This window comes from Pseudophryne corroboree, chromosome 11 (assembly GCF_028390025.1).
Source record: "Pseudophryne corroboree isolate aPseCor3 chromosome 11, aPseCor3.hap2, whole genome shotgun sequence".
Classification (NCBI taxonomy): Eukaryota; Metazoa; Chordata; class Amphibia; order Anura; family Myobatrachidae; genus Pseudophryne; species Pseudophryne corroboree.
In genome coordinates, this window is record NC_086454.1 from 50,921,846 (window position 1) to 50,993,934 (window position 72,089).

The following is a 72,089-nucleotide window of genomic DNA, read 5'->3' on the forward strand; positions in this document are numbered from 1 at the left end:
CCCGCTCTAATATATACTGCGGACGCCAGGCGCATCTTATTACCATATACGATAAAAGTGCGCTGTACGTCGCAAAACACTACATCCCTTAAGAGAAAACAATACACCCACACATTGTCTGAGTTCCAAAGCTCATTGATGTATATATTTGTTATTAAAAGGATATGTATTCAATATACCACAATGTACAGTATATATATATATATATATATATATATATATATATATAGATCATATATGGCCCGGCACTCCTCCTCTGAGCATAACGCCCCGGTGCCCTCAGCAATACTTGTAGATAGTCAGGAAAAAAGACTGCGGCACTCAGGGTCTTGTATTGGTATGAAGATGTATTAAAAATACATAACAGAGAACATCAACGTTTCGGGGTGTCTAACCCCGTTGTCACATCTTGACAACGGGGTTAGACACCCCGAAACGTTGATGTTCTCTGTTATGTATTTTTAATACATCTTCATACCAATACAAGACCCTGAGTGCCGCAGTCTTTTTTCCTGACTATATATATATATATATATATATATATATAGTTACATGGTTACAATTTATGCAGTAAGCAGTTAATACAAACTAAATCAAATACATACAGTTACAGGCCAGCATACAATACCATCTCCCTCAATGCTCACTACACTCCCCCTCCATGCTCAAAGGAGCAGAGTATCGGCAGAAAACCATCTCGTTCCGGACCCAGGGGGAAAAAAGGACAGAGACTCCTGTGTGTCTCTTCAGCAATGTACTATGTAGTTTGGGGGAGTGCACAGACTAGTCTAAGGGAGGGAACTTTCTCATTCATGATGAGTCACTGGTCAATTCATATGCAAACCAGGTTCAGCCTTGAAGACATCAAAAGGCCTGGCCTGAGTTTCCTGTCCCTCACATGCTTGGAATGTCCATTGTTTTAATAAGAGTGGCTTTAGCTTTCATACATTTAATCATATCTACTTGTTGCAATGAGCTACAACTTAATAACAGGCATTAAATCAATATACACATTAATCTGGTTGCTTTAATACCAAACATGACATGTCTATCTTGCTGTGCTCCAAGAATACAAATACATGACGTTACTCCATTATATAATTTGAAATCATGATGTCTGGTGCTTGATATGTTATAATTATGTGCTGTATGAAATATGTGTCGAATCTATCTCTGTGGCATGTCTGTGTAAATGCGTATGTTACCATATATTGCTGTGCTCGCTGCGCGTATTTGCAAGCATAGTGACTCATATGTGTGGAGTCTGTATGTTCTCTCTATGTAATATTTTTGACTTCGACAGTCCATCCTTTGGCAGTAAACAATAACTGCCATCAATTATTAACATAAGAAAAAAATATTTCAGACAATAATCGGTGACCTAGACACAAGTATGTATTCATTTCGCAAATCAGATGTTTGACCATATTTGGGGAAGACAGGGAGGAGGACGAGACATCCTCTATATGCACTCGGCGGTCATGGGACCACTGGTTGTGTGTGGGACAACATTCAACCTATAGAGTATGCTGGGACAGTGCTTTGACCTATAATGTCTGATTTGGACGAACATTTCACACATACATGTACCTACGTATTTGTACACTGATGTTCGGATTCGATTGAGGTTCTGCTGGGTAGATGAAGAAGACACAAACAAATCGTGAAAGTGACATAAAATTTTCATGATCTACATATTCCTATAATTTCTGAACATTGTTTCCATTTCTGGAACGTATGCTAGGTCTGTTTAATCATTGAACAAGGGTTATAAGTAGTGTCCTTCCTAGATAACATAAACCTTCGGAGTTCGGGGAGAGCCACTCATAAACCTTTCTTCCACATATATTAATGAGCTGTTTATCTGCAATGTGTGAATACATAGCCATTGTCTGATTGTTCCTGATTACCTCCCAATTTCCTGAAATTGGTGAGATTTAATCATACCAAGGATTTATCTATGGTACTGGTGGATCTTAAGGCTAGGGGCTCTAGTTATATTATATTCTTTGTCCACCGGTCCCCTCCCCCTTCCATGTAATTCAAGTACCTCAGCTAACTATAAAAAAACAATATGGCACTAATCCTGCATCTTTTCGTCTTAGAGGTACCTGTGAGCACATCCAACATTCCGTTTGGTTTAAGACTTTTACCCACTAGTGAGTGGTAATCACTCAAGGGATGTCTGTCAACTTATTGCTAGACTGACATCTCTGGCTTTCATCTTCAAATATGGTGTCACAATTAGAGATGAGCGCCTGAAATTTTTCGGGTTTTGTGTTTTGGTTTTGGGTTCGGTTCCGCGGCCGTGTTTTGGGTTCGAACGCGTTTTGGCAAAACCTCACCGAATTTTTTTTGTCGGATTCGGGTGTGTTTTGGATTCGGGTGTTTTTTTCAAAAAACACTAAAAAACAGCTTAAATCATAGAATTTGGGGGTCATTTTGATCCCAAAGTATTATTAACCTCAAAAACCATAATTTACACTCATTTTCAGTCTATTCTGAATACCTCACACCTCACAATATTATTTTTAGTCCTAAAATTTGCACCGAGGTCGCTGTGTGAGTAAGATAAGCGACCCTAGTGGCCGACACAAACACCGGGCCCATCTAGGAGTGGCACTGCAGTGTCACGCAGGATGTCCCTTCCAAAAAACCCTCCCCAAACAGCACATGACGCAAAGAAAAAAAGAGGCGCAATGAGGTAGCTGTGTGAGTAACATTAGCGACCCTAGTGGCCGACACAAACACCGGGCCCATCTAGGAGTGGCACTGCAGTGTCACGCAGGATGGCCCTTCCAAAAAACCCTCCCCAAACAGCACATGACGCAAAGAAAAAAAGAGGCGCAATGAGGTAGCTGTGTGAGTAAGATTAGCGACCCTAGTGGCCGACACAAACACCGGGCCCATCTAGGAGTGGCACTGCAGTGTCACGCAGGATGTCCCTTCCAAAAAACCCTCCCCAAACAGCACATGACGCAAAGAAAAAAAGAGGCGCAATGAGGTAGCTGACTGTGTGAGTAAGATTAGCGACCCTAGTGGCCGACACAAACACCGGGCCCATCTAGGAGTGGCACTGCAGTGTCACGCAGGATGTCCCTTCCAAAAAACCCTCCCCAATCAGCACATGATGCAAAGAAAAAGAAAAGAAAAAAGAGGTGCAAGATGGAATTGTCCTTGGGCCCTCCCACCCACCCTTATGTTGTATAAACAAAACAGGACATGCACACTTTAACCAACCCATCATTTCAGTGACAGGGTCTGCCACACGACTGTGACTGATATGACGGGTTGGTTTGGACCCCCCCCAAAAAAGAAGCAATTAATCTCTCCTTGCACAAACTGGCTCTACAGAGGCAAGATGTCCACCTCATCTTCACCCTCCGATATATCACCGTGTACATCCCCCTCCTCACAGATTATCAATTCGTCCCCACTGGAATCCACCATCTCAGCTCCCTGTGTACTTTGTGGAGGCAATTGCTGCTGGTCAATGTCTCCGCGGAGGAATTGATTATAATTCATTTTAATGAACATCATCTTCTCCACATTTTCTGGATGTAACCTCGTACGCCGATTGCTGACAAGGTGAGCGGCGGCACTAAACACTCTTTCGGAGTACACACTTGTGGGAGGGCAACTTAGGTAGAATAAAGCCAGTTTGTGCAAGGGCCTCCAAATTGCCTCTTTTTCCTGCCAGTATAAGTACGGACTGTGTGACGTGCCTACTTGGATGCGGTCACTCATATAATCCTCCACCATTCTATCAATGTTGAGAGAATCATATGCAGTGACAGTAGACGACATGTCCGTAATCGTTGTCAGGTCCTTCAGTCCGGACCAGATGTCAGCATCAGCAGTCGCTCCAGACTGCCCTGCATCACCGCCAGCGGGTGGGCTCGGAATTCTGAGCCTTTTCCTCGCACCCCCAGTTGCGGGAGAATGTGAAGGAGGAGATGTTGACAGGTCGCGTTCCGCTTGACTTGACAATTTTGTCACCAGCAGGTCTTTCAACCCCAGCAGACTTGTGTCTGCCGGAAAGAGAGATCCAAGGTAGGCTTTAAATCTAGGATCGAGCACGGTGGCCAAAATGTAGTGCTCTGATTTTAACAGATTGACCACCCGTGAATCCTTGTTAAGCGAATTAAGGGCTGCATCCACAAGTCCCACATGCCTAGCGGAATCGCTCCCTTTTAGCTCCTTCTTCAATGCCTCCAGCTTCTTCTGCAAAAGCCTGATGAGGGGAATGACCTGACTCAGGCTGGCAGTGTCTGAACTGACTTCACGTGTGGCAAGTTCAAAGGGCATCAGAACCTTGCACAACGTTGAAATCATTCTCCACTGCACTTGAGACAGGTGCATTCCACCTCCTATATCGTGCTCAATTGTATAGGCTTGAATGGCCTTTTGCTGCTCCTCCAACCTCTGAAGCATATAGAGGGTTGAATTCCACCTCGTTACCACTTCTTGCTTCAGATGATGGCAGGGCAGGTTCAGTAGTTTTTGGTGGTGCTCCAGTCTTCTGTACGTGGTGCCTGTACGCCGAAAGTGTCCCGCAATTTTTCTGGCCACCGACAGCATCTCTTGCACGCCCCTGTCGTTTTTTAAAAAATTCTGCACCACCAAATTCAAGGTATGTGCAAAACATGGGACGTGCTGGAATTTGCCCATATTTAATGCACACACAATATTGCTGGCGTTGTCCGATGCCACAAATCCACAGGAGAGTCCAATTGGGGTAAGCCATTCCGCGATGATCTTCCTCAGTTGCCGTAAGAGGTTTTCAGCTGTGTGCGTATTCTGGAAACCGGTGATACAAAGCGTAGCCTGCCTAGGAAAGAGTTGGCGTTTGCGAGATGCTGCTACTGGTGCCGCCGCTGCTGTTCTTGCGGCGGGAGTCCATACATCTACCCAGTGGGCTGTCACAGTCATATAGTCCTGACCCTGCCCTGCTCCACTTGTCCACATGTCCGTGGTTAAGTGGACATTGGGTACAACTGCATTTTTTAGGACACTGGTGAGTCTTTTTCTGACGTCCGTGTACATTCTCGGTATCGCCTGCCTAGAGAAGTGGAACCTAGATGGTATTTGGTAACGGGGGCACACTGCCTCAATAAATTGTCTAGTTCCCTGTGAACTAACGGCGGATACCGGACGCACGTCTAACACCAACATAGTTGTCAAGGCCTCAGTTATCCGCTTTGCAGTAGGATGACTGCTGTGATATTTCATCTTCCTCGCAAAGGACTGTTGAACAGTCAATTGCTTACTGGAAGTAGTACAAGTGGGCTTACGACTTCCCCTCTGGGATGACCATCGACTCCCAGCGGCAACAACAGCAGCGCCAGCAGCAGTAGGCGTTACACGCAAGGATGCATCGGAGGAATCCCAGGCAGGAGAGGACTCGTCAGAATTGCCAGTGACATGGCCTGCAGGACTATTGGCATTCCTGGGGAAGGAGGAAATTGACACTGAGGGAGTTGGTGGGGTGGTTTGCGTGAGCTTGGTTACAAGAGGAAGGGATTTACTGGTCAGTGGACTGCTTCCGCTGTCACCCAAAGTTTTTGAACTTGTCACTGACTTATTATGAATGCGCTGCAGGTGACGTATAAGGGAGGATGTTCCGAGGTGGTTAACGTCCTTACCCCTACTTATTACAGCTTGACAAAGGGAACACACGGCTTGACACCTGTTGTCCGCATTTCTGTTGAAATACCTCCACACCGAAGAGCTGATTTTTTTGGTATTTTCACCTGGCATGTCAACGGCCATATTCCTCCCACGGACAACAGGTGTCTCCCCGGGTGCCTGACTTAAACAAACCACCTCACCATCAGAATCCTCCTGGTCAATTTCCTCCCCAGCGCCAGCAACACCCATATCCTCCTCATCCTGGTGTACTTCAACACTGACATCTTCAATCTGACTATCAGGAACTGGACTGCGGGTGCTCCTTCCAGCACTTGCAGGGGGCGTGCAAATGGTGGAAGGCGCATGCTCTTCACGTCCAGTGTTGGGAAGGTCAGGCATCGCAACCGACACAATTGGACTCTCCTTGTGGATTTGGGATTTCGAAGAATGCACAGTTCTTTGCTGTGCTGCTTTTGCCAGCTTGAGTCTTTTCATTTTTCTAGCGAGAGGCTGAGTGCTTCCATCCTCATGTGAAGCTGAACCACTAGCCATGAACATAGGCCAGGGCCTCAGCCGTTCCTTGCCACTCCGTGTGGTAAATGGCATATTGGCAAGTTTACGCTTCTCCTCCGACAATTTTATTTTAGGTTTTGGAGTCCTTTTTTTTCTGATATTTGGTGTTTTGGATTTGACATGCTCTGTACTATGACATTGGGCATCGGCCTTGGCAGACGACGTTGCTGGCATTTCATCGTCTCGGCCATGACTAGTGGCAGCAGCTTCAGCACGAGGTGGAAGTGGATCTTGATCTTTCCCTAATTTTGGAACCTCAACATTTTTGTTCTCCATATTTTAATAGGCACAACTAAAAGGCACCTCAGGTAAACAATGGAGATGGATACTAGTATACAATTATGGACTGCCTGCCGACTGCAGACACAGAGGTAGCCACAGCCGTGAACTACCGTACTGTACTGTGTCTGCAGCTAATATAGACTGGTTGATAAAGAGAAGATGTCTATGTAACTATGTATGTATAAAGAAGAATGAAAAAAAACCACGGTTAGGTGGTATACAATTATGGACGGACTGCCTGCCGAGTGCAGACACAGAGGTAGCCACAGCCGTGAACTACCGTACTGTACTGTGTCTGCAGCTAATATAGACTGGTTGATAAAGAGAAGATGTCTATGTAACTATGTATGTATAAAGAAGAATGAAAAAAATCCACGGTTAGGTGGTATTACAATTATGGACGGACTGCCTGCCGAGTGCAGAGACACAGAGGTAGCCACAGCCGTGAACTACCGTACTGTGTCTGCTGCGACTGGATGATAAATGATATAAAAAATATATATATATATCACTACTGCAGCCGGACAGGTATATAATATTATATAATGACGGACCTGCTGGACACTGTCTGTCAGCAGAATGAGTTTTATTTTTATAGAATAAAAAAAAAAAAAACACACAAGTGAAGTCACACGACGAGTGTTTAACTTTTTCAGGCAATCACAATATAAGTATACTACTAACTATACTGGTGGTCAGTGTGGTCAGGTCACTGGTCAGTCACACTGGCAGTGGCACTCCTGCAGCAAAAGTGTGCACTGTTTAATTTTAATATAATATGTACTCCTGGCTCCTGCTATAACCTATAACTGGCACTGCAGTAGTGCTCCCCAGTCTCCCCCACAATTATAAGCTGTGTGAGCTGAGCAGTCAGACAGATATATAATATATATAGATGATGCAGCACACTGGCCTGAGCCTGAGCAGTGCACACAGATATGGTATGTGACTGACTGAGTCACTGTGTGTATCGCTTTTTTCAGGCAGAGAACGGATATATTAAATAAACTGCACTGTGTGTCTGGTGGTCACTCACTATATAATATATTATGTACTCCTGGCTCCTGCTATAACCTATAACTGGCACTGCAGTAGTGCTCCCCAGTCTCCCCCACAATTATAAGCTGTGTGAGCTGAGCAGTCAGACAGATATATATAATATTATATATAGATAATAGATGATGCAGCACACTGGCCTGAGCCTGAGCAGTGCACACAGATATGGTATGTGACTGACTGAGTCACTGTGTGTATCGCTTTTTTCAGGCAGAGAACGGATATATTAAATAAACTGCACTGTGTGTCTGGTGGTCACTCACTATATAATATATTATGTACTCCTGGCTCCTGCTATAACCTATAACTGGCACTGCAGTAGTGCTCCCCAGTCTCCCCCACAATTATAAGCTGTGTGAGCTGAGCAGTCAGACAGATATATATAATATTATATATAGATAATAGATGATGCAGCACACTGGCCTGAGCCTGAGCAGTGCACACAGATATGGTATGTGACTGACTGAGTCACTGTGTGTATCGCTTTTTTCAGGCAGAGAACGGATATATTAAATAAACTGCACTGTGTGTCTGGTGGTCACTCACTATATAATATATTATGTACTCCTGGCTCCTGCTATAACCTATAACTGGCACTGCAGTAGTGCTCCCCAGTCTCCCCCACAATTATAAGCTGTGTGAGCTGAGCAGTCAGACAGATATATATAATATTATATATAGATAATAGATGATGCAGCACACTGGCCTGAGCCTGAGCAGTGCACACAGATATGGTATGTGACTGACTGAGTCACTGTGTGTATCGCTTTTTTCAGGCAGAGAACGGATATATTAAATAAACTGCACTGTGTGTCTGGTGGTCACTCACTATATAATATATTATGTACTCCTGGCTCCTGCTATAACCTATAACTGGCACTGCAGTAGTGCTCCCCAGTCTCCCCCACAATTATAAGCTGTGTGAGCTGAGCAGTCAGACAGATATATATAATATTATATATAGATAATAGATGATGCAGCACACTGGCCTGAGCCTGAGCAGTGCACACAGATATGGTATGTGACTGACTGAGTCACTGTGTGTATCGCTTTTTTCAGGCAGAGAACGGATATATTAAATAAACTGCACTGTGTGTCTGGTGTTCACTCACTATATAATATATTATGTACTCCTGGCTCCTGCTATAACCTATAACTGGCACTGCAGTAGTGCTCCCCAGTCTCCCCCACAATTATAAGCTGTGTGAGCTGAGCAGTCAGACAGATATATATAATATTATATATAGATAATAGATGATGCAGCACACTGGCCTGAGCCTGAGCAGTGCACACAGATATGGTATGTGACTGACTGAGTCACTGTGTGTATCGCTTTTTTCAGGCAGAGAACGGATATATTAAATAAACTGCACTGTGTGTCTGGTGGTCACTCACTATATAATATATTATGTACTCCTGGCTCCTGCTATAACCTATAACTGGCACTGCAGTAGTGCTCCCCAGTCTCCCCCACAATTATAAGCTGTGTGAGCTGAGCAGTCAGACAGATATATATAATATTATATATAGATAATAGATGATGCAGCACACTGGCCTGAGCCTGAGCAGTGCACACAGATATGGTATGTGACTGACTGAGTCACTGTGTGTATCGCTTTTTTCAGGCAGAGAACGGATTATAAAGTAAACTGCACTGTCCTCACTAGTAAACTCTCTCCACTCAGTCTCTACACTTCTACAGTAACAGTACTCCTCCTAGTCAGCTCCAGTAAATCTCTCTCAGTCTCTTATAATCTAAATGGAGAGGACGCCAGCCACGTCCTCTCCCTATCAATCTCAATGCACGTGTGAAAATGGCGGCGACGCGCGGCTCCTTATATAGAATCCGAGTCTCGCGATAGAATCCGAGCCTCGCGAGAATCCGACAGCGTCATGATGACGTTCGGGCGCGCTCGGGTTAACCGAGCAAGGCGGGAAGATCCGAGTCGCTCGGACCCGTGAAAAAAAACATGAGGTTCTGGCGGGTTCGGATTCAGAGAAACCGAACCCGCTCATCTCTAGTCACAATAACTACAAAATACAGTATTCCCCAGACAATAGCCTATCACGTTACCTCCGAACTCCGTAACTACTAGACCTTTGATTTTTCTCTGGCTTTAACAAACTGATCGGCTAATCCTGGGATCCTATAAGGAAATCACTCCTTCCTCCAGAACCAGTTCCAGTCCCACACTCGACTCCTCCTTAAAAAACCTCGCAAAAATAGAATGTCCTGAAAAAAAATGTTTGTCAGCGGGAAAGAAAGAAAAGAGAAATAGAACAAAACAACTCTTGTTCATAGCAAATAAATTACAACGACTGGTCTTTCTGTGATCCTTTAGCACGCTCAGGTAGTGTTCAACAGTGCCGCCTCTCAGTCTTCACGGAACAGACTCTCTGGTGATACTTTTGCGATCTCACTCCATTTACAAGTTCCTTCCGGACTACCAACTTTCCTGCAATGGGAATCGTGGACCCAAGTCTCTCTCTGGGCTACTTTCACTGGGATAGTGCTGTCAACAAAACTTGGTACGGTCCTTCCCACCTGTCTATTAGGCAACCTAAGCGTAAGAACAATCACACAGTCTCTTGGTTCACAATCAAGACAGTTAGTATTTGGCATACCAGCAATCAACAGTTTCAAGTTCTTTTGTCAAGTTCTCAAATGCTGGCTCATTTCGATAAAGTACTGTACTGTCACCTCATTGGTGTATTTCTGATCATTGTGCGGATCAATCATGACATGAGGTTGTCTTCCAAAAAAAACAAAAAGACACAAATACCAAAACAAAAACAAATTTCGAAGAGGGTGATTCGTTAAGTGAAGATCTGGGAGTGGTTCCGATGCTACATAATACTAGTGGCAGTATCTATGATCACAATAGTCCAATTTCAAGCTTTGCTCCTACTTCTAGGGGTACCATTATCTACACACAAATTTCTGTGCATATTTTTCTTTGCGGTAAACACAGCAGCATCCGTGGCAGCAGGAAATGCCTCTACCCAGTATGAGAAAACATCAGTGCACACCAATACATAACAATAATTCCTAAAGGGTATTAACTGTACGAAGTCGTTGTGTGTTTGCAATGTAGAGTACCATGAGCATAACTCAAAAAAAAAGAAAGAAAAAAAAAACATCTCTAGAGGAGAGAAAGAAGGAGAAAATGAAAAAGAAAAATGTCAGGTTTGCCATTCACCAACAGGCATATCAGTGTCTATACAAAATTTCCCTTTACCAGTATTCTCATCCTTCCTCCACCCTTTGTGCATGACAAGGCAAACTGCAGTAATACTGGTGTTATCATGCTGGTGAGATATACTGGGTTCGGGCAGAACTCTGAAGGACCAATTAGGCATGTAGTGTTTGAACTGTAATCGGGTCCATGTATTGTACCACCCTGTGTGAACGCAAAAGATGAAGCGGAAACTGTGGAGAAACAGAATAGAGGTTGGTGACAGATGAGTTTGTAGAGGTGGAGAATATTTTACTAAAATTACAACTGGATTGGGCACTATGGGGAAGTGATTCTCTACTTGGTCTACTCCCCTTAAAAAATTATGTGCTGTATGAAATATGCGTCGAATCTATCTCTGTGGCATGTCTGTGTAAATGCGTATGTTACCATATATTGCTGTGCTCGCTGCACGTATTTGCAAGCATAGCGACTCATATGTGTGGAGTCTGTATGTTCTCTCTATGTAATATTTTTTACTTCAACAGCATGTAGAGAGACAGTGCAGGTTGGCAGAAGGGGCATTTATGATTTTCTAAAATGTATTCCCATGAATGGGTGGGTAGTGGCCCCAGTGTATTGCATGGCCAAGGCCTACAATGCTGTTAAGACGGCCCTGCCCAAAAGAGCGATGTTGTTTGTTTGTCATTGGTGTAGCTAGCGGTGGGTGAATGTTAGGGGTGTGGTATGATATGTCGACAGTCGTGATGTCGATATGAGAATGTCAATATGATCATGATGTCGACAGTCATCATCTCAACACTAATGAAATGTCGACATGATAGAGTGTCATCATATCGTCCCTCGTGGGCCAGGCGGCTGCCGTGGTTCCAGCGCGTCTTCAGGAGGTCACATGACTGTCACTCCCTGGTCAGACCGCTCGCGCTCCGGGAAAAGTGGGTGTGGCCTCCTGGAAAAGTGGGCATGGCCTCGTATATTATCAGACTATAAATATATTTTCACACCCCCTCTACGCACACAATTAGCAGCCTTACACATAACAGCCACAGTAGTGTTCCTTACACACAATGTCTCGAGTATAGTGCCAGATACACATAATGTGCAGTGCCAGATAGACATGATATGCCCCCCAGCAGTGCCAGCTACACATGACATGCCCCGCAGCAGTGCCAGCTACACATGACATGCCCCGCAGCCGTGCCAGCTACACATGACATGCCCCACAGCAGTGCCAGCTACACATGACATGCCCCGCAGCCGTGCCAGCTACACATGACATGCCCCACAGCAGTGTCAGCTACACATGACATGCCCCGCAGCCATGCCAGCTACACATGACATGCCCCCCAGCAGTGCCAGCTACACACAATATGCCCCCAGCAGTGCCAGCTACACATGATAGTGCTCACTTTTTAGAGCAGGGTGCTAATCACAGGGGGGGCACATTTTTAAGTTAGGAGGGCGAAATTATGTACATACTGTAATGCTTGGTGCTCACCTGCCCACATGCTAGAGCATGGACAGTGCGCGCCGAAAGCGCAGCAAAAATGTAGGGACATTGCTTCGTGGGGAAGGTGCGTGGCCACATAATTGTGGCAATTCGTATTACACCACACAGTAGTGCAGCTAATATACATTGCACCAGGTAGAACCTCCTACACACTTTGCGCCAGGCAGAGCATGTCAGACACATTGCGCCAGGCAGAGCACGTCAGACACATTGCGCCAGGCAGAGCACGTCAGACACATTGCACCAGGCAGAGCATGTCAGACACTTTGCGCCAGGCAGAGCACGTCAGACACATTGCACCAGGCAGAGCACTGAGACACATTGCGCCAGGCAGAGCACGTCAGACACATTGCGCCAGGCAGAGCACTGAGACACATTGCGCCAGGCAGAGTATTGAGACACATTGCACCAGGCAGAGCACTGAGACACATTGCGCCAGGCAGAGTATTGAGACACATTGCGCCAGGCAGAGCACAGAGACACAATGCGCCAGGCAGAGCACTGAGACACATTGCGCCAGGCAGAGCACTGAGACACATTGCGCCAGGCAGAGCACCGAGACACATTGCGCCAGGCAGAGCACCGAGACACATTGCGCCAGGCAGAGCACTGAGACACATTGCCTAGCCACAGACACCTAGCGAGAACACTACATGACATGCTCCCCAGCCGTGCCAGCTACACGTGACATGCCCCAGAGCAGTGCCAGCAACACGTGACATGCCCCCCAGCAGTGCCAGCAACACATGACATGCCCCCCAGCAGTGCCAGCAACACGTGACATGCCCCCCAGCAGTGCCAGCAACAAGTGACATGCCCCCCAGCAGTGCCAGCAACACGTGACATGCCCCAGAGCAGTGCCAGATACACGTGACATGGCCCCCAGCAGTGCCAGCAACACGTGACATGCCCCCCAGCAGTGCCAGATACACGTGACATGCCCCCCCCAGCAGTGCCAGATACATAAATGCCCCCACAGTGCCAAATGAATGCCCCCACAGTGCCAGATAAATAAATGCCCCCACAGTGCCGATATGCCCCCCAGCAGTGCCAGATACATAAATGCCCCCACAGTGCAGATATGACCCCACAGTGACAGATATGCGTCCACACAGTGCCAGTGCCCCCACAGTGCAGATGACCCCACAGTGCCAGATATGCCCCCACAGTGCAGATATGACCCCACAGTGACAGATATGCCCCCACACAGTGCCAGTGCCCACACACAGTGCCAGTGCCCCCACAGTGCAGATGACCCCACAGTGACAGATATGCCCCCCCACAGTGCCAGTGCCCACACACAGTGCCAGTGCCCCCACAGTGCAGATATGACCCCACAGTGACAGATATGCCCCCACACAGTGCCAGTGCCCCCACAGTGCAGATGACCCCACAGTGCCAGATATGCCCCCACAGTGCAGATATGACCCCACAGTGCCAGATATGCCCCCACACAGTGCCCGATGATCCCCACAATACCTGCGGCGGCACTGGGAGGGGGAGTGCTGCTGTCTGAGGGCACCGACTGTCTGTTCCCAACCGCTTGTGCGCTCCATGCGCGCTGCGCGGCACCGGCATCTGACATCAGACGCCGGCGCCGCGCAGCGCACACACACTCAAAGGCCGGGGGACGGCGGGGAGAGCTGCAGTGTACAGGGCCGGCTCCAGGTACGACTATGGCGGCGTCCATTAAGGGTGGCGGAGCCGGCCCAGGCTGTATGTATTCTACTATCGCTGACCCCAATTCCTGCCCTTAACCCTCACTCTGGGGTAGATGTACTAAGCAGTGAAAAGAGTGGAGAAGTTGCCCATGGCAACCAATCAGCGGCTCTGTATAATTTTATAGTATACAAATTATAAATGTTACTTCAATGCTGATTGGTTGCCATGGGCAACTTCTCCACTGGCTCACTTCTCCACTTTTATCACCGCTTAGTACATGTCCCCCCCTCCCTCCAGTGCCTAACCTTAATGTTGACATTTTAACAATGTCAACAGGGTGTAGTATGTCTGACCGGCGGTCAGGAGACCGCCGGTCAGCATACCGACGCCGGGATCCCGGCAGCATACTGATGCCTGGGATCCCGGCGGGGAGGGGCGAGTGCAGCAAGCCCCTTGCGGGCTAGGTGGCGACCTGCGGGCGCCACGGGTTCTATTCCTACTCTAAGGGTGTCGTGGACACCCAAGAGTGGAAATAGTCCCGACCATCGGGATAGTGAGAGGGCGGGATGTTGGTGGAGGTCATGTGACCGTCGGTCTCCCGACCGCCGGTCACATGAATACCACCCATGTCAACATCATAACTGTCGAAATTTTGTGTTGACATTGTCAGTGCCGTCCTAATAACTACATCTCCCTCTTCAAGACCCGATTCCCAAAATCCCATCTTTCCTCCATGACTAAACTCCCTTATTGCTTCTAAAGGTGTCTTAATATAATATTATATTACTATGTGTTCCATTGCTCTGTGTATAGCAAGCTGCAATTTTTGTTACTGTGTCCAAAAGTGTATGAGGTGGGGGTGGGGGGACGACGACAGCTAAAAGCTGGATTGACGTAAGGCATGTAAATGCGTAGCGCTACTGGATTGCTATATTTAACAACTGTTCTCTCATTATCACCATTGCATTGGTATTAAAATAATCAAATCAGCTTTATCCAGGATGTAAAAGGAAGGCTATGTGAGGGACCCCATGCGTGCTGTCATTTTTATCATGCACAGTTGCTTTTTAAGCCATTAGTCCCGCTCTTCTTGTAGCCCCTGTGTGCACTAACACACAGGCCTTGTAAAGTTATACGGCCAGTGAATAGACTGGAATCCCGGCGTCATTAGGGATGAGAAATGAGGAATACATGGCTGTTCAGGGGGAATTTCACAGACGATTGATCACAGGCTGCTCCAGTGGCTTCGAACACCAGCTGCAAGGCTCGTGTGTGCGGCCCAAGAAGACAAAAGTACAAAGCTTGGAGCAAAGAAAATGTTGACAGCTTGTTGGTAGCTGTAGAAAGTAACTGTGTGAGGCTTGGCCTAAAGACAAGAGTTGTAACGGCAAAGTTTTTCTAGGGTTTCTTTTTTTTCAGCAACAAGCTCATCTTTATTTATAAGGAGGGATGTGACATATAAGTTCTTTTTTTCTGAATATTTTTACTTTGTTGTATAAATTTTAGTAAATAATGCTCAATATCCTGTATATTAGGCTGCAGCCTCCCGTATGCACAGTGCAGAGACTTACACGCTTTGTGTAATAACATTCTAGGATGCTTTTAAGACAGGACATAAATAACTAATAATTTGGAGCAGAATTTGCACTAGTTCTGTCTATATTCACGTCCTTGTTAACCTTTTTTTGTTCCTTTTTACAGAGTGTTTATATTGTTCGCCAATTTCTTTGGACTCTTTTTTGCTATGAGCGAATAAAGACATTATGACAGTAACATACAGGTGATGCAGAACTGGATAATGGGGGTCAGTCCGACCCGATCGCTCGCTGCAGTTTATCGCAGCACAGCGATCGGGTCGGAACTGCGCATGCACCGTCGCCGCAGTGCACCGGCGCATGCCAGATGGCTGTCGTTGCCTAGCGATCGCCTCTGCCCGATTGACAGGCATAGGCGGTCGCTGGGTGGGAGGGGAGGGGGTGCGGTCCTGCCAATGCAGGCGTGGCCGGACCGTTGGGGGGGGCAGGCCGTGGCGGCTGCGTGACGTTAGCTGCAGCCGCTGCGACACGGACAGCGAAGAGCTTCTCCCGGCCAGCCGCAGGAGCTGTGCTGGCCGGGAGTTACTCCACAAATGCAAAAGCATCGCCGCTGTGCGATGCCTTTGCATTTCTGCGGGGGGCAGCACTGACATGCGGGGCGGACTAGCCCTGTGCTGAGCGTCCCCCCGCATGTCTGAGTGCCTGATCGTAGCTGTGCCAAATTTAGCACAGCTACGATCAACTCGGAATGACTCCCAATATACATTAAAAGTTGTGTATTCTCCCTTTCAGTTCTCTGCGGCCGGTGCCATATTAGGGAGGATGATCCTTACCAGCGCAGGCAGAAAAAGAAGGACAGGTTGTCATTCTCTCTCTGTGTGGGTTGGTCAGTTCATACATCAGGGTAGTGGTTAATGGAGCTGATGCATAGATGGCTGCAAAATGGGTATCCGGATGCTAGGTTGACATGACTAAGGTCGCCAGCGTTAGGTCGACCACTATTGGTCGACATGCATTAGGTTGACTTGGACAAAGGGCCAACATGGCAAAAAGAAAAAGTCGCCAAGTGAAAGGTCAACGCATGAAAAGGTTGACGTGAGGTTTTTTTTACAAATTCTTTGAATTTTACATTTTTTTCATACTTTACCATCCATGTGGACCACGATTGTGAATAGTAACCAGCCATGCAAGGGGACAAGGTTACTAACTGGGGTTCCTGGTGGTTTTACGGAGTAAACAAGAACCAAAACAAACTAAAAAAAAAAAAAGGTTGATCTTTTTGCCACATCGACTAAGTGCATGTAGACCTTTTGGTGCCAACCTATGACCTTATGATCCATAACCTGCAAAATGGGTGCAAATTGATCAGTAAAACGTGCATGCAAAATGTATTGTAAATAACGAAAGTTGCTCATACCTTTATTTTAACTTTTCGTACTCCACCCAAAATAAATGAAAGTGTTGTGTATAGTTTTCTGTTGTGCATTATTCCATCATTGGCTTCAATAGTACAAAAAGAGGTGCATATCACATAGCAGTGAAGCAAGTCACCCGCCAACTGTAGGGCCATATTCAGGCTTGTTAGCAAACCAAAAAAGCACATTGATGGGAAAAACCACCTTGCCCTGCATGGGTAACACTGTCGGGATGCCGGTGTCATGTAACCGCCTGCATCCCAACCGCCGGGAATATGTATCACACCCATTTCCACAGCCCATTCCTGTTATAGTATTTCCACAGCCCATGGCCCGGTAGAATATCTGTGAATGGTCTGTGGACATAACAGGAAGCAGAAGACTAAGATCTACTCATTGTTTATTTTTTCCCCATGTCTTTTGGGGCCCCATGATCATTCGAGTTAGTCCAGTGAGCCCCATCCAAATTTGAGGATACTCAATCAACCTTTTAAAGTGGGCATAGTGTTCCCCATGTATTCTTTCAATGCTTACAATAATGAGAGGAAGAAGAGGAAGTAGAAGAAGAAGAAGGAGAAGAAGCAGAAGAAGAGGAGGAAGAGGAAGAAGAAGAGAAATGTTAAATACATTTTTCGTTACTTTTCCTTGGACTGATTTTAACCTAGGCCCCTAAAGCCCCCACAGACACCAAGGCTACTCACTCATTTCAGCACCAGGAAAGTCGGCACTATGCCTCTTCCAGCAGTAGCTTCATGCCCAGATCAGAGCACAAAGCACAAAGGGTCTGGCAGCAGCCTCTCCAATTCCATTAAAGCTCGCCAATTAGAGGCTAGAATGGCACATGTCTAGGAGACAAAAAGCTTGTCATGGTGTACACTATACTTGGCACAGAGAGATGAATATGCCCTATTACCTCCCCACTGTTTGCTTTGGTATCAAGGCCAATAGTAAAATGCCAAGTGGCAAGTAGCAAATTAAGATCTGCCTAGTAGGGTGCGTGCCCATGAATCCATCATGTGTTCCTTTTTTATTTGTTCTTTTTTAAATGCCGTATTGGAGGAAATGCTAACGACTTTGTGTTTGTTTGTTTGTTTGTTTGTTTGTTTTTTATTTGTATACCCGTTTAATATAATATGATAATCTGGAAATGATTGATGCAGACGTTTCTGCTACTTTTTTTGGCAAGGGCAAGGTTGACCTCATTAGAGGGTGACAAGCCCCACTCACTCCAATAACAACACCCCTTCTACGTTGAGTAGTCCTAGTGGTCCTGTCTAGGACTGGGAGCAGAATATACTGACACTTTCTCGCCCATTCCCCATGCACACGATCACACAATTTTGCACAAGCCATGTTCTTTTGAACTCTTACCTCATCAATGAAGAAAAAAACCTTGACATACAGGTTGGGAAGAGAAAAAGCAGCCAACAACAGAGAGGCGCCCTTAGGCACGGATCTACTCTGCTTAACTCTTAAAGGTTGGTTGCGGCATAAAACTTAAGCTTAAAGCATGTTACACATGTCAGACAAACGGGAAGCTCCAGAAGAGTCATTTGCAGAGTTACAAACTTTCTAGGAAGCCGCAGTGATAGCTAAACCAACCGCACGTGAATGACCTACGGTGGGCCTAATTCATGTTTGTAAGGAATTGCAATTCCATGTAAATTCAAATTCAATTGCAGCAGCAGGCGTCTGTTAGGAGATAGATGCTTCCTGTTAGCATTTGAGAAATCTGAGTGCTGCGTCTCAGGATGTCACTATTGTGGCTATCAGTTGCTATACGCAATGTTTTTGGGAACCGGTCAGCCTGCGAAAGCTGAAGCTTACTGAGGCTGGCCACCTGATCTGGATACCGAGGTCCAGTAAGTCTGCGTCTGCCGATGGACACCCTGGACCCGTCACATCTACAAAACGGGGGTGACAAGACCCGTTTTTGTAGAGCGGTGCCGGTTGCTGCCCCCCAAACACCGCAGCATGTCAATGATGCTACAGCTGACCGGCGGCTGTGAGCAATATCACAAGTCCCGTTCTGCAAATGCGCAGACCCCATACCTTCAGATTTGTACGTAAATGTAATTAGTGGTTATCCTATACATACTGATTACTATATACAGGTCACACCAATACATCCTGAATTCCAGGATTTCTCATGGAAAATTAAATTTCCTGGAACCATCGTGGCACCAAGGAATGCTCCTGCGGTAGATGACTTTTATGCATATTTACCGACATTTAAAATCTCCTTTTCGGGAGATGCCTGGAGAGGAGAAGCAGGTGGGCGGCAATAGGGGCGGGGTTATGATAATAACATCAATAGAAGAAATTGCCGCGATTGTCACATATTTTCCTAGGGGATGGGGCCGAATGACCCGATTGCCATAGAAACTACCCATTAGGCCCCGCCCCTTTCTCGGACTACTGTACTGTTCTCCGCATTCTGTCCACTTCTCTATGAAGTGGGAAAAATGCGGGAGGTGTGCCCACTCTTCCGGGGTGCGTACAGGGCCAGATTAACAATGGGGCGGATGGAGCTCCAGGCCTCCACATAAAAATAGGCCCACCTGGTAGCAGGGTGATGACCAGGTGCACAGCTGGACTAAACAATCATAAATCATAAGTATTAAAATAGTTTTTGTAGTTTTCTCACAAAAGTATCCAATTTTTCTATGTTTATGTATTTAGGGAGACATTGGGGCTCATAGTGTATAGGGGTGGTAGTCATGTGACCGCCGGTCGGCTGACCGACAGTCACATGACCTCCTCCGTGAGCCCGACGGCTCACTATCCCGATGGTCGGCATGCCGACCAACAGGGACTATTTCCACTCGTGGGTGTCCACGACACCCATAGAGTGGGAATAGAACCCGTGGCGACCGCAGGTCGCCACTGAGCCGACAGCGTGGCGAGCGCAGCGAGCCCGCAAGGGGCTTGCTGCACTCGCCCCTCCCCGCCGGGATCCCGGCGTCGGTATGCTGCCGGGATCCCGGCGTCGGTAAGGTGACCGGCGGTCAGGAGACCGCCGGTCACCCGTACTACACCCGTGTATAGGGTTTACATGCCAACATGGCTCTGGCCACATTCATACAGCACTGGTCACAGCTCCTCCCCTTCTCAGTATAGGCCCTTGCAAATTTTCAGCTCCAGGCCCATGTGGCCCTTAATCCGGCCCTGAGTGCGGGGCCTACCTGACAAATTGGGTGTCTCCTGCAGAAACGGGGAGAGTAGGCAAGTATGCTTTAAAGTTACTGCTCCAGCTCTACTAAACAACTCAAAAAACGTTCTTTCAGTCTCACGTGGTACAGATTCAAATGGATTATTCCTAGAAGAACAGGCCTGGAAGTCTAAGGCAAGGTCATGTATTTTGTATTTTAATTAAATGCAGGTAGATGTTATTTAAAGATGTAATTTGGACAAAAGAGGAGTAAATTTCCTTAGGAAAGGAATAGCCTCCTGTCAGTGACATCACAGAGGGCAGGATGTACTAAGCGGAAAATGCGGTAAACCCCCTGTTAACAGCATTTTCCTAATGCACTATCCCACGGCCGGCAGGACAGCGCTGCGTAGGGGTACGCCAGCTTTTGCTGGCGATACCCCATAGAAGCCAATGGGCCTCTCTCCGCAGCGCTGTGTGAAGGATTTGATCGGATCCCTCCCAGCATACCCCGCGGCCCCGATCATCGCACTGGAAGAGTAAGTCCTGGGCTGTGCAGAGACTGCACAAAATTAGTTTGTGCAGCTCTCCAACAGATCCAAATGCACACTTGCACAGCGAATTCCCCTCCCCCTGTAGGAGGCGAACACCTGATCGTAAGGATGCAAAAATCGCACCCTAGCGATCAGGTCTGAATTAGCCCCTTAGTTCCTACATCATTTCTTGTATATTTCTTTTAATTATAACCAAAACACAATACCTTTGTATATTAAATAAAAATATAATAAACTATGTTATTATTGCTCTAATGAAATAATGTCTTCCAGTGATGGGATTCAAATAAATGAACAACAGGTTCCATGTCCTAATGAACATTTTACGTATACCAAAAGATAAACGGAAAGGATAGTTTAATAAGTCATGCATTTAATACTCAAATAAGAACAATAAAGGAGATACACAAACCTAGATTATAAGATAAAATATTAAATAATATCTGACACATTACAATTCCAAACTACACCCTTAACTTAAGTCTGCAACATGAGGGTCCTGCAGCTGCTGCTGCACTTTATACAATCTTGTTTGTTTGTTACCCTCAGTTCAGGCCCAGAATATTACATGGCCGAAGCCAACTGTCCCGTTTTTGGGGGACTGTCCCGATGTCCCACCCGCGGGCCGCAGTGTCCCGCGGTGGGGGGGGGGCATTTGGAAGGCTCTGTCTCTCGCTACCCTGCTTAGCAGAGCAGAGCAGCGGTGAATAGACGCTGTGCGCATGCGCACACCGTCTATTCAGGGGAGACAGGAGGAGAGGGGGCATGCCAGCAGCTCACAGAGCGCTGGGCATGCCCCCTCAGTGACGAAAACGAAGGCGTGGCTAGCGATTGCGGGTCCTCCGTGAATCCACGCCCCCTTTCACAGGTCACACCCCCTTTTCGGGAGCACCCTCCCAGGATTTGGATTCTGCGTTCCAGACCGGTTGATCAGACAGGCGGCGCTAGTTAGCAAACGGTTCCCAGAACCATACCTAACATTAGGTATCGGTTCTGTGGAACCGGTGCGAACCGGCTGAATCCCACCACTGATGTCTTCTAAAAAACAACTATTGCTTGGCGATATTAACCCTTTGAACGTTAAGGGGGTTCACACAGGGAGATGTGTGCTGAGCGATCTAGCACAGAACGCTCAGCACACATCTCTCCCCCCGCTCAGCCCTCAGCGTGAGGGGGGCCACTCACTTCACCCAGTGGTAAAGTGATCGATCTGACTAGATTGTGCATGCATGCAGGCCAATCTAGAGTCAGCAATAGCGACGCGCAGGGGGACGCATCACTATCGCTATGGGGCATACACACGGAGCGATGTGCTCTTCTTTTCTAAGCAATCTAGTCAGATTGCTTAGAATTTAAGCACACATCGCTATTCGCTGTGTGTGTACCCCCCTTTAGAGTGTGATTTGCTTAAAAAAAGTCTATTGTGTGCCAGAGGGTACATTTGTGCAACCGAGTGTCCGGGTTCTGTTGACCTAATACAATAGGCGATGGCAGACATTAAGCTGTCCATAGATGTGGGAATGGGTTTAGAGAGTGATACGACTGGATCTGTGCCTGGGTGATATACTGACTGAGATGAGCGGATTCGGTTTTACTCGGATTTACTCGGATCTGATTGGCTATCCAAAACACGTGACATCCGTGAGCCAATAAGATGCCGTTTTGAGAACCGAATAAATCCGAGTAAAACCGAATCCGCTCATCAAAACCTCACAGTAACCCCAATGTCATTGGTGCAGTGAGTGAGGTTTGTGACACTCTTAGGGGTCTACAGTATGTACTAAGCTTCAGAGAGAGAGAGAGATGGAGATAAAGGACGGGATGTACTATCCTTGGCCCCCGCATTAAGTGCCGTTTTCTCTCTCTGTTCACACTCACCGCTCCGCTGCCCGCCACTTCCCCTTAACTCCCCCATCTGCTTTCTAATTTCCCTCTCCCTCCTCTCCACCGCCACGGCCACGGAGTTCTACTATCGCAGCGCTCCGCGTGGCGGATGGCGCATGCGCACCACTCACTTTTTTTTTTTTCGGGCATGCGCACATAGCCTTCCTGGACGGAGCCTGGAGGCTTCCTGCGCCCCAGTTGCAGCTTCCGGCCTTGCGCATGTGCCAACCGCCATGGGGAGCGCTGCGAGAGGAGAACTCCGTGGCTGCGGCGGTGAAGAGGAGGGAGAGGGAAATAAGAAAGCAGAAGGGGGAGTTAAGGGGAAGCGGCGGGCAGCGGAGCGATGAGTGTGAACGGAGAGAAAACGGCACTTAACGCGGGAGCGAAGGATAGTACATCCAGCCCAAAGTACCAGCCAATCAGCTATTGTCATTTTTCAAACACAGCCCGTAATATGACAGTTAGGAGCTGAGTGGCTGGTACTCTATCTACCTTCACTTTATCTCTCTCCAAAGCTTAGTACATAGACCCCTTATTCTTGTTTGTCTGTCTATACCCCCCCCCCCCCACACACACACACACACACACACACACACACACACACGCACACACACACACACACACCTCCTTCCTGTTTGTATGTCTTTATCGGGTCTACTACGATATCCTGGCTGTCGGGATCCTGGCCCCCACCATACCGGCGCTGGGATCCCAACCGCCGGAATGCCGGCAGTGGGGTGAGTGCAAAAAAGCCCCTTGCAGGGTCGCTGCGTTAACCACACTGCGGGCATGGTGGCTCGCTACGCACGCCATGCTATTTATTCTCCCTCCAGGGGTGTTGTGGATACCCCAACAGGGAGAATAGTTGTCAGTATCCCGGCGCCCAGAGCCGACCTTAGGCATAGGCAAACTAGGCAAATGCCTAGGGCATTTTGTATGCTTAGGGGCACCAGCAGCTTGTGCTGATTAAAATGATATGCGACATGACTATATTCTGTGTGTATTCCTGGAAATCACTGTAATGTAGCATTTTGTTTGCAGATACAGCTGCAGTCGCACACAGAATATAAGCATGCTGCATATCATTCTAATCATCAGAAGCTGCTTGTGCATCCTAGCCACATAGTAATGCAAATGAGATGCATTTTTCATAAACAAAAGGCGACCGACGTTAGCAGAGCTGCCAGCTGACTCATGCCGGGCATCTCTTGCAAAACTAGCGGCGATGCTAGGGGGCACCAGTTAAAATCTTGCCTAGGGCATCATATTGGTTAGGGCCGGTTCTGCCGGCGCCGGTATACTGCGTGCCGGGATCCCGACAGCCAGGCTATCGAATACTTCCCGTCTTTATTTATCAACTCCTTGTCTGCCCATTTTTATTTGTCTTTCTGTATCCAATTTTGTATGGGAATTTCTGTCCCCCCCATATGTGCCTCTGTCCACGTTGTTGTAGGTTTGTCTGTGGGGCTGATTCAGAGGTGGCTGGTACTTTATCTCTGTCCACTCAATCTCTCTCCAAATCCCCCCCTTAGTACATAGACCCCACAGTCTCCTGTCCTGTCCCTAATACAAGCTCTGCCTTTTTATTTCACTTCTCCCCTCTTCACTCCTTACCTTCTTTTTCTGTTGAAGTTGATGGAATCCTGGTATCTGCCAATAAGAAGTGTTGTGGATGAACGGAAGGACAACCTTGCCCAACGTCATATACCGTTATCCTGAGTATGGCAGGTTAGCAATTGTAAGTTTAATAAATTTTTCGAAGCTGTTAAATCAAACTTGCCTACATTCATCCTGGCTACTGTGGGAGGACTCAGCCAGGTCGGCTGAACTCGGGGAGTGGCTCCAAAAAGGGGGCGTTCTGTGGCGTGGAGGCGTGATTATGTCATCACGCCCCCGCTCTACAGTGCCCGCATTACCGCCATTGTAAAGCAGGGGACGGGCTATGATGACGTGCTTCAGTGCAAATCACGTCATCACCCTGCTCAGTTTCACTATAGCAGCAGGCGGCTCGGGTGGGGTGGTATGTGTGTGTGTGTGTGTGGGGGGGGGGGGGGGGAAGTGCGAGTGTGTAAGCATTATGCAGGAGATTTACACACTTCTCCGGGTGGCAGGGAGTGCTACACGATTTTCGTGAGTCCCCCGGCCATTCCATGAGAGTAGGCAAGTACATTATGTGGGGTCTGGGACTGAGGGTCGACAACAAAAAGGTCGACACACCTTAGGTCGACGTCAATTGGTCGACACACCTTAGGTCGCCATGGACAAAAGGTCGACATGGACAAAAGGTCGACAGGAACAAGGTCGACATGGAAAAAGGTCGACATGAGTTTTTAATGTTTTTTTGGTGTTGTTTTCTTTGTAGAGTGACCGGGAACCCCAATTAGTGCACCGCGTCCCCTTGCATGGCTCGCTTCACTCGCCATGCTTCGGGCATGGTGCCTTCGCTCCGCTCCGCTTCGCTTCGCTCGGCACAGATTACCGTTCCAATTGTAGTCCACGTGGATCGTTAAGTATGAAAAGGTTCAAAAAAAGAAAAAAAAACATAAAAAACTCATGTCGACCTTTTTCCATGTCGACCTTGTTCCTGTCGACCTTTTGTCCATGTCGACCTTTTGTCCATGGCGACCTAAGGTGTGTCGACCAATTGGTGTCGACCTAAGGTGTGTCGACCTTTTTGTTGTCGACCTGGAGTCCGGATACCCATTATGTGTTACATATTAAGCTTTTCATACATTATGGCTTCTATGCATCAAGCTTAAGCTGTCATTGTGAATGTGGTTATCAGACACTGGGGGTCACTCCAACCCAATTGCTCACTGCAGTTTATCGCAGCGCAGCGATCAGGTCAGAATTCTGCATGCGCCGGCGCCGCAGTGCACCGGCGCATGCTGGTCGGCCGAAGGCCATCGTTCAGTAGCGATCGCCTCTGCCTGATTGGCAGGCAGAGGCGGTTGCAGGGCGGGAGGGGGCTGGACGGCGGCGTTAAGCTGCCGTTTAGGAGGCGCGGTCCGGCCAACGCAGGCGTAGCCGGACCGTTGGGGGGGCGGGCCGCGGCGGCTGCATGACGTCTCACGCAGCCGCTGCGGCCATTGGCAGCGACAACCAACTCCCGGCTAGCCGCAGGTGCTGCGCTGGCCGGGAGTTACTCCACAAATACAAAAGCATAGTCGCTGTGTGATGCTTTTGTATTTGTGCGGGGGGGGGGGGGGGGGGATGGACACTGACATGTGGGGCGGACTAGCCCTGTGCTGGGCGTTAAATTTAGCACAGCTACGATCAAATCGGAATGACCCTCACTGTCAGGTAGGGATTGCTCATTGATAATGCTTGCACAAATAGGCAGATTTATCAAACAATGGAAACCCCTATTACTAGAGTTTCATTACACGTTCAATATCGCCAAACCACAGTCCTGATAGGCCAGTGAAGTCTTCCCATACAAATGTATTAAGGGGGTAATACAGACCTGATCGCACGCTAGCTTTTTTCGCTGCGCTGCGATCAGGTCAGAAGTGCGCATGCGTACGCACCGCAATGCGCAGGCGCGTCGCTCGGGTACAAAGCGGATCGTTGCTGTGCGATGGGTTTTAGAATCCATTCGCACAGCCCTCCGCAAGGAGATTGGCAGGAAGAGGGCGTTTGTGGGTGGCAACTGACCATTTTCTGGGAGTGGTTGTGAAAACGTAGGTGTGTCCAAGCGTTTGCAGGGCGGGTGTCTGACGTCAATTCCGGTCCCGGACAGGCTGATGTGATCGCAGCGGCTGAGTAAGTCCTGGGCTACTCAGAAACTGCAAAAGATCTGTTTGTACCGCTCGTCTGCACAGGCGTTCGCACACTTGCAAAGCAAAAATACACTCCCCTGTAGGCGGCGACTATCTGATCGCAGCGCTGCAAAAAACTGCTAGCGAGCGAACAGGTCTGTATTAGGCCCTAAGTCTTACTGGTACTGCTGTAATACCACAATACTGATTCTGTAATCATCATCTCAGTGTGGGGATTCTGTGAATAAGCCGGTTTTAATACATGAAGGTTGAGAACATTTTAAACTACATTTTATCTATTTTTAAACTTTTCTTTTAAATTCCACATTAGTGGAACTGACAGCGCAAATCTGGCGTGCTGGCTGACACGTGGGCACATTTGCCGAGATTGGCCTGCTAAAGCAGTAAGTGAACGCTTAACACTCCGACCCAACAGTATAGCTATATATACAGGTATATGATGGTAATAAGAGATTTCTTGTATCACAGTGATAGAAGTGGCAGAACGCAAGCTGTAAAGTACGTCTGCCTTCAGCCAATGACACTACTTTTATCAGTATCTCTGGCTCTTCAGTGTTGTGGAACTACAAAGCACAGAATGTCCTGCTATACTTGTGGTCCCAAAATATCTTAAGAGCCACTGGTAACACTTGTATACAGCCAGCCACATAATACACTTTTAGGGGTGAGTAACTATTGCGCCAGTTGTCGTTGTGTATTTTGCGCATATTTGTGCTACAGATGCCCAGAAAGCAGATAGATGTAAGTGCAGTTCTGACCCCCGATATGCAGTTTGAACGTATCTCACTTTAGCAGCAGCAACAGCAGGAAGGGGTGGGAAGGGGTCTCCTCACATAGACAATGTTCAGTGAGGTCGTGTTGGTCATGCTTTCCTACTCTCCCGGTATTTTGTTACCCACTCTGCATGAGTCCCTCAAAGTGGAACTGTCATAGTATTAATGGTACCTAAAACCACCTTGTGTGGACCAGTGCTGACTGCTAAAATTTGCCTGTCAGCCCGCAGTCAGGACTCATATAAATCTACACTCATAGGCGGATCCAGAGGGAGGGAACCCGGGCCTGCACTCCCCCCATTGTTTCTGAAGAACAGCAGGAGAACAGCAGCAGCACTACTGCTATTTCCATCAGTCAGATTTGATAAAAGAGCAGGCAGGCACTAGGACCCGCGCGGCTCTAACAGCAAGTCCGTGTGTTAACCAATAGGGAGGCTGGAGCTGCAGCTCCAGCCTCCCCCTGCTCACATTGCAGCCCTAAGAATGCAGTCTGAATTACCCCCAAAGCTCCACCAAACTCACTCAAATATCGCACCACAATGCACCACATCCAAATAACAACATGTGAAAACCATTTTAATTATGGCTGAACGAATCAAAGTTTAATTAGCGTTGTGATGGTATGTGTCTTCAAATTAATGCACATTGAAATGTGACTTATAAAGCGACTTCCCAAGTGAAATCCACAAAATTGACACAAATTGCACATGCCATATAGCAACAACATACACCATCGAAAGGCAAAGGCGCAAGTGAAAACGCTTGTTAGTAAATGTGTGATTTTTTTTGTCTCAGTGATAAGGGGCGATATCTAATATCACCAAAAACTGATTCTTAGTATCTTTCTCCCCAGGTATTCATTTCCCATTTGCATAGTGGGGGTCATTCCGAGTTGATCAGTCGGTAGCTGTTTTTAGCAGCCGTGCAAACGCTAAGCCACCGCCCTCTGGGAGTGTATCTTAGCTTAGCAGAAGTGCGAACGAAAGGATCGCACAGCGGCTACAAAACAAATTGTGCAGTTTCAGAGTAGCTTCAGACCTACTCAGCGCTTGCGATCACTTCAGACTGTTCAGTTCCTGTTTTGACGTCACAAACACGCCCTGCGTTCGCCCAGCCACGCCTGCTTTTTTCCTGGCACGCCTGCTTATTTTTCTGCACTCCCTGAAAACGGTCAGTTGACACCCAGAAACGCCCTCTTCCTGTCAATCACTCTGCGGCCAGCAGTGCGACAGAAATGCTTCGCTAGACCTTGTGTAAAACTACATCGGCTGTTGTTAAAGTACGTCGCGCGTGCGCACTGCGCCGCATAAGCATGCGCAGAAGTGCCATTTTTTGTCATAATCGCTGCGCAGCAAACATTTTTATCTAGCGATCAACTTGGAATGACCCCCTGTGTTTTGTCAGACTGTGTAATGAGATCTGGCTCCCTCTAGTGGCTATTGACTGTAACTACCTTTGCACATATAACTCTTAAAGGCATGGGGCATTTGAAAAGCTTTTCCATATTGTTTATCCGGTGGAGATAGAAAGAATTATAATACTGGTTACCAATGATGGAACAAGACAACAGTAATGTCAGTGCTAGTGGATGTGTGTGCCTGTACGGAGCAATACTTGAATTGGTCTGTTGGGCACCATCTAGTGCAGTGGTTCTCAAACTCGGTCCTCAGGACCCCACACAGTGCATGTTTTGCAGGTAACCAAGCAAGTGCACAGATGTATTAATTACTCACTGACACATTTTAAAAAGTCCACAGGTGGATCTAATTATTTCACCTGTGATTCTGTGAGGAGACCTGCAAAACATGCACTGTGTGAGGTCCTGAGGACCGAGTTTGAGAACCTGTGATCTAGTGCATAGGTCTGCAAACTCGGTCCTCATTACCCCATACAGTGCATGTTTTGCAGGTCTCCTCACAGAATCACAAGTAAAATAAACAACTCCACCTGCTGACCTTTTAAAATGTGTCAGTGAGTAATTAATACACCTGTGCACCTGCTGGGTTACCTGCAAAACATGCACTGTGTGGGGTAATGAGGACCGAGTTTGCAGACTTATGATCTAGTGACTTTCGCAGCGCAAAACACTTAAATTCCCCCAAAGAGTTGAGGAGCAGCATTAGCCCTGTATTATATATGATTATCATACACATTTGCACAGGAAGGCCTTCTTTAGTTCGTGTGATAGTGATTGTTATAAACAATAGGTAATTATCTTAGTTGGAGTAATCTTCATTAAGAGATCTCGATAGAAAACATTTAATTATATTTTCATTATTTGTAATCTTCTTGCATGCCATTAGCCATATGTGTTTATGACTTTAAATAGACCGTCACGGAGGTTGTATGATAAATAGATATTAATTCAGATATCATTTATTATGACAAGTTCCTAATATTTTACATTCACAAGCACACACAGTAAGATGTTCATAGTGACTGGAAATAATATTGGGGCTTTCGTTTTGGGGAGCAGGGGAGAATGTATTTTTAGCAATAGAGAAGGGCAGAGCAATTTACTGTAGGAGTTAGAACTTCTAGTGTTGGTCAGTAGTAATTGCTAGCTACAACTATTTGTCCACTACTAATACCCTGGTCTCTGGGAGAAGCCCAGTGGAAACATGCAGGTAGGTGGAGGTGTGGGGTGGGGCCAGACTAGCCGTGACCTTAAGCCCCACCCCTTCATGATGAAATGTTGCGATTCATACATACTTAGATAGGTGGTGGGGCTAAGTGATGCAGTTACCATAGAATCGCATAATTAGGTCACGCCCCCTCCGCGGTGACTGCAGATTACCCTTATTATTCTCCCCATTCCGTACACTTCACTAGGAAGTGGGCAGGATGCGGGAGGGGTGCCCACTCTTCTGGGGGTGCAGGGGCTACCCAAAAAAATCAGGTGTCTTGCACAGGTGTCTCCCGAGGGAGAATAGGTATGGGCACACGGAGATGTTCTGTCTTTTGGGAGTGTTGTGGCTATGTTGCAAAAATGGTCAGACCAGGGGCGGATTGGGAACAAAAAGCAGCCCTGGAAAAAAATTGTACTAGTGGCCCCACATGGGCAGCACCAGAGGTGTAAGGTCTAGCCATGGGCCATGGCAGCAGCACTCTCCCCCCAAGACTTTCCAGATAGGGGGCATGTCCAGCATCAAGGGGGAAGTTAAAAGGAAATAAAATTAAATATTATGAGCACATTATATGATACACCGTTAGAATTTAGGAAACTATATAATTCTTTAGAAAGATATATTTTCTTGCTTATTACACCAACCATATCCCAATCACTATTCACTCAATCTTATATGCCAGCCAAGCAGGCAGACAGAGCATACACTAGATCAGTGGTTCTCAAACTCGGTCCTCAGGACCCCACACGGTTCACGTTTTCCATGTCACCCAGCAGCTGCGCTGTGTATCACCAACTGTCACATTTAAAAAAAATCTACAGGTTACCTGCAAAACATGAACTGTGTGGGGTCCTGAGGACCGAGTTTGAGAACCTGTGCACTAGATCATCTGCAATCACAGGCTAAGTGGCAAAGTCATTTTCATATATGCAAATTATTTAGCATCTTATTCATTATGTCTATAAATAGGACCATATGTCCTCAAACAAAACAGGCCCCGTGGGTGTGTCGGCCCACCGGGAATCTTCCCTGTGAGCCCTGTGGACAGTCAGCCTCTGGGTCAGACACACAATCGTTTACATTGGTCGATATATTGTGTACCCAGATATGTCTGTGAATGACGTGGTACAGACATATTCCATAAGCCCTGCCGCACAGCCTATGACCGATATATCTACAGATGCGCCTACCGTGACTCCTTCACCATTTTCCCTGCATAACAGAAAGTAAATTGGTTTGATTCAATTATAACCTGCTGTCAGGAACCCACAAAACTCGAAACTAACATTTCATCCGTTAACGATGAATCCACACTGTGACTTACCGGGGTGGTCTGACAGGCCGCCGCATCTGAAAGGCCCCCTGATGACTTGTACAGTCCGGAGATGCTTTCCTCAATTCCTGGTATTTACATCTACGCCGTGAAGGCAGTGATGGACTGGGGCATGAAAGGCTCACCGGGGAAATGTCGCAGTAGGGGCCCATTTTTAGAGGTTTATCTAACCATTAGTGCATGGTCTGGGCTCCTTGATAAATAATATATATAGTAAATACTGCTAGTCAGAGGCGGAACTACCGCCACTGCAACCAGTGCGTTGCACTGGGGCCCGCCTCTGTCCAGGGGCCCAAAGCATGTAATGAGTCAAACTGACTCATTACATGCCGCTGTGCGCTGCGGGCAACCGCTGCCCGCAGCGCACAGCCACCCAGAGAGAGGAGAGAAGCAGCGGTACGGGGGAGAAGGAGGAGGAAAGAGCCGAAGGAGGGAGCCGCAGCAGCGCTTTACTACTGGTGGAGGCGCTGCTGCTGCTGGCCCTCTGCTTCACTATAGGCTGTCTTCCGAGAACAGCCTATAGTGAAGCAGAGGGGCAGCAGCAGCAGCGCCTCCACCAATGACACAGCGCTGCTGCGGCTCCCTCCTCCACCTCCCTCCTCCTCCTTCTCTCCAGCCCGGGAATCGTCTGACGCTGCACCGAGGAGCCTGAGCCAGCGGAGACGCCAGAGAGGGTAAGTATAATTCTTTCTTTCTGTCTCTTTCTTTCTGTCTCTTTCTTTGATGGGACTGCCTGCCGCTATGTGTAAAAATGGGGGACTGCCTGCCACTGTTATGAGCCACGGCTGTGGCTCATTCCTGTTTTGCATGTCGGTTAGGTATTTTATGTTATACTTCTGTTTATGTTCCCCGTGGGTGTCATGGGGTGCTTGGAGCTCTCCCTTAAGGAGAGGATACTGTTATGAACCACAGGTAGTGGTTCATTCCTATTTTATGTTTATAAGTTGTCTTGCAGGCCAGGATTTCCCGTTGCTCTGTTTAAGAATACTCTTGTTTGTTGCCGGTGGTGAGTCTGTGTAATTGCAGCTTGTTCCCATGTGTTCAGCCTCACCTGGCTGCTAATTGCATCTTGTCAGTTTGGAGTCATGCAACAGGGCAGCTGCATCACATAATTAATTAGGCCTCTCTGTTATATGCTGGCTGAGTGCAATTCACAGACGCTGGTGATATTTCTAGGTTTCCAGTCTGCTTGAGTTCTGAGCTTGTTCCTGCCAGTTCCTGAGCTCCTGTGTAGCACTGTCTGTCGAGCTGCTTCCTTTGTCGATTCCTGTGTCAGTCCCTGTGTCGATTCCTGTGTCTGATCCTGTGTCCTGCCGTGAAGCGTTTCTGTCCAGAAGTCCTGTGGCTTTGCCTATGCCTAGTCGAGTTTCTGGCTTCTTGGTGTCCACCGGTCTGTCGTTTGGGATTCTGCCTGTCCTCCAGTTCTGAGAGTCTGTGTCGGCAGCATTGGGAGTTCCTGTCCATTTGCCAGTATTCGTAGCGGTTCCGTGAGTAGCGGCTCTGACGCTTCCGTCGGCCTAGGCCGCTGTATTCCGTTATTATTTCTGTCACTGGTGTTTTGCAGAGGGTTCTGCTTATGCTGTCACCGCCGGTACACAAAAGTATTGTGTCGGCGTGTGGTCAGCATTTCCTTTGTTGTTCTTTTCCTTTGGCGGCAAGCCGCACATACTTTGGTTTTAGGTTTGTTAGTTGCCCCTGGCCTTGTTGTTTAGTTAGAGGGCCCCTTGTTATCACCCTGTCTCGGTTCACTCTTTGTCTCTCATTAAGACCTGAGGGGGCATCGAAGTTGGGCAGACGTAATCCGCCCTTCAAACGCGGCTGCCATGGGTTCAAGCAACCATAGTCTCGCAAGAGTGTACTGACAGCACGGGCGAGACAACGGAGATAGGGCGCCAGGGGCTATTCCCTTTCCATTCCCCTTTCCCAGCATTACGTCCTGGTGCTCTGGACTCACTTCATAACATCTCCCTTGTTCTGAGCACCAGGAACCTAACATTATTACCAGCCCTACCACAAAAAAGAAATAAAACTTTTTTCTTTTTTGGCCCAGTCCAGTGTCTAGTCTAGAATCCAGTCCGGTGTTTAGAATCCAGTCCTGTCTAGAATTCAGTATGCAGAATCCAGTCCGGTGTTTAGAATCCAGTCCGGTGTTTAGAATCCAGTCCGGTGTTTAGAATCCAGTTCGGTGTTTAGAATCCAGTTCGGTGTTTAGAATCCAGTCCGGTGTTTAGAATCCAGTCCGGTGTTTAAAAAAAAAAAAAAAACAGTTTTGTTTTGTCTAGTTTAAAAATTTAGTCTTGCCTTGTCTAGTCTTGCCTTGTCTAGTCTAGTCTTGCCTTGTCTAGTCTGGCCTTGTCTAGTCTGGCCTTGTCTAGTCTGGCCTTGTCTAGTCTTGCCTTGTCTAGTCTTGCCTTGTCTTGTCTTGTCTAGTTTTAAATCCTCCTATGTATACTATGCAAGCCCTGCAGGCATCTCTCTCAGCCCTGAACTCTGCTTTCAGTGCTTTGAGACCAGAGCGACTAGAAGTTTTGCAGCAATCCTTAAAGCAACTGCAAAACCTTCTGACTAAAATCTTGCTCATCTTGCCAGAAGTCGTTGAGAGTACATCTATCTCTAAAGAGACTCTTGTTCACAGTATGGTGACAAGAGAATCCTCTGGTTTAATTGAAGAGAAAAGGTTTAAAAGTTTTCTGCGGCCCAGCCTCTCAGAAGAGGAGCGTCTGCGCCGCAGAAACTTAAACTTATGCCTATATTGTGGGGGTTTAGGCCACTATCTGCAGACCTGTGAGTTGCGCAAGCCAAAGTGTGGTGACGAGTCTTGCCCTCTGGCCAAGTTGAATCAGGATACAAGACCTACTCCTGTCTCTACTGTGGCAGAGGTACTTGTCACACAACCCACACTAAAAAGCTCTCTGTCCTATAATTGGGGTCCTTGGGCAAGGGAGCCCCATTATAGATTCAGGAATCAAAAGAGAATGTTTCTCTCCTCTCTTGAGGTTCCTGTTGAAGCAGAGTTGCAAGCCCCTGGAGTGGTGCCCGATGCCCAGGTTCCTGGAGTGGTGCCCGATGCCCAGGTTCCTGGAGTGGTGCCCGTTGCCCAGGGTCCTGGAGTGGTGCCCGTTGCCCAGGGTCCTGGAGTGGTGCCCGTTGCCCAGGGTACTGGAGTGGTGCCCGTTGCCCAGGGTCCTGGCGTGGTGCCCGTTGCCCAGGGTCCTGGAGTGGTGCCCGTTGCCCAGGGTCCTGGAGTGGTGCCCGTTGCCCAGGGTCCTGGAGAGGTGCCCGTTGCCCAGGGTCCTGGAGAGGTGCCCGATGCTCAGGATCTTGGTGAGGTGACCAATGCCCAGAGTGCTGGAGCGGTGCCCGATGCCCAGAGTGCTGGAACTGTACCCGATGCCCAGAGCGCTGGAGCGGTACCCAATGCTCTAGCTTATAGAGGAACATCAAATATTATAGCTCAGGTTTCCATACCAGAAGGGGTCTCAGAAGCTGTTACCCCAGGCTGTTAGGGACTTGAAGAGCGCAACCCCAGAAAGGGTATCTAAAACCATAGTTCTAGAAGGGAACTCGAGAAGCAAAACTCCAGAAGGGATCTTTGAAGTAATATCCCCAAGTGGGGTCTCGAGAGACGCAGCCTCAAAGAAGGGTCTAGAGGTCGCTTCCCCAGGAAAGAACTTAAGAGGCATAGCATTTGTGGAGGTTCTGAAGGTTATAGCTTCAGCAAAAGTCCCGGAAGTCATAGTGCCGGGAGAAGTTTCGATAATTATTGACTCAGAGAGGGAGGCCAATGGCTCACTCCCAGTGAGGGACGCCGATGGCTCGGTCCCAGTGAGGGAGGCCGATGGATCGGTCCCAGTGGGGGAGGTAGACGGCTCGGTCCCAGTAAAAGAATCCAAGGTGCTGACCCCAGCGGGGTTCCCGGAGGCCACTGCCCCAGCGGGGTTCCCGGAGGCCACTGCCCCAGCGGGGTTCCCGGAGGCCACTGCCCCAGCGGGGTTCCCGAAGGCCACTGCCCCGGGTGGGGTTCAGAAAGTCACTGCCCCGGGTGGGGTTCAGAAAGTCACTGCCCCGGGTGGGGTTCAGAGAGTCACTGCCCCGGGTGGGGTTCAGAGAGTCACTGCCCCGGGTGGGGTTCAGAAAGTCACTGCCCCGGGTGGGGTTCAGAAAGTCACTGCCCCGGGTGGGGTTCAGAGAGTCTCAGCCTCGAGTAAGGTCAATAGTGACCAGGTCCTAGCAAAGCACTCCAGTCAGTCAGATGGGAAGGAAACAGATCCTGACTCTGTTGATATCTCAACATCCATAATCTTTGATGGGGACTTAGCCCAATTTCTGGCGCTTTACAAACACTATTACATTATTATGTTGTCTAGACCATTTCTGGGCATCACTTCAGAAAACCTTGTGCTCTATCTGATTTATTCTTTTAGAGGAGAGCCTTTTGAGTGGGCGACCAGCCTAATGAAAGCTGAAGATCCCATTCTTCAGGATCCCCCAGCATTCAGTGATGCAATTATTAAAAGATATGGTTCCAAAGAAATTGGTTCAGCTTCCTCTAAGTCACCCGTCTTGTCTGCTGAGAGTCCACCAAATACTGTAAACTCGGCACAAGAGTCCCAGCCCGTTGTTTTTACTGCAGGATGTGCTTTTCTGACTTCTTCTTCTAATAGGAGTACTTTGCCTGAAAGTTCAGCTCCCAAGGGTAAGAAACCTATCTCTGATTTGAACGCAGCCTTGCTGGGTGGTACCATCAGTTCAGACAATGTTTGGGGAATTACCTTGGTCAGACCTAAAGAGCTTTGTAAAAAGAAGAAGAAGAAAAATAAATAATTTTTGACTCTTGCCTTGATAAAAAAAAAAAAAAAGATTTTTTTCCCTTGTCTTGTGTCCAGTGGCCACCGTCAAGGGGAGGGCACTGTTACAAGCTGTTGTTACAGCTTGTTTCTGTTTTCTTGTCTGTTAGACCAGTGTGTCAGGTTTTTTTTTTTTTGTATCCCTTGTTTTGGATAGTCTGTATTTTGGGGTCCTTTGACCCCTCCTCAAGGGGGGGGGGGGTACTGTTATGAGCCACGGCTGTGGCTCATTCCTGTTTTGCATGTCGGTTAGGTATTTTATGTTATACTTCTGTTTATGTTCCCCGTGGGTGTCATGGGGTGCTTGGAGCTCTCCCTTAAGGAGAGGATACTGTTATGAACCACAGGTAGTGGTTCATTCCTATTTTATGTTTATAAGTTGTCTTGCAGGCTAGGATTTCCCGTTGCTCTGTTTAAGAATACTCTTGTTTGTTGCCGGTGGTGAGTCTGTGTAATTGCAGCTTGTTCCCATGTGTTCAGCCTCACCTGGCTGCTAATTGCATCTTGTCAGTTTGGAGTCATGCAACAGGGCAGCTGCATCACATAATTAATTAGGCCTCTCTGTTATATGCTGGCTGAGTCAATTCACAGACGCTGGTGATATTTCTAGGTTTCCAGTCTGCTTGAGTTCTGAGCTTGTTCCTGCCAGTTCCTGAGCTCCTGTGTAGCAGTGTCTGTCGAGCTGCTTCCTGTGTCGATTCCTGTGTCAGTCCCTGTGTCGATTCCTGTGTCTGATCCCGTGTCCTGCCGTGAAGCGTTCCTGTCCAGAAGTCCTGTGGCTTTGCCTATGCCTGGTCGAGTTTCTGGCTTCTTGGTGTCCATCGGTCTGTCGTTTGGGATTCTGCCTGTCCTCCAGTTCTGAGAGTCTGTGTCGGCAGCATTGGGGGTTCCTGTCCGTTTGCCAGTATTCGTAGCGGTTCCGTGAGTAGCGGCTCTGCCGCGTCCGTCGGCCTAGGCCGCTGTATTCCGTTATTATTTCTGTCACTGGTGTTTTGCAGAGGGTTCTGCTTATGCTGTCACCGCCGGTACACAAAAGTATTGTGTCAGCGTGTGGTCAGCATTTCCTTTGTTGTTCTTTTCCTTTGGCGGCAAGCCACACATACTTTGGTTTTAGGTTTGTTAGTTGCCCCTGGCCTTGTTGTTTAGTTAGAGGGCCCCTTGTTAAATCCCTGTCTCGGTTCACTCTTTGTCTCTCATTAAGACCTGAGGGGGCATCGAAGTTGGGCAGACGTAATCCGCCCTTCAAACGCGGCTGCCATGGGCTCAAGCAACCATAGTCTCGCAAGAGTGTACTGACAGCACGGGCGAGACAACGGAGATAGGGCGCCAGGGGCTATTCCCTTTCCATTCCCCTTTCCCAGCATTACGTCCTGGTGCTCTGGACTCACTTCATAACATCTCCCTTGTTCTGAGCACAAGGAACCTAACAGCCGCTATGTGTAAAAAGGGGGAATCTGCCTTCCGCAATGTGTAAAAATGGGGAATCTGCCTGCCGCCATGTGTAAAAATGGGGGACTGCCTGCCGCAATGTGTAAAAAGGGGGAATCTGCCTGCCGCAATGTGTAAAAACGGGGGACTGCCTGCCGCAATGTGTAAAAAGGGGGAATCTGCCTGCCGCAATGTGTAAAAACGGGGGACTGCCTGCCGCAATGTGTAAAAAGGGGGAATCTGCCTGCCGCAATGTGTAAAAAGGGGGACTGCCTGCCGCTATGTGTAAAAATGGGGAATCTGCCTGCCGCTATGTGTAAAAAGGGGGAATCTGCCTGCCGTAATGTGTAAAAAGGGGGACGCTGTCTGCCGTAATGTGTAACAAGGGCACGCTGTCTGCCGTAATGTGTAAAAAGCGGACGCTGTCTGCCGTTATGTGTAAAAAGTGCACGCTGTCTGCCGCTATGTTTAACAAGTGCACGCTGTCTGCCGTTATGTGTAAAAAGGGGACGCTGTCTGCCGTTATGTGTAAAAAGTGCACGCTGTCTGCCGTTATGTGTAAAAAGGGGCACGCTGTCTGCCGTTATGTGTAAAAAGTGGACGCTGTCTGCCGCTATGTTTAACAAGGGCACGCTGTCTGCCGTTATGTGTAAAAAGTGTACGCTGTCTGCCGCTATGTGTAACAAGGGCACGCTGTCTGCCGTTATGTGTAAAAAGGGGACGCTGTCTGCCGTTATGTGTAAAAAGTGCACGCTGTCTGCCGTAATGTGTAAAAAGGGGGACGCTGTCTGCCGTAATGTGTAAAAAGGGGGATGCTGTCTGCCGTAATGTGTAAAAAGGGGCCGCTGTCTGCCGTAATGTGTAAAAAGAGGAATCTGTCCGCTGTAAGGTGTAAAAGGGTCTCTACCTGGTGTAGTGGTGCTACTGTGTGGCGTAATTTGAAGACTGGAGACTACTGTGCACCGTTTTATGAATTGGTATTATTTTGTGGCCACACCCCTTCCCCACGAAGCCACGCCACTATGTATTTTTGCATGCGCCTACGGCGCGCACTGCCCCTGTTTTGCATGCAGGGGTGGGGCTCCGATGCCGTTTCTTGCACACAGTGCTAAAATGTCTAGTTACGGCACTGTTGCTAGGTATCCATTTCTCTGGCCCTGAGCAGGTCCCCCTCACCATATCCTCCCCAGGGGCGAGGGGGTGGACTTGGATGGGATGTGGGGGGGGGGGGCAAAGCATTTTGTCGCACCTGGGCCCACCGCTCGCTAGTTCCGCCACTGCTGCTAGTGCATGCATGATAATGTACCAGATTAGTAACAGCAATGCACTGTAGAAAAAACACGCCATTGTCCTGTGCATTATAAATGTTTCATGTGCATAATGCATCATTTAATTGTACAATCTGTAGGATTCCAGAGCAGGGGTTGGAGCCGTATTTGCCTACCTGACCCTCTCCATGAGGGAGAAAATGCTCTGTTCCTGGACTTTCCTGGTAATGTATGATTGCCATCACCTGTGGTGAAACACCTTTCTTATCAATTACCTAGCTCACCACAGGTGATGGCAATCATACATTACCAGGAAAGTCCAGGAACAGAGCATTTTCTCCCTCATGGAGAGGGTCAGGTAGGCAAGTATGGGTGGGGGGCCAGGCAGTGTGGCCCACCGGGGTTTCCTCTGAGCCCCTATGGGCCAGTCCGGCCCTGCGTCAAGGGCAACGGACGTCATCAGCTGTCAGGAGACCCGCTGGATCAGGTGGAATGCCGAAGCCCAGTTATATAATACAAGGATTAATTTAGAATTTTAAGAGACGCCAACCAAAACTAAATTTTTAATTTAGTGAGGACGAATACTTTAAGGGGCAGCTGTCACCTGTGCTGTATACCTATGTGAGTCTAAAGAGCTTATGCTGTATTTGGGTCTTATATTTACATCATACAGTAGTTGCCTACCCTCCCTCATTCTACAGGAGACTCCCTGAAATAGCAGAAATCTCCCTCTCTCCCTGAATAGTCCAGCAATCTCCCTGATTGTACCTTACCCCCATTATATAGCTGTTACATTCTTGGGGGGAAAAACTAAATCACAGATAGACACATTCAAATGGGATCATCAGTGCTATTTCACTGCATTGGTCATATGGCGCAATGATCCCTATGGCTACATGCATTTTAAATAAAGTTTCTCATGGCCACTTACAGTATATGGAACCTCTTTTAAAGCACAATACACAAACAATTTTTGTGTCTTTTCTTCAACAAGTAGATCTTACTAACTTTGGGGCTCATTTACATTTGGATGTAAGTCATTTGTATGACACGCCTCTCAGATGTAGCGGTACATGTCCGCACTGATAGGTGTTACTTTCACATCTCCCTGACATGCTTTTTCAAAAGTAGGCAAGTATGATTTACAGTTATAATTCTGTGGAGACCGACCATTGACAGAACAATCCAAAACTGTTGTTTCAATGAGCAGGAATTTACCATTCTTAACACTGGGGGTCATTCCGAGTTGATCGCTCGCTAGCAGTTTTTAGCAGTCGTGCAAACGCTAAGCCGCCGCCCACTGGGAGTGTATTTTAGCTTAGCAGAAGTGTGAACGAAAGGATCGCAGAGCGGCTACAAAATAAAATTGTGCAGTTTTAGAGTAGCTCCAGACCTACTCAGCACTTGCGATGACTTCAGACTGTTCAGTTCCTGTTTTGACGTCACAAACACTCCCTGCGTTCGCCCAGCCACGCCTGCGTTTTTCCTGGCACGCCTGCGTTTTTCCGAACACTCCCTGAAAACGGTCAGTTGACACCCAGAAACGCCCACTTCATGTCAATCACTCTGCGGCCAGCAGTGCGACTGAAAAGCTTCGTTAGACCTTGTGTAAAAATACATCGGCATTTGTGAAAGTATGTCGCGCGTGCGCATTGCGCCGCATATGCATGCGCAGAAGTGCCGGTTTTTTCATAATCGCAGCGCAGCGAACTTTTTCAGCTAGCGTTCAACTCAGAATGACCCCCACTGTGTGAAAAAATGCTAATTTCACCTATAACCAGATAGCAGAGGTTGTCACTTTAAGCAATTACATCTAATATTTGTAGAGGAATTAGGATTAACATTTTACTGCTTGTTTCCCTTAAGACACAGCCTCCTGCCAGCTCAAGGTGCAGTCTACGATGGCCTCCTCCAGGTCTTGTAAGTTAACTGGTTCCCTTACACATGATAAGCATCAATAGGAGGGAGCTGGCAGAGAGTGAAGAGTTTTTTTCTTTTCCAGAAGCATACCTTGAAACACTATGCGAGAGATCGATGTGAAAGGCGTTTTTGGCAGAGGGCGAGGATATTGTCTCGGCACTGTGGGAAAATGTTTAATGCTCAAACATTTCCTTAAAATTAGATTACAAAGGAACATTATAGGTCTTAGAGTAAAAGCTTCCGTGTCAGGGCGGTTCTTGTAGTAGGGTATAGACCATTATCTTGAGGCCAAACGAATCAAGCCCTCTGGCACAGAGTAAGTGCCCAAAGACCATACATGACCCATAGGTGGTTAAACTGGTGCACAAACCTCTTCTTAGAGTTTTTGAGCTACTGATGGGGCTTTTCTCATCCCTTTTCTGGTCTATTTAATATTCTATCCAGAGGTTTACTAAAAGGTAACCTAGGTATTCCCTCCCCAAAATCTTGTGTATTATCAAGGCTTGCCATGAGCCCCCTCTGTCTGTCATGCGTTCCATTGGTAGTGAGCCACTAACATCTTTGCAAAATACTGTACAAATAAAAATAGTTTTCTCATTGTATTCTAAATAAGTTCTCTTTACTGTGTAGATAGATTTTAACACGATCCACCCACTAAACCCTTTCCCGCCCATCATTAGACAGCAGAAAGGTCTGGTTCACCCAAACTTTGATGTCTTCTACTTATACCTCCAGACACGATTTAGTCTTGTAGGACAAGAGTAAATTAACATTAATTTGTTGTTGAAGAAGGGGGCTACCACCTGATTGGGTGGCAGTGCTTCCTGTCGTATCAGCTGACACATTTGCAAAGGCTCCTTTTACAACTTTTGAATTTGTTTATAAACTTCTTCTCCTCCAATTGACTTGATGAGGTCTAAGAGCCGATTAGAAGTCCCGGAGAAGGGGTCTTGGTCTTTTTTGCTCTTTAGTGTGCTGTAGGAGGTGTGAGATTATTGGGGAAAGATATTCATGTGGCACTGTTTCAATTGTCCCATTCTAGCAGCAGAACAGCTAGTGGGCATTGCCTTGTTTACTGACTATAATAGGCACTGCTTTATTTTCTATGAAATAAGGTCCTATGGTACGGGACTAAGAAAAAAACGTGCTCACCTAAAGCGCTGAGGATTCTGTGGCCAGGTCAGTGTTTCCCTGATCTAGTAGCTGGAAAGTAGGGGGGAGGGCGTCTGGTGATACAAATGTTAAGTTATAACATCGATCACGGTAGAAAAATTCCTGTTTCTGTCAAAATAAAAGAATGCTGGTACTCAGTAATTACTTGATTATTTTGGATATAATGGAAAGTTCTGAGGTCCGTTTCCAAATCACAGGATGGTGCCGACTTGCCATCAGATGTGTTATCAGCACCTGATGATGTCGACAAAATATACCACTACCGTGGTGACGGGAATGCCAGAATTATTTAAAATTAACCAAATTTTAAGCACAAAAGTGCTAAACCATAGATCAGTGAATGTGAAGTTGTGTGACTGCAGCTAAGGAATGGGTAGAAGACAGTATGGAGATAACATGGGGGAATGCACAGGGGCTCAGGTGAGAGCGTTCTGTAGTCGGTTGAAGAAGATTCCCAGTTTAATTAGAATGCAGTAACTGTTGACCATATCCTATCTGCAGTATCAGTGCGTTATAATGACAGATGGTAACAGCACTGATCTTCTCCCTCCATGACTGTTCCTTATGAGGTCTCCAAGGACAATGTATTTTGGGAAACCAATTCAGGGGTTGGTACACACATACCAAAGTGATGACCATCCTCCTTAACCAGTAAATTATTTCAGAAACAAATTGTTACACCTGTGCTACCACAATACTGCAGCCCTTTACACTCAGGAAGCACCATAATCAGCTTCCTAGACTAGAATGAAAACATTGTATTGAGTGTGCATGGCGCTGTATGCTGAATTAAACAGTCTTTCCTTAGGAAAAAACTTTCTCTGGCAAAGCAGTCTTCTAACACACCGTAACCAATGGAAACAAACTAACATTCGGGTTCTCACTCGCAGACTCTGAAAGGTTTCCTTAGGGCTGGACCCAAACACAGGGTGGCATAGACACGTATACGATGGTAGATACACTTGAGAAAAAGCACTTACATGAGTTTTCTATCCCGCGTTCATATAGCAGTATCTTTTAGCAGATCACCTTTCCACATCAAACTAGGTAATCCACATAAAAAAATTTAATAATGAAAAAGTATTCACAGGGTCTCGGAAAACACGGAGGAACAGTACTCAGGAGCGGTGAGATGCTACCGCCCCATCTCTCTTCTTCCATTTCTCTCGAAACTACTTGAATGACTGGTCTACAGCCATCTCACAAGCTACCTCTCTGACAACTCCAGCCTTGATCCACTACAAATTTTTGCCCACTCCACTCCACTGAGACTGCCCTGGTGAAAGTCATCAATGACCTGCTTTCGGCCAAATCCAGGGGCCACTTCTGTCTGCTTATCCTTCTGGACCTCTCTGCTGTCTTTGACACCGTGGATCATCCTCTCCTCCTCCGCACATTCCAAAACATTGGCCTCTCTAGCACTGTCCTTGACTGGTTTACCTCTTACCTCACTAACCACTCCTTCTCTGTGTCTGCCTCTGGCACCACCTCACACCCTTCCATCCTTCCTATTGGTGTCCCTCAGGGTTCTGTCCTCGGCTCCCTTTTGTTCTCCCTGTACACCTCCTCCCTGGGTGCGCTTATTAACTCCTTTGGCCTTCAATACCACCTCTATACTGATGACACACAACTCTACCTCTCCTCTCCTGATCTGTCCCCCTCTGTCCTGTCTCAGGTTTCCAGCTGTCTCTCCGTCATCTCCTCCTGGATGTCTGAGCGCTCTCTGTAGCTCAACATGGACAAATCTAAGCTCATTATCTTTCCCCAGCCAGCGTAAAAGAAACCCTACCAATATCCCTATCACTGTTGACAACACCACCATCTCCCCCGTTCCCCATTTCCGCTGCTTGGGCATCACTCTTGACACCAACCTCTCCTTTTCACCCCACATCCAAGCTCTGGCGCAATCCTGCCGGTTCCAGCTATGCAACATTGCTCGCATCAGGCCATTTCTCTCCCAGAGTGCAACCAAACTTAAAATCCACTCACTGGTCATCTCATGGCTCGACTACTGTAATGTTCTCACTGGCCTCACTTGCTCCCATCTTGCTTACCTCCAATCTGTCCTCAACTCCGCAGCTAGGCTTAGCTTCCTCTCCTGCCGCTCCACATCTGCCACTCCCCTTCGACAAAGTCTGCACTGGCCCTCATTCCCCTACAGAATCATCTTCAAACACCTCACCCTCACATACAAGGCCATCTTTAATTCCACTGCTCCCTACATCTCCAACCTCCTCTCCCTTCTAACTCCCTCCCGCCCCCTACGGTCGGCCAATGACCGTCGCCTCTCCCCTACCCTGGACACAGCTTCCGATGCTCGAGTTCAAGATTTTGCCCGTGCTGCACCCCTTCAGTGGAACGCGCTCCCCCGCTCCATCAGACTCTCCCTGACCTTGCAAAGCTTCAAATGGGCACTGAAAACCCACCTATTCATCAAAGTGTACCCTTCTGATGCATAACCTAGTCCTGAGGCTACTCCTCCATCCCCCTGCCTCATGTCTTGCCATCAGGCTACCTTCCGTTTGCTTGCACCTAATGTCATCTGTATGTCGCCCCTTCCCACTAGATTGTTAGCGCTTCAGAGCAGGGCCCTCTTTCCTCTTGTTGTCAATGCCGTTTTCTCGACACATTTCACTCACAGCTCTCTCCTATTCAGCGGCCATTTTTACCTGCTTTTTCTCCCGCCGGTAAAGGCTCATTTCTATCTATGGTCACCAACGCCAAGTAGTACACTGATTACTCCCTCACTACTTACATCTAAGCTGTATTATGTATTGAGAATTGTGGTGCTCTTTGTTACCTGTACTCTATTTCTGTTATTTATTTACTGTAATGCTAAGTTTTGTCTCCCTGTACTGTCCTTTGTACGACGCTGCAAAACACTTGTGGCGCCCTATAAATAAAATTTTATAATAATAATAATAATCCCGACACTGGCATCCAGAATGGGTACACCATCCCGGGACCAGGATTCCGACAGCCAGAATACCGAACGAGAAGAGACCGCGGCGCAAGGCAGGTAAGCCGCGGAAAGAGGAAGGTTAGGTTTAGGCTGCGGGGGGGCAGTTAGAGTTAAACTGCACCCCGGGGGGGTAGGGTTAGGCTGCGGGGAGGGGGGGTTAGGCACCCCCCTCCGAGGGTTAGAGATAGGTTGCAAAGGGTGAGGGTTAGGTTTAGGCAGCGGGGAGAGGGGGTTAGGTTTAGGCACCTATGGGGTTAGTTAGGGTTAGGCACCAAGGGGGAGGTTTGAGATAGGCTGTGGGGAGGGACGGTTAGGGGGTTGGGGAGAGGGGAGAACCCCCCTTACTCACCCCTGTTGGCTTCGTTTTAATCAGGATCCTGGCGTCGGTATTTTGACCGCCGGGATCCCATAAGTCGGTAACTCATACTACTCCCGATGCCGGCATGTTCAATGTCGACTGTGTTGCCAACATTAAGAATGTTGGGGCGGATGTATTAACTAGAGATGAGCGCCTGAAATTTTTCGGGTTTTGTGTTTTGGTTTTGGGTTCGGTTCCGCGGCCGTGTTTTGGGTTCGAACGCGTTTTGGCAAAACCTCACCGAATTATTTTTGTCGGATTCGGGTGTGTTTTGGATTAGGGTGTTTTTTTCAAAAAACCCTAAAAAACAGCTTAAATCATAGAATTTGGGGGTAATTTTGATCCCAAAGTATTATTAACCTCAAAAAACATAATTTACACTCATTTTCAGCCTATTCTGAACACATCACACCTCACAATATTATTTTTAGTCCTAAAATTTGCACCGAGGTCGCTGTGTGAGTAAGATAAGCGACCCTAGTGGCCGACACAAACACCGGGCCCATCTAGGAGTGGCACTGCAGTGTCACGCAGGATGTCCCTTCCAAAAAACCCTCCCCAAACAGCACATGACGCAAAGAAAAAAAGAGGCGCAATGAGGTAGCTGTGTGAGTAAGATTAGCGACCCTAGTGGCCGACACAAACACCGGGCCCATCTAGGAGTGGCACTGCAGTGTCACGCAGGATGTCCCTTCCAAAAAACCCTCCCCAAACAGCACATGACGCAAAGAAAAAAAGAGGCGCAATGAGGTAGCTGACTGTGTGAGAAAGATAAGCGACCCTAGTGGCCGACACAAACACCGGGCCCATCTAGGAGTGGCACTGCAGTGTCACGCAGGATGGCCCTTCCAAAAAACCCTCCCCAAACAGCACATGACGCAAAGAAAAAAAGAGGCGCAATGAGGTAGCTGACTGTGTGAGTAAGATTAGCGACCCTAGTGGCCGACACAAACACCGGGCACATCTAGGAGTGGCACTGCAGTGTCACGCAGGATGTCCCTTCCAAAAAACCCTCCCCAAACAGCACATGACGCAAAGAAAAAAAGAGGCGCAATGAGGTAGCTGTGTGAGTAAGATTAGCGACCCTAGTGGCCGACACAAACACCGGGCCCATCTAGGAGTGGCACTGCAGTGTCACGCAGGATGTCCCTTCCAAAAAACCCTCCCCAATCAGCACATGATGCAAAGAAAAAGAAAAGAAAAAAGAGGTGCAAGATGGAATTATCCTTGGGCCCTCCCACCCACCCTTATGTTGTATAAACAAAACAGGACATGCACACTTTAACCAACCCATCATTTCAGTGACAGGGTCTGCCACACGACTGTGACTGATATGACGGGTTGGTTTGGACCCCCCCCAAAAAAGAAGCAATTAATCTCTCCTTGCACAAACTGGCTCTACAGAGGCAAGATGTCCACCTCATCTTCACCCTCCGATATATCACCGTGTACATCCCCCTCCTCACAGATTATCAATTCGTCCCCACTGGAATCCACCATCTCAGCTCCCTGTGTACTTTGTGGAGGCAATTGCTGCTGGTCAATGTCTCCGCGGAGGAATTGATTATAATTCATTTTAATGAACATCATCTTCTCCACATTTTCTGGATGTAACCTCGTACGCCGATTGCTGACAAGGTGAGCGGCGGCACTAAACACTCTTTCGGAGTACACACTTGTGGGAGGGCAACTTAGGTAGAATAAAGCCAGTTTGTGCAAGGGCCTCCAAATTGCCTCTTTTTCCTGCCAGTATAAGTACGGACTGTGTGACGTGCCTACTTGGATGCGGTCACTCATATAATCCTCCACCATTCTATCAATGTTGAGAGAATCATATGCAGTGACAGTAGACGACATGTCCGTAATCGTTGTCAGGTCCTTCAGTCCGGACCAGATGTCAGCATCAGCAGTCGCTCCAGACTGCCCTGCATCACCGCCAGCGGGTGGGCTCGGAATTCTGAGCCTTTTCCTCGCACCCCCAGTTGCGGGAGAATGTGAAGGAGGAGATGTTGACAGGTCGCGTTCCGCTTGACTTGACAATTTTGTCACCAGCAGGTCTTTCAACCCCAGCAGACCTGTGTCTGCCGGAAAGAGAGATCCAAGGTAGGCTTTAAATCTAGGATCGAGCACGGTGGCCAAAATGTAGTGCTCTGATTTCAACAGATTGACCACCCGTGAATCCTTGTTAAGCGAATTAAGGGCTGCATCCACAAGTCCCACATGCCTAGCGGAATCGCTCCGTGTTAGCTCCTTCTTCAATGCCTCCAGCTTCTTCTGCAAAAGCCTGATGAGGGGAATGACCTGACTCAGGCTGGCAGTGTCTGAACTGACTTCACGTGTGGCAAGTTCAAAGGGCATCAGAACCTTGCACAACGTTGAAATCATTCTCCACTGCACTTGAGACAGGTGCATTCCACCTACTATATCGTGCTCAATTGTATAGGCTTGAATGGCCTTTTGCTGCTCCTCCAACCTCTGAAGCATATAGAGGGTTGAATTCCACCTCGTTACCACTTCTTGCTTCAGATGATGGCAGGGCAGGTTCAGTAGTTTTTGGTGGTGCTCCAGTTTTCTGTACGTGGTGCCTGTACGCCGAAAGTGTCCCGCAATTCTTCTGGCCACCGACAGCATCTCTTGCACGCCCCTGTCGTTTTTTAAAAAATTCTGCACCACCAAATTCAAGGTATGTGCAAAACATGGGACGTGCTGGAATTGGCCCAGATTTAATGCACACACAATATTGCTGGCGTTGTCCGATGCCACAAATCCACAGGAGAGTCCAATTGGGGTAAGCCATTCCGCGATGATCTTCCTCAGTTGCCGTAAGAGGTTTTCAGCTGTGTGCGTATTCTGGAAAGCGGTGATACAAAGCGTAGCCTGCCTAGGAAAGAGTTGGCGTTTGCGAGATGCTGCTACTGGTGCCGCCGCTGCTGTTCTTGCGGCGGGAGTCCATACATCTACCCAGTGGGCTGTCACAGTCATATAGTCCTGACCCTGCCCTGCTCCACTTGTCCACATGTCCGTGGTTAAGTGGACATTGGGTACAGCTGCATTTTTTAGGACACTGGTGACTCTTTTTCTGAGGTCTGTGTACATTTTCGGTATCGCCTGCCTAGAGAAATGGAACCTAGATGGTATTTGGTACCGGGGACACAGTACCTCCAACAAGTCTCTAGTTGGCTCTGCAGTAATGATGGATACCGGAACCACGTTTCTCACCACCCAGGATGCCAAGGCCTCAGTTATCCGCTTTGCAGTAGGATGACTGCTGTGATATTTCATCTTCCTCGCAAAGGACTGTTGAACAGTCAATTGCTTACTGGAAGTAGTACAAGTGGGCTTACGACTTCCCCTCTGGGATGACCATCGACTCCCAGCGGCAACAACAGCAGCGCCAGCAGCAGTAGGCGTTACACGCAAGGATGCATCGGAGGAATCCCAGGCAGGAGAGGACTCGTCAGACTTGCCAGTGACATGGCCTGCAGGACTATTGGCATTCCTGGGGAAGGAGGAAATTGACACTGAGGGAGTTGGTGGGGTGGTTTGCGTGAGCTTGGTTACAAGAGGAAGGGATTTACTGGTCAGTGGACTGCTTCCGCTGTCACCCAAAGTTTTTTAACTTGTCACTGACTTATTATGAATGCGCTGCAGGTGACGTATAAGGGAGGATGTTCCGAGGTGGTTAACGTCCTTACCCCTACTTATTACAGCTTGACAAAGGGAACACACGGCTTGACACCTGTTGTCCGCATTTCTGGTGAAATACCTCCACACCGAAGAGCTGATTTTTTTGGTATTTTCACCTGGCATGTCAACGGCCATATTCCTCCCACGGACAACAGGTGTCTCCCCGGGTGCCTGACTTAAACAAACCACCTCACCATCAGAATCCTCCTGGTCAATTTCCTCCCCAGCGCCAGCAACACCCATATCCTCCTCATCCTGGTGTACTTCAACACTGACATCTTCAATCTGACTATCAGGAACTGGACTGCGGGTGCTCCTTCCAGCACTTGCAGGGGGCGTGCAAATGGTGGAAGGCGCATGCTCTTCACCTCCAGTGTTGGGAAGGTCAGGCATCGCAACCGACACAATTGGACTCTCCTTGTGGATTTGGGATTTCGAAGAACGCACAGTTCTTTGCGGTGCTTTTGCCAGCTTGAGTCTTTTCATTTTTCTAGCGAGAGGCTGAGTGCTTCCATCCTCATGTGAAGCTGAACCACTAGCCATGAACATAGGCCAGGGCCTCAGCCGTTCCTTGCCACTCCGTGTGGTAAATGGCATATTGGCAAGTTTACGCTTCTCCTCCGACAATTTTATTTTAGGTTTTGGAGTCCTTTTTTTTCTGATATTTGGTGTTTTGGATTTGACATGCTCTGTACTATGACATTGGGCATCGGCCTTGGCAGACGACGTTGCTGGCATTTCATCGTCTCGGCCATGACTAGTGGCAGCAGCTTCAGCACGAGGTGGAAGTGGATCTTGATCTTTCCCTAATTTTGGAACCTCAACTTTTTTGTTCTCCATATTTTATAGGCAGAACTAAAAGGCACCTCAGGTAAACAATGGAGATGGATGGATTGGATACTAGTATTGGATACCTGCCGACTGCCGACACAGAGGTAGCCACAGCCGTGAACTACCGCACTGTACACTGGTTGATAAAGAGATAGTAGTATACTCGTAACAACTAGTATGACACTATGACGACGGTATAAAGAATGAAAAAAAAACCACGGTTAGGTGGTATATATTATAATAATAATACAATTATGGATGGACGGACTGCCTGCCGACTGCCGACACAGAGGTAGCCACAGCCGTGAACTACCGCACTGTACACTGGTTGATAAAGAGATAGTAGTATACTCGTAACAACTAGTATGACACTATGACGACGGTATAAAGAATGAAAAAAAAACCACGGTTAGGTGGTATATATTATAATAATAATACAATTATGGATGGACGGACTGCCTGCCGACTGCCGACACAGAGGTAGCCACAGCCGTGAACTACCGCACTGTACACTGGTTGATAAAGAGATAGTAGTATACTCGTAACAACTAGTATGACACTATGACGACGGTATAAAGAATGAAAAAAAAACCACGGTTAGGTGGTATATATTATAATAATAATACAATTATGGATGGACGGACTGCCTGCCGACTGCCGACACAGAGGTAGCCACAGCCGTGAACTACCGCACTGTACACTGGTTGATAAAGAGATAGTAGTATACTCGTAACAACTAGTATGACACTATGACGACGGTATAAAGAATGAAAAAAAAACCACGGTTAGGTGGTATATATTATAATAATAATACAATTATGGATGGACGGACTGCCTGCCGACTGCCGACACAGAGGTAGCCACAGCCGTGAACTACCGCACTGTACACTGGTTGATAAAGAGATAGTAGTATACTCGTAACAACTAGTATGACACTATGACGACGGTATAAAGAATGAAAAAAAAACCACGGTTAGGTGGTATATATTATAATAATAATACAATTATGGATGGACGGACTGCCTGCCGACTGCCGACACAGAGGTAGCCACAGCCGTGAACTACCGCACTGTACACTGGTTGATAAAGAGATAGTAGTATACTCGTAACAACTAGTATGACACTATGACGACGGTATAAAGAATGAAAAAAAAACCACGGTTAGGTGGTATATATTATAATAATAATACAATTATGGATGGACGGACTGCCTGCCGACTGCCGACACAGAGGTAGCCACAGCCGTGAACTACCGCACTGTACACTGGTTGATAAAGAGATAGTAGTATACTCGTAACAACTAGTATGACACTATGACGACGGTATAAAGAATGGAAAAAAAACCACGGTTAGGTGGTATATATTATAATAATAATACAATTATGGATGGACGGACTGCCTGCCGACTGCCGACACAGAGGTAGCCACAGCCGTGAACTACCGCACTGTACACTGGTTGATAAAGAGATAGTAGTATACTCGTAACAACTAGTATGACACTATGACGACGGTATAAAGAATGAAAAAAAAACCACGGTTAGGTGGTATATATTATAATAATAATACAATTATGGATGGACGGACTGCCTGCCGACTGCCGACACAGAGGTAGCCACAGCCGTGAACTACCGCACTGTACACTGGTTGATAAAGAGATAGTAGTATACTCGTAACAACTAGTATGACACTATGACGACGGTATAAAGAATGAAAAAAAAACCACGGTTAGGTGGTATATATTATAATAATAATACAATTATGGATGGACGGACTGCCTGCCGACTGCCGACACAGAGGTAGCCACAGCCGTGAACTACCGCACTGTACACTGGTTGATAAAGAGATAGTAGTATACTCGTAACAACTAGTATGACACTATGACGACGGTATAAAGAATGAAAAAAAACCACGGTTAGGTGGTATATATTATAATAATAATACAATTATGGATGGACGGACTGCCTGCCGACTGCCGACACAGAGGTAGCCACAGCCGTGAACTACCGCACTGTACACTGGTTGATAAAGAGATAGTAGTATACTCGTAACAACTAGTATGACACTATGACGACGGTATAAAGAAAGAAAAAAAAATACCACGGTTAGGTGGTATATATTGTAATACAATTATGGATGGACGGACTGCCTGCCGAGTTCCGACTGCCGACACAGAGGTAGCCACAGCCGTGAACTACCGCACTGTACTGTGTCTGCTGCTAATATAGACTGGTTGATAAAGAGATAGTATACAATACATACAACAATATACTACTATACTGGTGGTCAGGCACTGGTCACCACTAGTCACACTGGCAGTGGCACTCCTGCAGCAAAAGTGTGCACTGTTTAATTTTAAATTAATATAATATTATGTACTCCTGGGGGCTCCTGCTATAACAACCTGCAGTGCTCCCCAGTCTCCCCCACAATTATTATAAGCTTTGCCTTTTATACATTGATGTGCAGCACACTGGGCTGAGCTGAGTGCACACAGACTGAGTCACACTGTGTGACTGGCTGCTGCTGTGTATCGTTTTTTTTCAGGCAGAGAACGGATATAGCAGAGAACGGATATATTAAAATAAATAAAAGTTAACTAACAACAACTGCACTGGTCACTGTGGTAAACTCTGTCTGACTCTGCACAATCTCTCTCTCTCTTCTAATCTAATTTCTAATGGAGAGGACGCCAGCCACGTCCTCTCCCTATCAATCTCAATGCACGTGTGAAAATGGCGGCGACGCGCGGCTCCTTATATAGAATCCGAGTCTCGCGAGAATCCGACAGCGTCATGATGACGTTCGGGCGCGCTCGGGTTAACCGAGCAAGGCGGGAGGATCCGAGTCTGCTCGGACCCGTGAAAAAAACATGAAGTTCGTGCGGGTTCGGTTTCAGAGAAACCGAACCCGCTCATCTCTAGTATTAACCTGGAGAAGGCATAAGGAAGTGATAAACCAGTGATAAATGCACCAGCCAATCAGATCCTAACTGTTAATTTACATATTGGAGCTGATTGGCTGGTGCGTTTATCACCTTACACTTACCACTGGTTTATCACTTCCTTATGCCAGTCCGGGTTAATACATCTGCCCCATTGTAATTGTAAATGTCAGCATATGACTACATCCACATGGGCACTGGTTCCTGCCTTTTATCCAGCGCAAGAATTAAAAGGTATGCTTTAAATCAAGCTTCAGGTTAACAACTGTAAGAGAATCTAAAGATGGTCAGGAACTCTCCCAGAATTCCGTGTATTCCCTCTCTCTGTATGTGTGATAATAAATATCTCAGGCAACTCTTGCTGGTAATTTGAAGATTTTAAACACAAAATTATTATCTGGTAAATTCCCACCCTTGTGATTATACTATGAACTAACTGCACATGGATTACTGTATGTTCATTTTGCTTGAGAATGGAGTCAGCAAAGAGTTATTACTGTCATATATTAAATCCTATTAAATTACTTCATATATTTAGGGCACATTGCCTGCATTGCAATTAAAATGTACCTATCACCAGTACCTGGTCAAATAAGACAAATTTTCAGGCTGAGCCAGTACACTTGAGTCAGGCCCACCGTGTAGAGACAGCCAATCAGTTTGCAAAGAACTGGTAACATTGTAGCATCGAGTGAATTAATAGGCTACATTGTTAGGCCCCAAAATGGCTGCCTCCACTCTGTGTAGACAGAAGGTAGACTGTAATACTGAAAAATGGGAATTGCTTGACACCAGAGCAATTAAACTCTTCTATTTTCCCAAAACAGGGGCAGATTTGCCTGTATATAATATTAGACAAGAAAAAACTAAAGGGTTTTTCGCACGCACCCTAAGGGCTATTAGTAAGCCCTGTACACTATATGATAATAGAAAATTTAGAGATCTTGGTTACATATATTTTGCAAAATATATAAGCCTCCAGGCCACTTCACGGCGTCTCTATTGCTGGAGGTCCCTAATACTAAGTACAAGTCCAGGGTGTGGACCCCACAAAGCTGGCTCAGGCCCAACCACCTCAGGGCAGCACACCATTGAAATACTAAATTGTTAATATGTGTTAATAAGAAAGAAGCAGGAGCTATGTGTTAGAAAGTGATACAAAAATAAGGGTGGTAGCAAATGACTCAAAAGAGCAGAATGTTACCAGTTAGATTAGATCAGTTTGCCATTATATATTGCTGTACGTAATATTAAGATATTGTTTTTCTGTCATGTTTTGAATCCTTTATCATGTTATATTATTATGAGAGCACACTGTGATTGTTACTTTACAGTAAACTGCTATTCTGGAGGCTATCTCATATAATTTGCTTTTACAAAAAACAAGGTCGTCATGTGTGGTGTTTACTGTTTACAGCCAAAATATAACCTTTACTGTGACCCTGCGCTACAAAGAATATGTGTAGTTGATAAGAGGAACATGAAGTGTGAGGCAACATTGCCACCCATTAGGACGCCTGCTACCTTTGTAAATGGCACCAATAATATACCACTCACAACATAACCCTCTACAGTCCCGATCTAAATTGGACAAACCAGGGCAGGGCTTATCTATGTAGGGCCATGGTGTTGGCAAATGTTGGTTGGGGTAGGTCAAAGTGATAGATTGGGGGGGCATGGTCAAATTTGTCTTAATTTATGGTACAATATTGTTGCCAGGTATGTTCAGGGCAGTAGAGAGCCTAGCCGGGCCCAGGTACGTTTCAGTGGGTGTGGCTTAATCATGGGAGGCGTGGCCCTGCACAGAAGACAATAGTACTTTAAGTACATCCCTGACCACACTGCAGGAGAAGAGCCGCAAGTGCTGCTACCAGGTAGGGAAGGGGGTAGTGGGTACGCGCCGGGACTTGGGCCACCTCTGTCTGTGCTCCTCCATCAGGCCTGGGCCTGGGTAATTAGTACCCGTTTCCCCCCTCTCAGCACTACTGGGTATGGTTGGGATGCAGAAAAATGGAATCTGCGGACGTCACTTCTGCATAGAAATCCTTATTTTTTTCTACTAGAGATTGTGATGATGGGATTTCCAGGAATAATTGCATGTGAAGTCAGAAGAAACATTATCACACAATCTGTGGCTGATCAATACATAGATCTGCATGAAATCTAAAGGCCCCCATACACTAGAGCGATATTGTGCCTTTTGGCATGATATCAACGCATTGGGCCGACGTATCACCAGTAAGTGGACAACATCATGTGTGGTCCACACTGGCGTATCTATAATGTGTGCAGTGTGTGCGGTGCACACGGGCCCCTGGGTCCAGAGGGGGCCCACACCGCACACACTGCACCCATTTCTTCTATACTTACCTTTCTGGTGTCCGGGTGTGGGTCCCTTCTTCTCCCGAGTCCCATTGCCGACAGCCGCAGCAGCGCTGTTAGTGCTCTGTGTGAGCCCTAGAGACTCTGGCACAGTGCCAGGGTCTACAGCGCATGCGCAGGTCTCCGAAAATGGCCGCCGCACCATTTTTTCGGAGACTTGCGCATGCGCTGTAGACTCTGGCACTGTGCCAGAGTCTCTAGGGCTCACACAGAGCACTAACAGCGCTGCTGCCGGCTACGGGAGAGGAGGGGGGGCACGCCCGGAGATTGCACATGGGTCCCCTCCTTTCTAGATGGGTGTAGTATGGCTGACCGGCAGTCTCCTGACCGCAGGTCAGCTTACCGATGCCGGGATCCCGGCAGCATACCGACAGTCGCCACGGGTTCTATTCCCACTTTATGGGTGTCGTGGACACCCACGAGTGGAAATAGTCCCTGTTGGTCGGCATGCCGACCATCGGGATACTGAGCCGGCGGGATGGTGGAGGAGGTCATGTGACTGTCGGTCAGCAGACCGCCGGTCACATGAATACCACCCCCCTAGATACGCCCCTGGTGGTCCACTTACGATTACTATCCAAGGCACGCTCCCGGGGGTTGCAAGCAGGGTTTTCAGATCTTACCTGCAGCAGGGTAATGGGCCCTACACACTTGCCGATATGTGTGGGCGATATGAACAATCTGATTCAGTAATGAACGATAAATCGTTCATATCGCTCAGTGTGTATGCAACAACGATGAACGATGCGTGTCCCCGAGGCCGTTCATCATTAGTTTTCCCTCGTTCTGCATAGCATGCCAATTTGGACGATGGTCGTTAATTGTTGAAATCGACCATCAAGTGTGTAGGGTCTATAAGATCTGGCTGTGTCGCTTGCGATGATGTGCTTTAGCACATCGTGAGTGAGGTGCCCTGGACACACAATATCGTGAGTCCAGGAGCTGCCGGCAGCTGGCGGGGAGTTGAAGGGGTATCATGTGACAGAGCGCATGCCATACCTCGTTTAAGTAGCCAAATCTCAACATAACCCTCTGTTCCACGCTCTCTATGTACCCCATCTGTGTCATCCCTGTCTGTCTACCCCTCCCCTTAGAATGTAAGCTCTCACGAGTAGGGCCCTCTTCCCTCATGTGCTTATACTTTTCTTACTTTAATAATCCTCAACCGCCCAGATCCCACAGTTTTTTGACCACCTGGAACTTATCTCTATGTTTACTGGTGTAGTTATGCTTAGCTGCCCTGTACTTGTCCTATATTGTATTCAACTGTAAGTCACTGTTTTCCTATTTTTTATGTGCATTTGTACTCTGTAATCGGGCGCTGCGGAACCCTTGTGGCGCCATATAAATAAAGGATAATAATAATAATAAATAAATAATAATAAGTGTATGGGCACCTTTAGACTGTGCAAATATTTCCTCATCCCATCCATTTCTTATTCCAGTGTAGCCAGTTTTCAGCCCATAGGTATAATGGAATTTGCATGTGAAATGATAGAGATCAGATTATGTCTAACAAAAACCTTTAAATATTGTCATCTATATTTTATAAATGACAGACAAAATGTGATACCTTATTTCATGGGAACATTTTTGAATGGACGGTATTATCACTATAACTAAGCAATAAAATCTAAACCAGTGGTGGGCAACAGGTGAGCCATCACGTGAGCTGCTGGATTCCGCAACACGTGACCTTCTCCTTACAAAGCAGGGAGGTCATGCAGCACCCCAGAGGAGGAGGAGGGACTGCAAAGCCCTCTGTGCAATGTGCTCTACCTCCTCAAAATGTGGGCTGCAGCAAAGGGGCATGTGGGGAGGTCTGAGGGGCATGTAAGGATGTAGTGAGGCCTGAGGGGAATGTAATAAGATCTGAGGGACATGTAGTGAGTTCTGAGGTGCATGTGTGGAGGTATAAGGGCATGTGAGTAGATATGTTGGGAGGTCTGAGGGGCATGTGAGGGTGTAGTGAGGCCTGAGGGGAATGTAATAAGATCTGAGGGACATGTAGTGAGGTCTGAGGGTCATGTGGGGAGGTATAAGGGCATGTGAGGGGACATGTTGGGAGGTCTGAGGGGCATGTGAGGGTGTAGTGAGGCCTGAGGGGAATGTAATAAGATCTGAGGGACATGTAGTGAGGTCTGAGGGTCATGTGGGGAGGTATAAGGGCATGTGAGTGGACATGTTGGGAGGTCTGAGGGGCATGTGAGGGTGTAGTGAGGCCTGAGGGGAATGTAATAAGATCTGAGGGACATGTAGGGAGGTCTGAGGGTCATGTGGGGAGGTATAAGGGCATGTGAGGGGACATGTTGAGAGGTCTCAGGGGCATGCGAGGATGTAGTGAGGTCTGAGGGGCATTTAATGAGGTCTGCGGGACATGTAGTGAGGTCAGCCGGGCATGTGGGGAGGTATAAGGGGCATGTGAACATGTATTTAGGTCTGAGGAACAGATGGAGAGGTTTGTGGGTCATGTTTAAGCGTGCTCTTAAAACTCATATTATCATCCAAGCTTACCATCTTACCATCCAAGTTCCTCCTCTTAACTCTCCAGACTCTGCATTCTCTAACTCTAATCTAATCCCTTTACCCTATTTGAGTCCGCTCATATTCCATCTGGAATGTGAGTTAGTGCGAGCAGGACCCCTCTCCCACTGTCTCGCTATGAAATGATGTGATTATGTATACTTGTAAATTTGTAAACTTGTCTGTAACCATTTCATTTACTTATGTAATTTTATTGTATGCTTGGGGATGCGGTCAGAATCCTGGCGTTCAGAATCCCGGCAATCGGAATCCCGAAGCCAGAATACCAACACTGCAGGGGTTGAAATGCCGGCGCCAATATCCCGAATGGCGGTATCCCTAAGAAAGGACTGCCAGGATTATAGAGATAGGTAATTCTCAGGGGGGTGGAGCTTAGGTTTAGGATGCGGGCTGAGGGTTAGGGTTAGTGTGTGAGTGTGATAGGGTTAGGCTGCGGGTAGGGAGGCTTAGGGTTAGGCACCCCCCAGGGAGGGTTTAGGTTAGGTTGCAGGGCTGGGAGGGTTAAGTTTAGGCTGCAGGAAGGGGGAAGTAGGGTTAGGCGCCACCGGGGAGGGTTAGGATTAGGCTGCGGTGGTGGAGCTTAGAGTCAGGCTGCGGGAAAGATGGGTTAGGTTTAGGGGGTTTAGGGATCAGGGTTACCTGACTTAAATAGGGTTAGGATTTTAATCAGCGGGATGCCGCTGTCTGTATTTTGACAGCCGCCATTCAAAGCGCCAGGATATTGTATGTATTCCGTATACTCCATCCCCTATATACAGCACAATAGAAATCTAGTGACGCCATAATGTATAACTAAAACATATTCATAATATGGGGAGCTCTAAGAGGCATTGGGGGTGTTCTGAGGTGCATGTATGAAGGTGTGAAGTCGAGTGTAAGAAACTGGAGCAAATGAGGGGCTCTTGGGAAGTATTTTGGGGTAAGTGATCCGGGGCTCCAGAGTTCATTTTGAAACTATATTTCATGCTTGAAAATTGATATTGAATGTTTTGACCTTGTGAGAGTTGGAGGGCGACTTAATCCATGTTATGAGGCATATTTATTCATTGTCAGGTCCTAAACCCGATATCATTTCTTATTGCCACTATACGTGGCATTAAGGAACTAAGGGGGTAATTCAGACCCGATTGCTGCTGTGCGTTTTCTCAAAGGCTGCGGTCAGGTCTGAACTGCACATGCGTATGTACTGCAATGCGCTGGCGTGACGGACCACAGCAACGAGGAGCGCCGGTCAGCGACGGGATGGTGCGAAAAATCTGAATGCACCGGCGATCACAAGGAGAATGACAGGAAGAGGGCGTTTGTGGGTGGCAACTGACCGTTTGTAAGGAGTGTCCGGAAAAACGCAGGAGGGACCCGGCGTTTGAAGGGAGGGTTTCTGACGTCCGCTACGGCCCGATCATCGCAGCGGCAGTGTAAGTCCTGGGCTGAGCAGAAAATGCACAAACTGTTGTGCAGTTCTGCTACAAATGCGATCGCACACCTGCACACATCCAAACCCCTCCCACTCTCTGACAGAATCTCTGACGCCCAGCACATGGCTAGTCCGCCCTGCATGTCAAGCCTCCCCCTCCTGCAGAGAGTGCAATGCTGCGTATTCTTGGTAAATCCACAGCCAGCAGTCCCCATAGAAACTTAAGGGGGTAGATTCAGCTGTCGGAAATGATGGGACCAGGGCAGATATCGGATACCATTGCACATCCGGGGGATGTTTAATATTTGCAGATACCAGCAGCAGCAATATTGCACCATTTAGGCAGGGGGTAGATTAATGTCACTGAAGAGCGCTGCCTGCTGGGAACTTTCCATTTCATTCACAAAGCTGGAGGAATGTCTTATGTCAGACTGCATTTTATACTGGAAATAACCATCATCACCAGTATTGACCAGAGCTGACTATGCGAGCAATGACTGAGACAGCCCCAGAGGCTGCATCCTTTGCATTCTCCCTCCCACACGAAGATACTTTGCAACAAAGCCATGTTTAATGTTTCTTTAGAATCTGACCTTTCAAATACTTCTTCAAATATTCAATGCAAATGATGTGATAGAAATGAGACCGGCACACCTGCATCCGCAAACTCTTTTTAAAGGCACAGTGCATATATATATATATATATTTGTGAATATTAGTATATATTTTTTGCTTAATCTGTTTATTTACTGCATTCATCCGCTTCCTAGCCAGGTGCTAACTATGCAGGACCACATTTGCATATCTCCCAACATGACCCAGGAGAAGTCCAGAAACTGAGCATTTTGTCCCTCCTGTTACAGTCATATAAGATAATAAAAGCATGCCTCCCAATATGAGACATATTGGGAGTAGTGATGTGCACCGGAAATTTTTTGGGTTTTGTGTTTTGGTTTTGGATTCGGTTCCGCGGCCGTGTTTTGGATTCGGACGCGTTTTGGCAAAACCTCCCTGAAATTTTTTTGTCGGATTCGGGTGTGTTTTGGATTCGGGTGTTTTTTTACAAAAAAACCTCAAAAACAGCTTAAATCATAGAATTTGGGGGTCATTTTGATCCCATAGTATTATTAACCTCAATAACCATAATTTCCACTCATTTTCAATCTATTCTGAACACCTCACACCTCACAATATTATTTTTAGTCCTAAAATTTGCACCGAGGTCGCTGGATGGCTAAGCTAAGCGACCCAAATGGCCGACACAAACACCTGGCCCATCTAGGAGTGGCACTGCAGTGTCAGACAGGATGGCACTTCAAAAAAATAGTCCCCAAACAGCACATGATGCAAAGAAAAAAAGAGGCGCACCAAGGTCGCTGTGTGACTAAACTAAGCGACACAAGTGGCCGACACAAACACTTGGCCCATCTAGGAGTGGCACTGTATGGATGGATAGTATATATAGCAGTACGGTACAGAAGGCCACTGCTCTACCTGCTATATATACTGGTGGTCACTGTCAGCAAACTGCAAAACTAAAATGCACCACAGGTATAGAATCTAGATGGATAGTATACTTGACGACACAGAGGTAGGTAGAGCAGTGGCCTTCCATACCGTACTGCTATATATACTGGTGGTCACTGGTCAGCAAAACTCTGCACTGTACTCCTATATAATACAGCTGCTCCCCAGTCCCCACAATTAAGCAGTGTGAGCACAGATATATGCAGCACACTGAGCACAGATATGGAGTGTTTTTCTGGCAGACAACGTATACTGGTGGTCACTGGTCAGCAAAACTCTGCACTGTACTCCTCCTATATAATACAGCTGCTCCCCAGTCCCCACAATTAAGCAGTGTGAGCACAGATATATGCAGCACACTGAGCACAGATATGGAGTGTTTTTCAGGCAGACAACGTATACTGGCGGTCACTGGTCAGCAAAACTCTGCACTGTACTCCTCCTATATAATAGAGATGAGCGCCTGAAATTTTTCGGGTTTTGTGTTTTGGTTTTGGGTTCGGTTCCGCGGCCGTGTTTTGGGTTCGAACGCGTTTTGGCAAAACCTCACCGAATTTTTTTTGTCGGATTCGGGTGTGTTTTGGATTCGGGTGTTTTTTTCAAAAAACACTAAAAAACAGCTTAAATCATAGAATTTGGGGGTCATTTTGATCCCAAAGTATTATTAACCTCAAAAACCATAATTTACACTCATTTTCAGTCTATTCTGAATACCTCACACCTCACAATATTATTTTTAGTCCTAAAATTTGCACCGAGGTCGCTGTGTGAGTAAGATAAGCGACCCTAGTGGCCGACACAAACACCGGGCCCATCTAGGAGTGGCACTGCAGTGTCACGCAGGATGTCCCTTCCAAAAAACCCTCCCCAAACAGCACATGACGCAAAGAAAAAAAGAGGCGCAATGAGGTAGCTGTGTGAGTAAGATTAGCGACCCTAGTGGCCGACACAAACACCGGGCCCATCTAGGAGTGGCACTGCAGTGTCACGCAGGATGTCCCTTCCAAAAAACCCTCCCCAATCAGCACATGATGCAAAGAAAAAGAAAAGAAAAAAGAGGTGCAAGATGGAATTGTCCTTGGGCCCTCCCACCCACCCTTATGTTGTATAAACAAAACAGGACATGCACACTTTAACCAACCCATCATTTCAGTGACAGGGTCTGCCACACGACTGTGACTGATATGACGGGTTGGTTTGGACCCCCCCCAAAAAAGAAGCAATTAATCTCTCCTTGCACAAACTGGCTCTACAGAGGCAAGATGTCCACCTCATCTTCACCCTCCGATATATCACCGTGTACATCCCCCTCCTCACAGATTATCAATTCGTCCCCACTGGAATCCACCATCTCAGCTCCCTGTGTACTTTGTGGAGGCAATTGCTGCTGGTCAATGTCTCCGCGGAGGAATTGATTATAATTCATTTTAATGAACATCATCTTCTCCACATTTTCTGGATGTAACCTCGTACGCCGATTGCTGACAAGGTGAGCGGCGGCACTAAACACTCTTTCGGAGTACACACTTGTGGGAGGGCAACTTAGGTAGAATAAAGCCAGTTTGTGCAAGGGCCTCCAAATTGCCTCTTTTTCCTGCCAGTATAAGTACGGACTGTGTGACGTGCCTACTTGGATGCGGTCACTCATATAATCCTCCACCATTCTATCAATGTTGAGAGAATCATATGCAGTGACAGTAGACGACATGTCCGTAATCGTTGTCAGGTCCTTCAGTCCGGACCAGATGTCAGCATCAGCAGTCGCTCCAGACTGCCCTGCATCACCGCCAGCGGGTGGGCTCGGAATTCTGAGCCTTTTCCTCGCACCCCCAGTTGCGGGAGAATGTGAAGGAGGAGATGTTGACAGGTCGCGTTCCGCTTGACTTGACAATTTTGTCACCAGCAGGTCTTTGCACCCCAGCAGACTTGTGTCTGCCGGAAAGAGAGATCCAAGGTAGGCTTTAAATCTAGGATCGAGCACGGTGGCCAAAATGTAGTGCTCTGATTTCAACAGATTGACCACCCGTGAATCCTTGTTAAGCGAATTAAGGGCTGCATCCACAAGTCCCACATGCCTAGCGGAATCGCTCCCTTTTAGCTCCTTCTTCAATGCCTCCAGCTTCTTCTGCAAAAGCCTGATGAGGGGAATGACCTGACTCAGGCTGGCAGTGTCTGAACTGACTTCACGTGTGGCAAGTTCAAAGGGCATCAGAACCTTGCACAACGTTGAAATCATTCTCCACTGCACTTGAGACAGGTGCATTCCACCTCCTATATCGTGCTCAATTGTATAGGCTTGAATGGCCTTTTGCTGCTCCTCCAACCTCTGAAGCATATAGAGGGTTGAATTCCACCTCGTTACCACTTCTTGCTTCAGATGATGGCAGGGCAGGTTCAGTAGTTTTTGGTGGTGCTCCAGTCTTCTGTACGTGGTGCCTGTACGCCGAAAGTGTCCCGCAATTTTTCTGGCCACCGACAGCATCTCTTGCACGCCCCTGTCGTTTTTTTAAAAATTCTGCACCACCAAATTCAAGGAATGTGCAAAACATGGGACGTGCTGGAATTTGCCCATATTTAATGCACACACAATATTGCTGGCGTTGTCCGATGCCACAAATCCACAGGAGAGTCCAATTGGGGTAAGCCATTCCGCGATGATCTTCCTCAGTTGCCGTAAGAGGTTTTCAGCTGTGTGCGTATTCTGGAAAGCGGTGATACAAAGCGTAGCCTGCCTAGGAAAGAGTTGGCGTTTGCGAGATGCTGCTACTGGTGCCGCCGCTGCTGTTCTTGCGGCGGGAGTCCATACATCTACCCAGTGGGCTGTCACAGTCATATAGTCCTGACCCTGCCCTGCTCCACTTGTCCACATGTCCGTGGTTAAGTGGACATTGGGTACAACTGCATTTTTTAGGACACTGGTGAGTCTTTTTCTGACGTCCGTGTACATTCTCGGTATCGCCTGCCTAGAGAAGTGGAACCTAGATGGTATTTGGTAACGGGGGCACACTGCCTCAATAAATTGTCTAGTTCCCTGTGAACTAACGGCGGATACCGGACGCACGTCTAACACCAACATAGTTGTCAAGGCCTCAGTTATCCGCTTTGCAGTAGGATGACTGCTGTGATATTTCATCTTCCTCGCAAAGGACTGTTGAACAGTCAATTGCTTACTGGAAGTAGTACAAGTGGGCTTACGACTTCCCCTCTGGGATGACCATCGACTCCCAGCGGCATCAACAGCAGCGCCAGCAGCAGTAGGCGTTACACGCAAGGATGCATCGGAGGAATCCCAGGCAGGAGAGGACTCGTCAGAATTGCCAGTGACATGGCCTGCAGGACTATTGGCATTCCTGGGGAAGGAGGAAATTGACACTGAGGGAGTTGGTGGGGTGGTTTGCGTGAGCTTGGTTACAAGAGGAAGGGATTTACTGGTCAGTGGACTGCTTCCGCTGTCACCCAAAGTTTTTTAACTTGTCACTGACTTATTATGAATGCGCTGCAGGTGACGTATAAGGGAGGATGTTCCGAGGTGGTTAACGTCCTTACCCCTACTTATTACAGCTTGACAAAGGGAACACACGGCTTGACACCTGTTGTCCGCATTTCTGGTGAAATACCTCCACACCGAAGAGCTGATTTTTTTGGTATTTTCACCTGGCATGTCAACGGCCATATTCCTCCCACGGACAACAGGTGTCTCCCCGGGTGCCTGACTTAAACAAACCACCTCACCATCAGAATCCTCCTGGTCAATTTCCTCCCCAGCGCCAGCAACACCCATATCCTCCTCATCCTGGTGTACTTCAACACTGACATCTTCAATCTGACTATCAGGAACTGGACTGCGGGTGCTCCTTCCAGCACTTGCAGGGGGCGTGCAAATGGTGGAAGGCGCATGCTCTTCACGTCCAGTGTTGGGAAGGTCAGGCATCGCAACCGACACAATTGGACTCTCCTTGTGGATTTGGGATTTCGAAGAATGCACAGTTCTTTGCTGTGCTGCTTTTGCCAGCTTGAGTCTTTTCATTTTTCTAGCGAGAGGCTGAGTGCTTCCATCCTCATGTGAAGCTGAACCACTAGCCATGAACATAGGCCATGGCCTCAGCCGTTCCTTGCCACTCCGTGTGGTAAATGGCATATTGGCAAGTTTACGCTTCTCCTCCGACAATTTTATTTTAGGTTTTGGAGTCCTTTTTTTTCTGATATTTGGTGTTTTGGATTTGACATGCTCTGTACTATGACATTGGGCATCGGCCTTGGCAGACGACGTTGCTGGCATTTCATCGTCTCGGCCATGACTAGTGGCAGCAGCTTCAGCACGAGGTGGAAGTGGATCTTGATCTTTCCCTAATTTTGGAACCTCAACATTTTTGTTCTCCATATTTTAATAGGCACAACTAAAAGGCACCTCAGGTAAACAATGGAGATGGATACTAGTATACAATTATGGACTGCCTGCCGACTGCAGACACAGAGGTAGCCACAGCCGTGAACTACCGTACTGTACTGTGTCTGCAGCTAATATAGACTGGTTGATAAAGAGAAGATGTCTATGTAACTATGTATGTATAAAGAAGACTGAAAAAAATCCACGGTTAGGTGGTATACAATTATGGACGGACTGCCTGCCGAGTGCAGACACAGAGGTAGCCACAGCCGTGAACTACCGTACTGTACTGTGTCTGCAGCTAATATAGACTGGTTGATAAAGAGAAGATGTCTATGTAACTATGTATGTATAAAGAAGAATGAAAAAAAACCACGGTTAGGTGGTATACAATTATGGACGGACTGCCTGCCGAGTGCAGACACAGAGGTAGCCACAGCCGTGAACTACTGTACTGTACTGTGTCTGCAGCTAATATAGACTGGTTGATAAAGAGAAGATGTCTATGTAACTATGTATGTATAAAGAAGAATGAAAAAAATCCACGGTTAGGTGGTATTACAATTATGGACGGACTGCCTGCCGAGTGCAGAGACACAGAGGTAGCCACAGCCGTGAACTACCGTACTGTGTCTGCTGCGACTGGATGATAAATGATATAAAAAATATATATATATCACTACTGCAGCCGGACAGGTATATATTATATATTATATAATGACGGACCTGCTGGACACTGTCTGTCAGCAGAATGAGTTTTATTTTTATAGAATAATAAAAAAAAAAAACACACAAGTGAAGTCACACGACGAGTGTTTAACTTTTTCAGGCAATCACAATATAAGTATACTACTAACTATACTGGTGGTCAGTGTGGTCAGGTCACTGGTCAGTCACACTGGCAGTGGCACTCCTGCAGCAAAAGTGTGCACTGTTTAATTTTAATATAATATGTACTCCTGGCTCCTGCTATAACCTATAACTGGCACTGCAGTAGTGCTCCCCAGTCTCCCCCACAATTATAAGCTGTGTGAGCTGAGCAGTCAGACAGATATATATAATATTATATATAGATAATAGATGATGCAGCACACTGGCCTGAGCCTGAGCAGTGCACACAGATATGGTATGTGACTGACTGAGTCACTGTGTGTATCGCTTTTTTCAGGCAGAGAACGGATATATTAAATAAACTGCACTGTGTGTCTGGTGGTCACTCACTATATAATATATTATGTACTCCTGGCTCCTGCTATAACCTATAACTGGCACTGCAGTAGTGCTCCCCAGTCTCCCCCACAATTATAAGCTGTGTGAGCTGAGCAGTCAGACAGATATATATAATATTATATATAGATAATAGATGATGCAGCACACTGGCCTGAGCCTGAGCAGTGCACACAGATATGGTATGTGACTGACTGAGTCACTGTGTGTATCGCTTTTTTCAGGCAGAGAACGGATATATTAAATAAACTGCACTGTGTGTCTGGTGGTCACTCACTATATAATATATTATGTACTCCTGGCTCCTGCTATAACCTATAACTGGCACTGCAGTAGTGCTCCCCAGTCTCCCCCACAATTATAAGCTGTGTGAGCTGAGCAGTCAGACAGATATATATAATATTATATATAGATAATAGATGATGCAGCACACTGGCCTGAGCCTGAGCAGTGCACACAGATATGGTATGTGACTGACTGAGTCACTGTGTGTATCGCTTTTTTCAGGCAGAGAACGGATATATTAAATAAACTGCACTGTGTGTCTGGTGGTCACTCACTATATAATATATTATGTACTCCTGAGTCCTGGCTCCTGCTATAACCTATAACTGGCACTGCAGTAGTGCTCCCCAGTCTCCCCCACAATTATAAGCTGTGTGAGCTGAGCAGTCAGACAGATATATATAATATTATATATAGATAATAGATGATGCAGCACACTGGCCTGAGCCTGAGCAGTGCACACAGATATGGTATGTGACTGACTGAGTCACTGTGTGTATCGCTTTTTTCAGGCAGAGAACGGATATATTAAATAAACTGCACTGTGTGTCTGGTGGTCACTCACTATATAATATATTATGTACTCCTGGCTCCTGCTATAACCTATAACTGGCACTGCAGTAGTGCTCCCCAGTCTCCCCCACAATTATAAGCTGTGTGAGCTGAGCAGTCAGACAGATATATATAATATTATATATAGATAATAGATGATGCAGCACACTGGCCTGAGCCTGAGCAGTGCACACAGATATGGTATGTGACTGACTGAGTCACTGTGTGTATCGCTTTTTTCAGGCAGAGAACGGATATATTAAATAAACTGCACTGTGTGTCTGGTGGTCACTCACTATATAATATATTATGTACTCCTGGCTCCTGCTATAACCTATAACTGGCACTGCAGTAGTGCTCCCCAGTCTCCCCCACAATTATAAGCTGTGTGAGCTGAGCAGTCAGACAGATATATATAATATTATATATAGATAATAGATGATGCAGCACACTGGCCTGAGCCTGAGCAGTGCACACAGATATGGTATGTGACTGACTGAGTCACTGTGTGTATCGCTTTTTTCAGGCAGAGAACGGATATATTAAATAAACTGCACTGTGTGTCTGGTGGTCACTCACTATATAATATATTATGTACTCCTGGCTCCTGCTATAACCTATAACTGGCACTGCAGTAGTGCTCCCCAGTCTCCCCCACAATTATAAGCTGTGTGAGCTGAGCAGTCAGACAGATATATAATATTATATATAGATAATAGATGATGCAGCACACTGGCCTGAGCCTGAGCAGTGCACACAGATATGGTATGTGACTGAGTCACTGTGTGCTGTGTATCGCTTTTTTCAGGCAGAGAACGGATTATAAAGTAAACTGCACTGTCCTCACTAGTAAACTCTCTCCACTCAGTCTCTACACTTCTACAGTAACAGTACTCCTCCTAGTCAGCTCCAGTAAATCTCTCTCAGTCTCTTATAATCTAAATGGAGAGGACGCCAGCCACGTCCTCTCCCTATCAATCTCAATGCACGTGTGAAAATGGCGGCGACGCGCGGCTCCTTATATAGAATCCGAGTCTCGCGATAGAATCCGAGCCTCGCGAGAATCCGACAGCGTCATGATGACGTTCGGGCGCGCTCGGGTTAACCGAGCAAGGCGGGAAGATCCGAGTCGCTCGGACCCGTGAAAAAAACATGAAGTTCTGGCGGGTTCGGATTCAGAGAAACCGAACCCGCTCATCTCTACTATATAATACAGCTGCTCCCCAGTCCCAACAATTAAGCAGTGTGAGCACAGATATATGCAGCACACTGAGCACAGATATGGAGTGTTTTTTAGGCAGACAACATATACTGGTGGTCACTGGTCAATAAAACTTTGCACTGTACTCCTCCTATATAATATACTGGTGGTCCCCTGTCCCCACAATTAAGCAGTGTGAGCACAGATATATGCAGCACACTGAGCACAGATATGGAGTGTTTTTCAGGCAGATAACGTATACTGGTGGTCACTGGTCAGCAAAACTCTGCACTGTACTCCTCCTATATAATACAGCTGCTCCTCAGTCCCCACAATTAAGCAGTGTGAGCACAGATATATGCAGCACACTGAGCACAGATATGGAGTGTTTTTCAGGCAGACAACGTATACTGGTGGTCACTGGTCAGCAAAACTGCACTGTACTCCTATATAATACAGCTGCTCCCCAGTCCCCACAATTAAGCAATAAGCAGCACAAATATTATTAATAAACGGAGAGGACGCCAGCTACGTCCTCTCCCTAACATTTCCAATGCACGAGTGAAAATGGCGGCGACGCGCGGCTGCTTATATAGAATCCGAATCTCGCGAGAATCCGACAGCGGGATGAAGACGTTCGGGCGCGCTCGGATTAACCGAGCCATACGGGAGAATCCGAGTATGTCTCGGACCCGTGTAAAATGGGTGAAGTTCGGGAGGGTTCGGTTTCCGAGGAACCGAACCCGCTCATCACTAATTGGGAGGCATGCTTTTATTACCTTATATGACTGTGTCCACACATGTGACAGAGGAAGTAGGGGGGAGCACCAGGGGTTAAAGTGGGGTGGAATGGGGGGGGGGGGGGACTGAACAGTAATTCCAACAGAAGAGCCAGCCCTGCCACCCATATAAATAGATGATGCGGGAGGTGCTAGCTTCACTGACGAGCTGCGTCCACCTCCCTCTTCCTCTGGTCCTGGCAGCTCCATTGTCATTCACCTGTGGCCCACCCCTTCTGGTACTCACACACGCTGTGTCTGTCGGACGATGTTCGTCCACTGCTCAGGTCCCAGCGGCTTCCTTTTCCGGCACAGCGTATGCGATGTCATGTTGTCACTGCCGCTGAAGTGAAAAACCCACAAAGTGGAGCAGGCTCTGTGCAGGCTTAAGACATGGTCTGGAGGGATACAGGGCATGAAGCTGCTGGAGGGACACATACAGTGAGCTGCTGGAGTGACAGAGGCAGAGATATGTATTAGGGGCACTACTGTGGGCATTATGTGTATAAGTAGTTCTACTTCTGTGGGCATTATGTGTACGGGGCACTACTGCTGTGGGAATTATGTATAAGGGGCACTACTGTGTGACATAACATGTATAAGGGGTACTACTGTGTAGCGTAATGTCAATAATGGGCACTATTGTGTGATGTAACATGAATAAGGGGCACTTCTGTGTGTCACAATGTGAACAAGGGACACTACTACGTGGTGTAATGTGAATCAGGGGCACTATGTGCGGTGTAATGTGAATAAGATTGTACGACTGTGTGGCGTAATTTGAATTGGGGGTGCTATTGTGACCAAGTCCCTTCCTTGTGAGACCACACCCCTTTTTTTTGCAACACAAGCCTTCAGCGTGCACTGTCCCTTTATAAAGTATGGGAGGTAGGGCACAAATGTATTGTTTGCAGGGGGTGGCGAAAAACCCTAGCACTGGCCCTGGCTCTGCCTGAGAGAGGGTAGGTGGAGGGGTGGGGAAGAGTTTCCACCACCTCTCTAGGACAACCTAAGGCCATGAGGAGCACTCTCTGAAGTGGTGGACTAGACATATCCTGGCTTTTTAAGCTGACTGGATTGGCTGTGACTCTTGTCCAATCAGATGATGCATATAGGACATCTAGTCTGCCCATGTACACTCACACACTTACACTATAGGGTAATTTTTGATGGGAGCCAATTAACCTACCAGTATATTTTTGGATTGTGGGATCGGATGTTACCAGAGTACCTGGAGGAAACCCACGCCAGCACAGGGCGAATGTACAAACTCCACACAGTTAGGGGCATAGTAAGAACCACACCCATGACCTCAGTGCTAATGCTAATCATTACACCGTCCGTACTGGCCGCTTGTTTTTTGCCTCATTCAAACACAGCCCACATCTTCCAGCTGTGGTTGAAAAGTACAAATATTTTTTTTTCTGCATTCATGGTCTCTTACTAACACGATCCTGGATGGTATAAAATGCCCTCCTGCTGAAGAGAGAAGTGGTACAGCATTAAACAACTTCTGCATCCTGAGACCTGTGCTTTCAGTGATAAGTACTTTCCTGCCCCCTAGTGGTGATGTGGGGATGTGTGCTTTAACTTTCTTTTTTCCTGTGTGTAATGAGGTATTGCGGATTTTCTTGACACCAGTTTGTTTGTAGACAGTTTTATTTGCTGGAATACACTTGCTGGCTGTCATTTTGCCTTCATCTATAAAAGCAGCAAAAATCAACCATGTGATAACATGTAATAGCCCCCAATAATTTGCTTATGGCCCCTAACAGCCAACTACACCAACCTGCTGTCTTGTTACTTTTTTGGAGGTTCAGGCCGATTTCACCATTCATTTATGTACTTCTCATAGGTCGCCCTGTAGACAGAGAGCATAAGTGAGGTGGTGCTAGGGGTTGGACACAGAGCAGACCCTGGAGGTCTCCCCCCAATTTGGGTCCCACCCAGGTATTCAAGTTGAAATAAATTCACATACTGTATGTTCTGCAGGTTCCGCCTCTGCAACCCGTATTCACAGCAGTTCTGTACGTAATATTAAAGTTGGTATCTGATCAGATGGTTTTTAGTAACCATGACAACATATATAATGCTGACATCACAATGTCTCAATTGATTGACAGGCACTATGTCATCACGCCCAGAATGTTGACATGTTCACAATGTTGCTATTTGAAGTGTTGACTGTCTGAGGATGCATATGGTTATGGCTTGGGCTGCCTGGAGGCTTAGGGTTAGTTTGCAGGTGGGGGGGGTGGGGGGGAGGGTTAGGGAGGCCCATAAAGATAGTTCTGTATATTACTTTCCAGAATTTAGTCCAATAACAATATTTCCTTTTGCAATTTATTTCAGAAAGGTATCGAATACAAAATGTGCCGGTAATTAAAAATGCATAATGCCCGGTGCGGACGTGTCTTTCTATTAAGATTCCATTTAAATTGATTTTGGCATCCATTGCTGACAAAGTTGGAGCCAGTTAATTCCCGGACAATCTAAATCTTTTACTGAACGTTGGCATATGATACAATGGGTTTCATGTAACACATCAGCTCCTCGCGTGAGTCCGGCAGTTGTATCCGCGGAAGAATAGAAATAGGAACTATGGCAGAGAACTATAATATAACAGGATTTACAAGACCAATTTCCCACCTGAAAAATGGTAACTGCTGCTTTCCTGACTCAGATTATTAACTGGCTGCTATCTCGCTGTAAAGTTTCCTCACTCAAACTTTGAGAAGGGGCGGTGGGGGAAGGAGCAGGTGCTTTTCCAGCTGAAGCAGCCGGTTGCATTGATTGAATTACATAAAGAATTGCAGTCTTTTCATTTTTCATGTAATCTGATTTTGTAAATATAAAAGGCGCTCTTTGCTTGAGGTGGTAAAGTTTAAGGCGCAATCTGCTTCTCTCAAGGCATTCTGTCTTCCACTTTGATCCGAAGTTTCCCTTATGCAGCGTTAACACCTTAAAGCTTTGTTATAAACCAAGTTGGCTTTCTTCAGCGGGGTAATTGTTCCAACCTATTCATTGAAAAAACAGCAATTATCTGGGATACAGGAAACCGAATACATTATAATGTTGATGTAAGACTAGAATACACACATGGCGGGATTTAGCAGGTAGAAGGATACTGCTGTAAAGCATCAGAGGTTTACCTCTAGGATTGCTATTAGTTACTGTATTTGCTGTTTGTGTTGGATACTGTTCATGGAAGGAGAAGTTTATGGAAGTAGATATTGACAGATGCCTAGAAGTTGGTAGGTGCATAGCAGATGTGAGCAAGGAGGTTAGTCAATCTCTCCTGGGCTAAGTACTGTACAGCCATACAGTACTTACAGTACAGTGATAGGCTTGGGCATATGCAGACCCTTTTATAGAGCCAAGTGAACAACATGCACCTGCAGTCTAATCAGC